General features: G+C 47.8%; 1 protein-coding gene across 1 annotated transcript; it reads left to right on the top strand.

Moving 5' to 3' along the window:
* The first annotated feature begins 34,961 nt into the window (after positions 1-34,961).
* On the top strand, positions 34,962-56,088 carry SERINC2 (serine incorporator 2). Its single transcript, XM_049774835.1, has 10 exons — positions 34,962-35,085; positions 46,260-46,421; positions 47,000-47,187; positions 47,745-47,824; positions 48,110-48,247; positions 50,917-51,086; positions 51,494-51,584; positions 52,036-52,168; positions 54,378-54,590; positions 55,702-56,088. The coding sequence occupies exons 1-10, from the start codon at positions 35,047-35,049 to the stop codon at positions 55,835-55,837; spliced, it is 1,350 nt and encodes a 449-aa protein (XP_049630792.1). The 5' UTR covers positions 34,962-35,046; the 3' UTR covers positions 55,838-56,088.
* The last annotated feature ends 9,228 nt before the right edge of the window (positions 56,089-65,316 follow it).

The raw sequence follows: 65,316 nt of genomic DNA, 5'->3' as shown, positions 1-65,316 counted from the left end.
TCTCACTAGGGACAGAGCCCTTCTTAGGAATTCACTTCAGATTCTAAATTTAGGGCTGCCCAAATTGCTCCTTTATCAAATGGGAAATAAGCCTCTGCAAAGATACAAATAGCACTAGATTAAGTAAAGACACTGGATTAATGTAATAAAGGTAAAGAAAATGCTTACAAAACAGCACCTCACAGTCTGGAGCATGATCATGTGCCATGACACCAGGGGGTTAAGTGATCACCTTAAGAGCACAACCATTTCAGAAACAATCTACCCAACATCTAGGTAGTTCCAGGAGAACAGAGGAGCCAGACTGATGGACAGGTGAGTCTGAGGTGAAGAGAACTGGCTCGCTGTGGCAGGAGGTTTGGCAGGGAGGTTAGTTTCAGGAGTCCAAGGCCAAGTGTGTTCCAGGAAGCAGGTACAGAGCCAAAGCTGTCAGTCTTTGTCTGGCTTGGTGATTTTAGGGTCCTGGGATCTTGGGGTTGACTCACAGTCAGCAGCATCTCTGACTCTAGTAAAGGAAGATTGGAAAGGCCAGAAATAATGTACTTGCCTTGCATGAGACTGACCTGGTTTCATTTTGCAGCACCACATGGTCTCTTGGGGGACCTGTATGGGTGATTGCTAAGCACAGAGCCAAGAGTAGCCTCTGAAAATTGCTAGATGTGGACCCTCAATACAAGTCTTACTTCAAAAGGAAGCAAAAGGAAGAGACTATCTGCAGTAAGAATAGGATGAACCAAGGTGACCAGGACCAAAGTTCAGGGTGAGCTATTTCTCCAACAGATGGGAAAAACAAAAGATTTAGAAGGATAGAAGGAAGGTCAGGCAGAGATGTTGTTACACTCCTAGGATGGAGGTCCAGTAGAGGGATAAGAGCCCAGGGTGCACCTGGAACCAAGAACAGGCTTCTGCCTGGCATCTTCTCTATTCCCTAAACCTGCTGGAGCTGTCAGGGGACAGCTGACTGGGAGATAACAGGTGAATAATTTCTCAGTAACCATTCCCATCTTCAGATGAAGGGGATAATTTTGTGTACATTGCAGGACTGTTGGAAGGATCAGGAGATTGTGAATGTAAAGAAGCTCCATCTGCTGCAAAGTGGGGTACAGAAAGCCAGTCTCACACGGATGCAACATGAGTCAGGTTCACAGCAGCCCTGTTTTGCACTTTGAGGATCCAGATGAGAACCACTGATGCAGGGTCATCTGTCCCACCAGACAGAGGAGCTGTGTGTACTGTGGCCCCAGAAGACAGGCTCTTCATCATGCGAGATGTGATAAAGGTCTCCTGCTTCCCACAAGGCCTTTCTCCACATTGTCACCTGGAGCTTTGCCCTGGTGAAGGCCAGTCCAGTGTCAGGAAATGTAGTTAGATGATCTCTTCAGTCCTTCTAGCTTTGGCAGTCGGTGAGTCAGCAGGAAAGTTCCAAGTAGATAAGAGGTTAAGGTGAGGCTGGTCTATGCAAAGGACAAACTTTTTCAGTATTTCTGTCTCCTCTGTGTCCCTTCCTGGGTAGACTGCAGGTTCCCCTTTGCCCTACAAGCTGCAGGGCCAAGGAAGCAGGTGATGCTCAGCTCCAGCCTAAAATATTCACTGGTCATGAAGGGTCACTGAGGTCTGAGTGCCAGGACTCTGGCAAGGCCTATTTGACTGGGCAAGTGAACCCTGGTGGGCAGCAGGCCTGTATCTTACCTGAACTACATTTCATGGTCTCCACCCACCCCTCATTCAGGGTCAGTTTACCTGGGCACTATGCCTGGTGTGAGGCTCAGAAATGTGACTATTTCTAGATGCCCTCTATGTCTCCTTGGCCTGGGCCTCTTGCCAGCCCAGGCCACACAAAAAATACATGCATACACACACACACACACACACACACACACATCGCATACTCCATTTCTTTTTCTTTCAGCCCTGTTCAGTTTGACTGCCACTGGCCTGCTGCCTAGTTCTGACCTGTCATGAGCAGATAACCCAGATTTGTTCCTGCCTCTCCAGGGAGAGGGGAGAGGTGGCTGGTCTACAGTTTTGACAGTGCAGGAGTCCAGCCTTGTGCCTTGAGGCTACTCAGCAGAAAAGCTAAGGGTTTTCAGGAGGGTTTAGAAAGACTTTCTCTACAGGCGCCTTTGGGATAAACACCCCCTCAGACTCTGGATGTGGGGAGAAGGATGCCCAGGAATCTGCCAAGGTGGGAGAGAATGACACTTCTTCCTTGGTGATTGTCAGGCCAGGAAGGTGAGGCTACAGGTGGGTAGGCAGAGGGGATAGTGGGAGTAACTGAGAGTAGGGCTTAGCCCAACAGGAAAGGCTTTGCCTTCTCCGGGAGGGTGAGAGTCAAGGGGAGGTGAGAGCAGAGAAGCACCATGTCTGATGAGTCACAGAAGTGCCTGGCTGAGGGATCAGGTTAGATGGAAACTGCAGGGAAGAGAAGACACTGTGCCTTGCTTGGCAGCTGTGCATGGTTCTCTGAGTTAGAAATGAGCCTCTGGGGGCCGGCGCGGTGGCACTAGAGGTAAGGTGTCTGCCTTGCCAGCGCTAGCCTAGGACAGATCCCCCAGCGTCCCATATGGTCCCCCAAGCCAGGAACGACTTCTGAGCGCATAGCCAGGAGTAACGCCTGAGCGTCTCCGGGTGTGGCCCCCAAAACATAAATAAATAAATAAATAAATAAATAAATAAATAAAATAAAATAAAATAAAAAGAAATGAGCCTCTGGCCACATCCAGCTGCAGCATGACTGGGCCTCATGGCCATCATCTGGACTGTCTTTCTGATGCTTTTGCTCTCTGATGAAGTGAAGAAAGTAGGTTTCCTGGGGTGCAGTCTGGCCTTTCCACTCAACAGCTGTGTAGCAGACTCTTAGCCTTCCCTATCCTAGCTAGAACCACAGCTATGTTGTGGTGAGAGTGGGGCATCAGGGAAATTCAGGGCTGCAGATGGCACCCGGCATCCATTTGGGGTAGGTGCACGATGACTAGGTAACTCACAACAGTTAGTTCTATACTCTGAAACCAAGGGTTTAACTGAGGCAGAGAACACTAGGTGTAGGGGGTGCAAGTGGGTTTGCCGGGGAAAGGAAGAATGATTTTGGAAGGAATTCAAGAATAGGTGGGCTTAGTCATTTCTACTCTCTTCCCAGAGCACCACGTAGGCCATCAGAAATCAGGTCAACTGTAACAATTGTTTGGACCTCAGATTCAGTCCCATTTGTCCCCTTTTCTCCAGAGCTCCTCTGGGTTTCCTGTCTACTCTGGAGAAGAGTTGGAAGGCAAGTGGAGACCCTCCATGAATTGACCTTTTATCTCTGGGCACCACCCACCTTTGAGGTATGGGATACCTCTGGATAGGGGTTCAGAGTCCTGAGTAGGAAAACAGGGAGGAGGAGTCACACAGGATGGAGTCAAGAGGCTCCTGGTACCATCACCTGGTCAGGTGAGCTGGAGCAGCACGGCTCTCAGTGTGTGTACCACCTGGATATGACAAGCCCCTCTAGCTCTTATGTGATTGTAGAGAGGAGGGGACTATGCCTAGTGTCCCGTGTTCCCAGAGGGTAGATTTTGATCTGGTTGGAACTGCACAGTGCTGGGTACAGTGGCAGCTCATGGAGGAGATGAAACAGGGTTAACAGGAGGACAGTAGAGGCCTGGATTCTGTCATTGAGGCATTATGCTCCCTTCTCAGGCCTCAGGCCTTCATCTATCAACAGGAACCAGGTGCTCTTAGATCCCAGAGTCAGCAGCAGTGTCTGCGCACAGAATTTGAGATGGTCCCAGGCAGGATCCTGGCAGAGACAGAGTAGCTGAGATGGTGGATGTGACTAATGCTAGGTAGGATGCAGATGCTGACGGAACTTCTGATATTTTTTTTTTTTTTGGTTTTTCAGGCCACACCCGTTTGATGCTCAGGGGTTACTCCTGGCTAAGCGCTCAGAAATTGCCCCTGTCTTGGGGAGACCATATGGGACGCCTGGGAATCAAACCACGGTCCTTCCTTGGCTAGCGCTTGCAAGGCAGACACCTTACCTCTAGCGCCACCTCGCTGGCCCCAGGGACTTCAGTCTTACACCTGGACAAACAGGCTCAAAAGAGGCCATTGTCCACATAGGTTTTGGGTAGCATTGGGACCAGAACTTGTTTTGGCTCTTTAAAGGAAGCCGCATACAGGAAAAACCTTATCTGGGAAGTGGGAAAGGGAGGGGGGCAAATGCCCCAATCCGTGGGGCATTGGAGGACACAGATGACACCTCTGATATCACTGTGTAACTCAGGTAATGTAGTATCCCTTGCTATCTTCTCACCCAGTCTGAGAATTTGGACATGACCTGTTTCCTATCTGGGGCCCTGGAATTTTGCAGATAAAAGGGTTCTGATGTGGGACATAACGCTGGGCTAAGAGTGCAGGGAGAGTTCCCTGTGTCCACATTAGATCATTTTGGTGTAGGTCCATCTTGTCATTTGTGGAATTCCTACAGAGGGTAGCATTCTGATCTGCAAGAACAGAGCAAAAGACATCCAATTACATGAAGCCAAACACATCTCTAGATGCATAAATGTTATCTCCTTCTTTTGACTCATTACATATTTGGGGGACAGTACAAAATGACAGTGGGGCTTATGGTTTAAAAAATATCAAAAATTTTTGGGCTGGAGTGCAGTATGTACTGGCCTTTGCCCACAGCTGACTGGCTCTGCTCCCAGCATCTCATGTGGTCTCCTGAGGACTACCAGGAGTGATTCTTGAGTGCAGAGCCAGGAGTAACCCCTGAGTCTCCCCAGGTGTGGACCCAAAACAAAAACAAACAATCCACCTTCCCTAAAACAAATTAAAAGTAATGGAGGAATGAGTCTAATCAATAATAAGGTCAGGTAAGACCCTGATTTCTGATCACAGAACCAGAATCAAGTCCTTTGCACAGCTGGATGTGGCCCCTTTCCACCTCCCCCCAGAAAGAAATGGAGTATTGTCTTTTGTTTTGTTTTGTTTTTGTTTTGTGGCCACACCTGTTGGTGCACAGGGGCTGCTCCTGGCTCTGTGCTCAGAAATTACTCCTGGCAGGCACGGGGAACCATATGGGATGTGGTGATTCGAACCACTGTCTGTCCTGAGTCTGCCACTTGTGAGGCAAATGCCCTAGCACTGTGTGCTATCTCTTTGGCCTCTCTCTCTTTTTTTTTTCTTCAAGTTACAAACTTGTTCATGGTTGAGTATCAGTCACACAATCCTTCTCCAGTGCATGTTTCCTGCCACCAATGTCCCCAGTTTCCCTTCCACCTCCCCCCTGCCTGCTTTTGGGACAGACATTTTTCCCTCTATCTCTAGGATTGTCTTTGATTGTAGCCTTCACAATATGCAAGATAAGGTAAAGAACAACTCACATGGTGGCTGGCTACCTACTGATGGAAAACCTGAGCTGGTCCTGCCAGGGAGTCTGTTCCAACTGGCCTCCCGGGGGTGGGGGTGGGGACCTTGACTATCACAAATTAGGGTCCATTGTCTAGCTAGGCTCTACCCTTTTCTGAGTTACCTCATCCCTTGATATGATTCTGCAAGACAACTGGGCGGGACCTGACTTAAGGAAAGCATGTTGACTGTAAAAAGCATTATCACTTGCTATTTGTACTAAAGAAGCACAAATCTGTGTTCTGGGTAGAGAAGAATAGTGGTGATAAAAGGATTATTCCTTTTTTTTTTTTTTTCTTATTCCTGGTCTGCTCAAAGAGAGTAGCTGGTGCTCACAGGGATCTCACATCTTTTTGGGTGTGACCCTTGCCAACGGATTGCACCCTTCAGCTGTAGTGTTTATACACATCTGACTGCAGCCAGAGATCATGTGTGGAGCAAGAGGTCACAGATGGCAGACTGCCCCAGCATCGAGTGCAGCAGGGATCCCTTAAATTTTGCAAGGCGGGAGACAGTCTAAGTCACTGAGCTATCTTCTATGCCTCTATAAAATAACTTTTGATAATGACTGTTTAACACCTGGCTTGCAAAATTCCTGAAACTTAAGCAACTGGTTCACACCATTTGGTGTGAACCAGCCCTGGTGCACTGCCAACAACTCTTCTCAAAGGCATGGATTGACTAACAAGAGACCCTATGACTGGAATCTGGCAAAGAAAGCACCCTGGAAAAGTTTGAGCCAGTTTGTGCCTTGGAGCAGAGGAAGACACTTGAAGCAAAAATTCTTTCCAGGGCTGAAGAGATAGCACAGTGGTAGGGCGTTTGCCTTGCACAGGGCTGATCCAAGATGGTAGTGCAGAGTCAGGAGTAAACCTTGAGCGTCGCCGGGTGTGGCCCCCCCCCAAGAAAAACTCTTTCCAGAAGCTGGAGGTGTGGCCCAATGGATAGGACACATGGTTTATCAGTTGTGTTCCCCAAACAATCATTACTTGTTGTGGCCCTGGTGGTCTTAAGAACTTGCCAGCTGTGGCCCCACAGTAAAAATAATAAATAAGGGGTTGGAATGATAGTATAGCAGATCGGGAATTTACCTTGCATGTTGTTGGCTAGGGTTCGATCTCTAACATCCCATATGGTCCACTGAATCCCACCAAGAGTAATTCCTAAGCAGAGCCAAGAATAACACTTGAGCATGCTGCTATAGCCCTAAAACCAATACACACACACACACAATTGACCAGAGACACAGTTCAGTGGTATATAGTCTTGCTTGCATGATGCCATGGGTTCAATTCCTAGCGTTTGCGTTCGCACGCGCACACACAGACACACAGACACACAGACACACACACACACACACACTCATACTTCTTCAAAGTCATGGACAGGACACGTCAACACAGCTAACCTGACAAGGCTATTTTGATTCTACCATATCAATATGCAAGAGTGCTGGGGTCAGAGAGAGTACAACATGGACATCAGTTTATCTCCAGCATCACAGATTATCCCCTAAGCACTGCTGGAAGTGTTCCCTGAGAACAGAACCAGGAGTACCAGGGTAAGGCAAATTTCCTCCTCCTCCTCCTCAAAAAAAAAAAAAAAAACAAAGGCAATCGGAATGTCAGATGGTTGTAGATGGTTGTTTTATTATTATTGTTATACTCAGTAGAGCTTTCTTTCTTTCTTCCTTTTCCTTCCTTCCTTCCTTCCTTCCTTCCTTCCTTCCTTCCTTCCTTCCTTCCTTCCTTCCTTCCTTCCTTCCTTCCTTCCTTCCTTCCTTCCCTTTCTTTCTTTTTTTTTTATTTTGGTTTTTGGGCCACACCCGGTGACGCTCAGGGGTTACTCCTGGCTATGCGCTCAGAAGTCGCTCCTGGCTTGGGGGACCATATGGGAAACTGGGGAAACCGGGGGATCGAACCACGGTCCATCCAAGGCTAACGCAGGCAAGGCAGGCACCTTACCTCTAGTGCCACCGCCCGGCCCTTTTTCTTTCTTTTTCTTTCTTTCTTTCTTTCTTTCTTTCTTTCTTTCTTTCTTTCTTTCTTTCTTTCTTTCTTTCTTTCTTTCTTTCTTTCTTTCTTTCTTTCTTTCTTTCTTTCTTTCTTTCTTTCTTTCTTTCTTTCTTTCTTTCTCTCTCTCTTTCTTTCCTCCCTCCCTCCCTCCCTCCCTCCCTTTCTTCCTTCCTTCCTTCCTTCCTTCCTTCCTTCCTTCCTTCCTTCCTTCCTTCCTTCCTTCCTTCCTTCCTTCCTTCCTTCCTTCCTTCCTTCCTCCCTCTCCCTCTCTCTCTCTCTCTCTCTCTCTCTCTGTCTCTCTATCTCTCTCTCTCTCTCTCTCTCTCCATCCATCTCTCTCTTTTCTTATAAAAGGCCAGAAAAAAAAATCTATGAGCCTTGGCCTTAACCCAGTGCTTCTCAATTATTTTCTGTCATGCCCCCATAGAAAGAAGAAAACATTCTCCCCACCTCCCCCGCGCGGTTGTGAATAGTATCTTTTTTTTGGGGGGGGGCGGTTTGGGCCACACCCCGCTGTGCTCAAGGGTTATTCCTGGCTATCTGCTCAGAAATAGCTCGTGGCAGGCACGGGAGACCATATGGGACACTGGGATTCGAACCAATCACCTTAGGTCCTGAGGCTGCTTGCAAGGCAAACACCGTTGTGCTATCTCTCTGGCCCCTGTAAATAGTATCTTTATTTAAAAAAACTTTAACCTGCAAAACAAAAATATATCAAATAATTTGAGCTGATTTTTTAATCAGAGGTGATGTCTGGATTAATGGCAACAATGAACATGTTTTGCAATGCATAGCTTTTAGAAGCGGGGTTTGAAGCAGGACTCAGCACTCTCAGCTTCAGAGACATACAGAAACATAAACACGGGGCTTATCTTGTTATGACAGTGTTTGCCGAGGTCAAACGCGCCCCCCTTTACGGAGCGCGCCCCACTATTTGAGAAGCACTGCCTTAACCCAATCCCTCCTGTTTCTGAACAGAGAGGGAGGGATATGACAGGGCCTTTTCAGTGTCCTGATGAAGGCATGTATCTATTTGTCCACTAGAGGGCTCTACAGATAGCAAGAATGAGGCAGTCACCGGGAGCCTTGGTTTATCCCTGGATCCTAAAGTGGGACTTAGACCTGGGGAGAAGGGGTAGGGATTTGCCTTTTTAAACCCAAGAGCTGGTGACAAAGTTGACAACTGACCTGGTCCTCCTGACACCAGGTGTATTTGCTGAACGTGACCCGCTCACCTCTGAAGGTGGTGCTTCTTTTTCCTTGTTTTCCCAGGTATCAGTCCTTTACTGCTAAGCCCTGTGTTGGGGTTTCCCGGGCCAGGCTGTCTTGAGCTCATTCACGCTAGCACACCTCCTCCTGCTGCCATCATACCTCCACTGAACAGAAACACCCTGCCTGTCTCTGTTGTGTCCTCCACCCCACAGGGGGTGGGGTAGGGTGGTTCCAGTCAGACTCTCAGACTATGTTGGGGCGTAGTTGGTAGGGCCTGTGCCTTCTATGTAGCTGAGTGGGGTTTGATCCCTGGCATCCTACATGGTCACCCCCAAGCACTGCCAGGAGTGATTCCTGAATGCAGAGTCAGGAGTTACACCACTGCTGTGTGTGACCCAAGCCCTACCCCCAAATAATCTCAGATTAGGTTACAGATGCTTTGTGACTCAGTTTCCTTATCTGTAGAGTGGGGCTTATATTGTTTTTAATGCTCCCTCCTTCCCCCTTCCTTTCATTGTCCATGTTGATGTCACAGTGGCCAAGGACAAGCACACACACACTGATGGAGCTCAGCTCACACAGCTGTGGTTCTTGCGGGGGGGGGGGGGGAGGGTGCACATCAGGTTGTGGTGCTCACACACTCTGCATGTGCTCACTGAAATTTGTGCTCTTTCAGTTATGTTCGCACACATGTTTTAGTTGTAGCACAATCAAGGGATGTTTGCTGGAGCTTGCAGCAGTATTCACATACCTACCGGCAGGGGTCATACTTCTTGATCATAGGATCAAGGGCACAGCTCTCTTCCTCTTTCTCTTTGGGGGTTTGCCTTGCACAGGGCAAGAAGTAGTAACATCTGATAGTGCTCAGGGGTTACTCCAAGCTTAGTGTTTGGGGCATGCTCCCAGCAGTGCTCAGGGAAACACAGGGTGGCGGGACAGAAACCTGCTTTTCCTTAGTTCGGGCCCCTCCCAGTTGTCTTGCAGGATCATATCAAGGGATTTGATAGGGTCGCTCCCATCAGGTAACTCTCCTGGATCAATCAGCCATGGCAGGGAGAAGCTGCAACTGGAGAAGAGGGCAGGGCCTGGCTGGGCAATGAACCCTGCTTTGTGATAGTCAAGGATCCCCCACCACCACATACACACAGGGAGGCCAGTTGGACCACTGACTCCCTGGTAGGACCAGCTCAGGTATTCCGTAAGTAGGTAGGTAGCTAGCCACATGTGAGTTGTCCATTACTTATTGTGCATGTTATGGAGGCCATGCGCCTTTAGCACACAGAGCCATTGCTCTGCCCTTTGAGCTCCCTCTCCATCTCCTGGCCCCCATATCTTACTTAATTGCAGTGCTCCTCTAGGAAGGGGACGGAATAGAGCAAACAGAGTGTTGGAGAGATCCTGAAATGACTTTATGGATGATTGCCAGGCCAACCTATGGGTCTGAGAAGCAGAACTTCCCTTGTCCTCAAGCTGAGTTCCCCCATTGCAGAAAGAAAAATTCTGTTGGGCTGAGACTTGGGCCCACATGTTTCCCAACTATAGGTCTCTCCAGGTCACATTGGCATTACCATTGTCCTTTTGGGCTCCAACAACCATTCAGGTGATAATATCTATTTTTACTTCTTCTGAGTCCCCCTGAAGACACAAGAATTACCCTGTAGACTTAAGGGTCCTTCCAGTGGACCCCTCTGAGGTATTGGCTGCCCTCTTGAAGGGATATCTCAGGGCATGTATGTCTGCTTTCATCACTCATGAGCCCTCCATGCCTTCCTAAGTGAGGCTCTAGTATAGGAAGCTCCACCTGCTTACAGTGGGAAGGAGGGAAAAGGCAGGCAAACTCCCCCCCCCCTTAGGAGAGGAGCAAACAATCAGAGCAAAGAGATCTCTGGAGCTATGCTGTGCTGAGCTCCAGGAAGCAGCCATGAGTGAACACTCAATGGGGTAGAGCTTGTGGGGAGATAAAAGGGCAGGAAACAGTGATCATAATGGCTGCCACTGTGGTACCCCACCGTGGCTGCAAAGGAAGTTGGGGTGACAGAAATTGGAGAGAGAGGAGAGAGTAGAAGGAACACAGAGAGCCAGATGGGCAATGTAAACCTCTCCAGGGGTTCAATCTCTGGGGCACCAACCCTGAAACCACACAGCCAATGCCCATAAACTCCAAGAGGTCATTATCTCTCTGCCCTCACAGGTAGTTAGTTCATTGAGGGTTGGGCAGAGGTAAATCCTTTAACCTCCCATTGGTTGTGGGGCTCTGGAGACCCTTTCCATGTGGGGCAGGAGCTGCTGACCATGAGGATCAGTGGCTCTGACTGGGATCATTATATCATTCCATTTAGGCTGGCAGTGCGCCAAGCTGTTTTACTGACCCCAGGCCTAACCTGCCCAGAGTAGGAGGGGACCCTGTAGGTACTAATCAGTACCTGCTCTCTGGATTCTAGGGCTTTCTCCTTTTTCTCATCAGGGAACCAGATCTCTCCAGAGACCAACCATTGTCCTTACTCCTCCCAGCAGACACCAATGAAACTACATTTTTTTTTTTTTTTGGTTTTTGGGCCACACCCAGTAACGCTCAGGGGTTACTCCTGGCTATGTGCTCAGAAGTTGCTCCTGGCTTGGGGGACCATATGGGACACCGGGGGATAGAACCACGGTCCGTCCAAGGCTAGCACAGGCAAGGCAGGCACCTTACCTTTAGCGCCACCGCCCGGCCCCCTGAAACTACATTTTTTCCAAGGTCTCCTGGTCCTTCCCATAAGGAATTCTTCTGCCTGTACACTCACTATTCTTTCTGCGTGGGATGCCTTATCGCTTGAGCTTACATAGAAAATTCCTCCTACCTTCGCCCCCAAGGTGGAACCAACTACTTCCTTTTCTTCTTACTTTGCATCCATCCATTCATTTCTTTATTTTGGACATTTATTCCTGTGGTTTTAGCCAAACTGGGGGCACAGCAGATAGACCCTGAGGTCAAGGAGTGTATGACCTCATGACAGAGGCGGAAGGAGGCAAGCAGAACCCATGACATAATTGGCGGGTCCCAGCGTGAAGTAAAAACTAGAGACCCCTTGTTAATATATTATTAAGAATTGCAAAATGGTGGTGCGTCAGACCATTGAGGGGCACTTCCTAACAAGGGACCCTTCTGCAGAGGAGGATGACCATGATGCCAGGCTTGCATATAAAGGATTTCATCAGTGTGACAACCCCAAGTCAGGAGGCTTGAGGTCAAAGGAAGGTCACTTATTTTGTTGTTGGTTGGTTGGTTTTTTTGTTCTGGGATCATACTCAGGGGCTATTTCTGGTTCTGTACTCCTGGAAGTGTTCAAAAATTCCAACTAGGGTTGGCCAGGTACAAGGCAATGCCTTAACCCCTGTACTGTCCATAAATGTCTTTTTTTTTGGGGGGGGTCACACCCCGGCAGCGCTCAGGGGTTACTCCTGGCTCTATGCTCACAAATCACCCTTGGCAGGCACCAGGGACCATATGGGATGCCGTGATTCAAACCACCATCTTTCTGCATGAAAGGCAAACGCCTTACTTCTATGCTATCTCTCCAGTCCCCAAAATGTCTTAACCCTTGTACTGTCTATGAACCCAGAGTCCGGATTCTGTCCATAAACTGCAGATTTGTCCAAACAATGGTAAGAAGGCTCCAGAGGAGCAAGGAACAGGCAGTGCAGTGTCTTCCATGCTGAATTAGGGTCTTGGGTCTTTTTTAAATTTTTTTGTTTGTTTTTTTGGATCACACCCAGCAGCCCTAAGGGGTTACTCCTGGATCTATGCTCAGAAATTGCTCCTGGCAGGCTCAGGGAACCATATGGGATGCTGGAATTTGAACCACCAACCTTCTGCATGCAAGGCAAATACCTTACCTCCAGCTATCTCTCTGACCTCAGAGTCTTGAGTCTTTATTCCATCAGAAGCAGGGAACCATCAGAAGTTCTACAAGAGGGTTAGAACAGGGTTTTGGTTTTTTTTCTTCAGAAAGATAATTCTGGGGACTGAAGAGAGAGTACAGCCAGCAAGGAACTTGTCTTGAACGATCAGACCTGGATTAGCTTCTGGTACCCCAATACAGTCCCCCAAATACTGCCAGGAATGATCCCTGAGCACAGAGCCTCTGAGTAATGCTGGGTGTGGCCCCTAAGCTAACTAACTAAACAAATAAAAAAAATTAAAAGTTAAATTAGGATCTATAGAGTCAGAGTGATAGCACAGCAGGTAGGGCATTTGTTTTGCTTGTGGAGAGCCCGAGTTCAATCTCCAACATCCCATATGGTCCCCTGAGCACCACTAGGAGTGGTTCATGAGTGCAGAGCCAGGAATAACTCCTGAGAACCACTGGTGTGTTCCATAAACCCAAGCCAAAACAAATATATCCCTCTGTCACCAAATAAGAATTAGATATAGGGGTCTAGAATGGCTTCCTGACAGAGCACTTGTCTTACAGGTACAAGGCTGTGAATTGGATCATGATTAACACCCCACATGCTGAGTGTGACCCCTGAAGCACCTCTGTATCCCTGGTGCTAAAATCAAGCCTGTGACTCAGTAAGTGTCATCCCTAATCATTGCAACATCAACCACAGGGGAGGGAGCGGGAAAGACAAACAATAAATGTGGGAAATAGAACAATATTGCAAAGATATGAGAAGCTCAACTTTGTGAGAAATCAAATAAATTAAGAATAATTTATAAATTGTTATCAAATTGTCTCTTATAATATAAAAACTTTGGGTTCTGCTTTATGCTACATACGTCAATTTGGTCTCCTTGTTCTTTCAAGTCCTAAGAGTTGGTTGGGGCATGGAGTCATGTGATTGACCTTAAAAAGGAGCAGGATTTATTTGACGGTAATTTTGGGGTTCTTGTTTTGTTTTTGTTTTGTCTTGGGCCTCTCTACAGTGCTGGGGCCCACCAACACTCTACCCTGTTATACTTGGGTTGCTGTGCGGGGCTGGGCTGGAATTGGGGACCCTGGGCCAGTCACATGCCCCAGTTTTTGGAGCTATCTTCCTGGGCCTTGATAGTAAGTCATTTTGAAGCAAAATTTTATGTCAAAACTGTGCTGGCACTTCATACCATTAAAGTGAAAAAAATACTACAGATAATGACAGGTGTTGGCAAGGATTACTGATGGGAATTGGAAGGAACAGAAACATAGAGAAAGGTTTGGCAGTTCTTAAAATACTGAGCATAAAGTTACATTCTGAACCAGAAATTCTGCTCCCAGACACATACTCAGGAGGAATAAGATAATAAACATAATCAATAAATGTATCCACATAATACTTGTGCATGTATATTTATAGCAACATTATTCATAGTCACCAGAAAATAGAAGCAATCTAATTATCTTTCTTCTTTGACCACTCCTAGTGGTGCTCAAGGACTCATATTAGCTCTTAAGCTCAGGGATCATACCTGGAGTGGCTCAGGGTTCCATATGTGGTGCCAGGAATTAAAAGAGTAGTGACCCCCTACTACAGAGTAGCCGTGTGTGAGGCAAGCACCTTCACTCCTGTACTATCTTTCTAAAAGTTTTTCAACTGATGGAATGATAGAGTACAATCTTCCTTGGCACCTGTGAGATGTTGGTTTCAGGCCCTTCTGTGGGTACCAAAATCTGCAAAAGCCAAGTACCTCCTAGTGGATTCCCTTGCATATCTGCAGTTGTTTTGATCCACAAATGTAGAACCACAGATATGGAAGATATTTGTATGTTGGGGGGAAAATTCAAGGACCTGGGGATAGCTCAGAAATAGAACCTATTTTTGCCGTACAAGAAGGAAGTCTAGATTTAATCACTGGCACTGCCCATGCCATGTGGACCTCTGCTTACAGATTCCCTGAATTACGATTAAGTGCACAACTTCTGCCAAGCTTTGAAATAAAGTTTGTGACCACCCTCTCCACCCTATCATCACAACAACTGTGATTGTGACTGGAAAGGGAAAAAGGAAAAAGAAGGAGCTAGATAGTTTAGTGAGTATGGCATTTGCCTTGCATACAGCCAACCTGGGATCAATCCCCATTGCCTCATATATTTCTCTGGGCCCCACCAGGAGTGATCCCTGAGTACAGGGCCAGGACTAGGCCCTGAGTGTGGGCCCCTTCCAAAAAAAAAGAAAAAATTCCAAGGATAAATTCATCCCTACAATTCAAACTCATTCAAGGGGCAACTGAATATCTATACAATGCAAACATTTTTAACAATAAAACAGCAATGAAACAGGGAGTCACACTACCATCTGAAGGAACCTTGAAATATATTCTGTGAAAGATCCTCATGACTGTACAGACTATGATTCTATGCTATGACATGTCCAGAAAAGGCAATTCCCAGAGACAGAAAGACTAGTGAGGGGAGGGTGGGAAGGGAATGTGTGCTTAGTGGTGTGAAGTCTATTTGGGGGTGATAAAATGTTCTGGAATTAGGTAGTGAAAGTGATTGCACAGCACTGTGAAAGTACTAAAGCCCACTGCATTGTGCACTTTAAATAGGTGGATTTTCCTGGGACATGGTTCATAGAATTGAGAGCTGAAGAGGTAGAGGAAAGAAGGGATCCTGGGATAATGGTGGAAAGGATCTGGAAATACTGGTGGGGAGACTGATGTAGTAGCTTTGCAACGATAAAATAAGGACTTCTATACTATTGTCAACTATGAGCCGTCAACTTAAAAATAGTAGGGGGCGGGGCCTGAGAGATAGCATGGAGGTAAGGCATTTGCCTTACATGTAGAAGGATGGTGGTTCTGTGGCCGGTGAGGTGGCTCTAGAGGTAAGGTGTCTGCCTTGCAAGCACTAGCCAAGGAAGGACCGCGACCGTGGTTCAATCCCCCAGCAGCCCATATGGTCCCCCAAGCCAGGGGCAATTTCTGAGCACTTAGCCAAGAGTAACCCCTGAGCATCAAATGGGTGTGGCCCGGAAAAAAAAAAGAAGGTTGATGGTTCGAATCCTGGCATCTCATATGGTTCCCAGAGCCTGCCAGGAGCAATTTCTGAGCCTAGAGCCAGGAGTAACTCCTGAGCACTGCCGGGTGCTCAACAAACAAACAAACAAACAAAAGTAGTAGGGGATTGTATTGCAGAGACAGTACAGCAGGTAAGGCACTTGCCTTGCATGGGGCTGACCTGGTTTCTATAAATGATCCCTTGAATCTTTCCAGGAGTGATCCCTGTGTATAGAACCAGGAGTAGTCTCTCAGCACTGTCAGTGTGGCCAAAGAACAAAACCAAAAGTTAAATTAAAAAAGTGGGGGATGGGGGGCCGGAGAGATAGCATGGAGGTAAGGTGTTTGCCTTTCATGCAGGAGGTCATCGGTTCGAATCCCGGCGTCCCATATGGTCCCCCGTGCCTGCCAGGAGCAATTTCTGAGTCTGGAGCCAGGAATAACCCCTGAGCACTGCCGGGTGTGACCCAAAAAAAAAAAAAAAAAAAAAAAAAAGTGGGGGATGGGCTGGGGCAATAGTGCAGCAAATAGGGCATTTGTCTTGTACTTAGACAACCTGAGTTTGGTCCTTGGCATCCCATATGGTCCCTGAGAACTGCCAGAAGTAATTCCTGAGCAGAGTCAGGAGCACCAACTGAGCACCAGTGGGTATGGCCCAAAACCAAAACCAACCAAACAAAAAAAAAGTGGGGGCTGGAGAGACAGTATAGGAGTTAAGGTAGTTGCATTTAACACAAGTTAAATCCCCTGGTTCAATCCCCTGCATCAGATATGGTTCTCTTAAGTACCACCAGGAGTGAATCCTGAGCACAGAGTCAGGATTAAGCCTGAGTACAGCCAGGTCCCCAAACCAAACCAAAACAAAAGTTGATGTTTTTATGGTATGGGGAACATATATCAATAAACTTTTATTATTATTTTTTTTAATCTTTTTTTTTTTTTTGGTTTTTGGGCCACACCCAGCAGTGCTCAGGGGTTACTCCTGGCTGTCTGCTCAGAAATAGCTCCTGGCAGGCACAGGGGACCATATGGGACACCGGGATTCGAACTGTTGTGTATGTAAATATTTTGGGGGATTACTATGTTGCTCACCCTAATCTGTGCCCTACCCTAGGGTGTGACCTGGCATTATGCCCCCACCCTAGGGTAGGACCTGATTCTGCTTCCACCATTGGTTGGTATCTGATCCCACCATTGGGTGGGACCTGACTCTGGAGTATAAGAGCAAGGGTCTGTGGAAGGTGAGGAGCTTTTTGCTGGCTGGAACTGAATCTGAGTCTTTGGACTTCAGTTTTGTCCATCCGAATAAAGCAAATATTTCCACGAGCCTGATTGTCTGCGAGCTGTTTACCCGCCGTTTCACCTCAGAACCGTGGGCTAGACAGGGTGGCAGACGCGTGCTCCGAGCTGGAAGAAAAGGGCCTCATTCTCCATCCCTCCATCAGTCAACCTCTTCAGGGGCTGACCTGCTACATAATGACGCCCGGACAGGGACCTGAACCCTGGACCCTCAGAACTGTAAGTGAAATATTTCATTGGAAATTTCCTATGCTGACCATCAAATGGTTTCTGTGGTTAGTCATGTGGATTTTACCACCCTTAGTCTTACGCATTGGTGCTCTAGTATACAAGTGGATCATTCCATTTTGTTTAAAACTAATTGGTTTTGATCTAAGGACAATCACTGCAGTTGGATGGTTGTGGTCTATATTTCAAATGAAAAGTGTAGTGTCTCTAGCCATCATAGTTTGTGGAATTTCTGTGTTGACTAACGTTATTATTATGAGCATAGTTATTTGCTGTTATTTCTATTTAGGAAATAGAAAGTGTAGAAATGGTGAGGCTAAAACCAGTATAGATAATAAGGAAATTTATCTGACGAAAACTCAGACCAAGGTGCAGGCTGACGAATCCAGCCCCACCATCAACAATATAGAAATTTTTGCTGGAAGAAAAACAACTCAGAATGTTAAGCCTGATTCTAGTGAATTGCTTGACAGTAGTGACTCAGATAATGATCTACCTCCAGTGCTAACTCCACGAAGTATGCCTCCTTCTAATCACAAAATTGAATCGCAGAGCAGAGCAGATTCAAACGATGAACCACATGCTCGGTCTCAGAGCTCTATTCAGAGTAATTTTGCTAATCAGGCCTTATCCCCTATAGACGGGGTAAATGTTTCTAACTATGTACCCTATCAGATGGAAGAATTAGATCGGTTTAAAAGATCATGTAAAGAAAATGGGCCAAAATCGCCATACAATGTGGAGTTATTAAGACTTTGGAGTCATAACTCATCTTGGACTTTGTATGATTTTAAAAGAATCGCTGAAATATGCCTGTCGTCTAAACAGCGAACTGAATGGGAAATGTACTATTCAGAAGGCGTAAAAGCTAAATTATATAGTCCGGATCGTATGAAAAAGCAAGTGGCAGGTGTTACTCTATCGTATGAATTATTGATGGCAGAAAATCAATTTGCAAATATTCAGACACAAGCAGCTTTACCTAAGGAAATCTTAAATTTAATCAGGGAGATTGCATTGTCAGCATGGGAAAAAATTGATTCTAACAGCATTGGTAGAGGAAACTTTTTAAAAATTACCCAAGGGCCTTATGAGTCATTTGCAGAGTTTGTAGGTAAGATTAAAGATGCTCTGAAGTTACAGGTGGAAGATGAGGAGATTAGAAACTTCCTAGTAAAATCTTTGGCCTATCATAATGCAAATTCAGCCTGTAGATTAGTATTGAATACATTAAATGAAAAGTCAGATCTGAATGATTACCTTTATGCCTGCCGGAATGTCTATGTGGAACCCCAACCCCCACCCCACTCAGACTCAGTACAAACCTTCCCAGTTACCAAGGGAACAATGCCTTACTCCCCTCGGGGACAGAACACTTTCCGGAAACCAGGTCTTTGCCCAAAATGCAAAAGGGGTCGCCACTGGGCGAAAGATTGCAGATCCAGAAACCTCATTAATAATAACCTAAGTAGAGGTTTCAACACAGTCCCCAGGAGGCAAATCGCCTGCTACCATTGTGGAAAACAGGGACATATCAAAAGAAATAGTCTCTCCTTATAAATTCAGCTCCTCAAGAACACACATACAAGATGCAGGGAAACGCCCACAGGGCCTCCCCCCAGGCCCTTCCAAATCAGGGGCAAAGTTCACAGACAATAATCCTTCCAAGCCCAGCCCAAGAAAATTCATCACGATAAGGGAATTAATCCACTCTACTTCAGGGAGTGCCGGATTAGACATATTATGCCCAGAGGACATTACAATTTACCCAGGAGCATGCCCTTACATGTTAGAAACTGGCATTGTAGGCCCGCCACCCCCAGATACCATGGGTTTGATTCTTGGCAGAAGTTCCCTCAACATAAAGGGTATATCAGTAATCACTGGTGTCATTGACTCAGATTCTATGGGAGAAATCATTGTAGTTATTACTGTACCAGTTACATGGACCTTTAAAAAAGGAAAAGCGATTGCCCAGATAGTAATAGTGCCTTATGTCAAATTTGGGACTTCAGATAAGACTAGAATTGGAGGTTTTGGAAGCACAGATCCGGATGCTGCTCAAAACCCAATCGTGGCTCTGGTTACTAAATGTAAAGATGAACACCCAATGATCAAACTTCACTTGGAAGGCAAACCCTTTGATGGAATGATAGATACGGGTGCTCAGGTTACCGTAATTTCTGATAAAGAATGGCCAGAAAATTGGCCTCTTCAGGAAATCCCGTATTCCCTAGAAGGAATAGGAGGCCTGAGTTCCTGTCTGTTGAGTACGAGGACTATACTATTTTACGGCCCAGAAAATCAAAAAGCAATAATCAGACCTCACGTGGGCCCATTTTCACCATCCCTGTGGGGCCGTGACCTACACAAACAGTGGAAAGCAGAATTCCACATCCCATTAGCTCCAGAAGAGCCCGAACCTTCTTTTGATTTAAAAACCAAAAATTTTTAGTGGGGGCCACTGCCGTAAAAACACCAGCACCAATAAAAATAAAATGGAAATCTGATTAACCAATTTGGACAGGTCAGTGGCCCCTTAAAACTGATAAATTAAAGGTGCTGACAGAATTAGTGGAGGAACAGCTAAGTTTAGGACATATTGAACCATCTTTTTCTCAATGGAATTCACCTATATTCACTATAAAAAAAGAAATCCGGTAAATGGAGACTTTTGATGGATCTTAGAGCTATAAATTTATCCATGATACCTATGGGCAAATTGCAGACTGGTTTACCATCACCTGTAGTTATTCCAAAGGAATGGCCACTAATTATAATTGATCTGAAAGACTGCTTCTACCATATTCCTATCCACCCAGATGATAAAAAACGTTTTGCATTCTCAGTTCCTTCTCATCTATAAATAGTCGACATCAATTTCAGACATCTTATGAACTTCAGACTGGATTAAGAACTTGGACTAAGTTCAGATACCTATTGATCATCATTGCAGTGGCTCCCCACTGTGCAGAGGGTGTATGTGCCTCTTCTTCTGAAATAAAGGCCTAGTTCAATGCCCTCAAAGATGGGCTTTCTGGTCTACCTGAACTTGAATGAAAATGGAGCTGGAGAGATAGCATGGAGGCCGAACATGGAGGTGAGGCATTGGCCTTTCATGCAGAAGGTCATTGGTTCAAATGCCGGTATCTGCCAGGAGCGATTTCTGAACGTGGAGTCAGGAGTAACTCCTGAGCACTGCCAGGTGTGACCCAAAAACGACCACCACCACCAACAACAACAACAACAAATAAAGAAAAGGTGCTTCTTCTTGCCTGCTACACAACCTTTCTGGTGTCTCTTCGAAAGATCTATGTACATCTTAGATTTATCTTCTCAGGAGCTTGTAGTTGATTCCTTGATACATGTTTCTGGTTTTAGACACCCTGTGCTTAGGTTAGAAGTTTTTCTTTACATTTTCCTGTGATGCGCTTATGCAAACAGCCGCTCTTTTATTATTGACTAATTTTTCTTTTAATAATTGTAGACAATATTGTTTGTTTACTAAAAACAAAAGGGGGAATTGTTGTGTATGTAAATATTTTGGGGGATTACTATGTTGCTCACCCTAATCTGTGCCCTACCCTAGGGTGTGACCTGGCATTATGCCCCCACCCTAGGGTAGGACCTGATTCTGCTTCCACCATTGGTTGGTATCTGATCCCACCATTGGGTGGGACCTGACTCTGGAGTATAAGAGCAAGGGTCTGTGGAAGGTGAGGAGCTTTTTGCTGGCTGGAACTGAATCTGAGTCTTTGGACTTCAGTTTTGTCCATCCGAATAAAGCAAATATTTCCACGAGCCTGATTGTCTGCGAGCTGTTTACCCGCCGTTTCACCTCAGAACCGTGGGCTAGACAGGGTGGCAGACGCGTGCTCCGAGCTGGAAGAAAAGGGCCTCATTCTCCATCCCTCCATCAGTCAACCTCTTCAGGGGCTGACCTGCTACACGAACCAACCACCTTTGGTCCTGGATCGGCTGCTTGCAAGGCAAACACCGCTGTGCTATCTCTCCGGGCCCCAACTTTTATTATTTTACCATGGATTTTCAGTATATAGCATAGAATTTGGGTATTAAGAGCCTCAGAAGGTTTTCTTGGAAAATGTCCCAGAAAATACGCAATATCCTATTTTTAGTTTATAAGGTGCACCACAGGGAAAAGTGGGGATTTTTCTCATCATTTGTGTTGTTGCGATGACCAGGACTGCACTCTTGGTTGTTGACCCAACGTTAGTTGTGGTATTCACATACAGATTTGGTGTATGGGGACACCCTGGAACAGACTCACTGTGTGGTGCCAGAAATCCCAAGTAGCTGTGGCTCACCCTCACCAGGTGGATGGTGCTTGGGCTCAAGCTCAGACCTCATGCCTTCAAGGTAGGTGCAATCCCAGAGCCTTCTGCGGGCCCACAGGGCAAAGATTAAGAGGCACAACCGCAGGAAGTAATGTGTGTTTGTTCATTCACTCATTTAGTCACTTGCTTGTCCCACTGGGACATAAACTCTCTCCAGACAAGAGGTTTCATTTGTGTTCATTAGCCACTGCTGTTCTCAGGACTTAGAACTCAACCTGGTACACCAGAGTGCTCCAAAAATGTGTGGTGAAGGATCTGTGCCTTCAGATCAGTGGTTCTGCGTTCCCTCTTTCCAGAGCCCAAACCTCCTTGTTTGCTGACAAGAAACTCAGCTGAGATGAAGTGGAATAAATGAAGACAAATGTCCTGATGGGGAGGAGAGGTCATTCCATCTGAGTTCTCCCAGGAGTCTTGCTGAGTTTCTGGCGAATTATTTTTTCTTTTTTTGGGGGGGGAGGGGTCATACCCAGTGGTGCTCAGGAGTTACTCCTGGCTCTGCACTCAGAAATCACTCCTGGCAGGCATGGGGACCATATGAATTGGCTGTGTGCAAGACAAATGCCCTACCATTAGGCTATCTCTCAGGCCCCTCCTTTTTGTTTTTGATTTGGGGCTATCACTGGAGGGTGCTCAGGGTTTTCTTCTGGCTCTGCACCCAAGAATCACTCCTGGTGGTTTTCAGGGAACTATGTGGATGCCAGGGATGGAACCCAGGTCAGCTGTGCGTACAAGGCAAGCATCCTATTCTCTGTTCTGTCTCTCCTGCCCTTTGATTGTGGTTTTGTTGGGGAGGGGGGATTTGGGACCCCCCTGGTGATGTTCAGGATTACTCCTGACAGTGCTTGAGGATTTCTGCTGCCAGCCCTCAGGGAACCTTTTGGTGTGGAGATGGAACATGTAACATATGCGCTCTAGACCTTTGATCATCTTTAAGGCATTCAAATGGATTCAAATAAGAAGTTGGAAACTCACAGGTGATTTCTCTTTCATCTTTTTTTCTTTTTTTGGTGGGGGGGGGCATACCCAGGAGATATTCCTGGCTTTGTGCTCTAAAGAAACTTCAGTTGGTGCTGGCGTTTGGGAGCATCTTAGAATCATATGCAATACCTGGCAACTGAGGTTGGCAGTATACAAGCCTTATCCTCTTCTGTCCTCTCAGGCCCGGGAGACTTTTTTTTTAACTGGGGCCACACCCAGTGATGAGTAGAAGAAGGAGTGGTTCCTCCAGGCAATGCTTGGCCCTACTGTTGAAGCAGATTAGAGATTGGATTGGCAGTTCTTGCAATGGGTTGTGGGGGCACTAAGATCAAACCCATTGGTGCTGGGCTGGAGACACAGACAGTACCAAGCATCACACTTGAAGCCTTTCAATTGGTAGACATGTTTTCTACTTCCTGAGCTAATGCTCTGACCCCACAGATGATTTGTTTTTATTTTTTTCTCTTGCCTATAATTGCCAATTTTTTTAAATGTGCAAGGTCTAGCCTGTGCAGTACCAGCTAGACACAAGTGATGGGAGAATTGGGAGAAACCAGAGGGAAAGAAAAAAAAAAAACAAAACATTGCTCTGGCAAGGTGCCAAAGGAGCAGCTGGGAACTTGGGGTCCAGTTCCTGGGACTGTTGTGACAGCTGGGAGGATTGAAGAGGGAGGACTGTGTTTGGGGAAGAGCAGAAGGTTCTGGAGACAGAGCTCAGTGTTTGTTGAGTGAGCTTGGGTAAGACCCTCCCCCTGTCACTGCCTGTCTCCACACCTGTTCAATGAAATGCATCACTAGATATGGTTTTGTTGGTTTGTGTATTTTTAATTAAAATTTTTATTATATTAGGGGAAGAGAGATAGCATAGCAGTAGGGCCTTTGGCTTGCATGCAGCCGACCCAGGATGAATAGTGGCTTGAATTCCAACATCCCATATGGTCCCCTGAGGCTGCCAGGAGTGATTTTTGAGCACAGAGACAGGGGTAACCCCTGAGCGATGCTGGGTGTGACTCAAAAACAAAAAACAATTATAACATTGTGTTTTACCATTTGTCTAGAATACAGTTACTTCAGGCATTAAGCATTCAAACACAAGTCCCACCACCAATATAGCCTTCCCTCAACCAGTGGCTCCAGTTTCCTATCCACCAATCTATCTAACCTGCTTCCTTGCAGGTACAAAAATATTTATTTCATATTGTTTGTTACAACACAGAGGTAAATGGAAGTGTCAAAATTTAGATCAATAAGTGTCAATTTGAAATAATTGTTATGGGGCCGGAGAGATAGCATGGGGGTAAAGCGTTTGCCTTTCATGCAGGAGGTCATCGGTTCGAATCCCGGCATCCCATATGGTCCCCCGTGCCTGCCAGGAGCAATTTCTGAGCCTGGAGCCAGGAATAACCCCTGAGCACTGCCGGGTGTGACCCAAAAACCACAAAAAAAAAAAAAAAAAAAAAAAAAAAAAAAAGAAATAATTGTTATATCTCGCCATAATATTACTAAAGCTATTGAGGATTTACTGGGCTGTGGTTGGTGTCAGATGAGCCTTGTGTTACTGTTTAGGCCCACTGAGCATGGTGGTCTTCTATATAACTTTGCTGTGGTCCTACTGGACTGATTCAACTACGAAATTCTGGGGTGTTGTGCTGCTGATTGCCACCATCTGTAACAAATCTGGAACAAATTTGGTGGCTTGACAGTTTGATATGGTTAAATTATGGAGCAGGGCCCTTACTGCCTGAGGGAGGCAGGTGTGGTGCTAGGCTGCTGTGACTTCATGTACCACCCTTCATGCACTTCCCCCACCTCTTCTGAAAAGGCCCTGAAGTTCTCAGCCTGGAACAATTTACTTGGGAAGAGTGGGTGGCCATCATTTTCTCTTTGAGCATACTAGAAGAGCCAGGCCATTTTTCTGCTGGGAAGATGGCAGGTATGGGTGGAGGCTGCTGGATTTTCAGATGTGGTGGGATGGGAGTGCATGAGGGGACATGACCTGCCCTATTCTGAGAATATGCCAGAGTTTTCAGCCCCTACTCTGGTCTTACCTGAGAAGGTCCAGCTGTTCATTGTGCATTTTGTTTTAATGACCCCCATTTCTGACCTCTTCAGCCTCTGTGGCTTTGGGGCACTTCCTATCAGTTGTTCTTGATTTCACTGAGCATGAAGGCTTCAGGTTTGATGACTGCATCGAATCCCACAGTGCACTTCCTTGGAGACAGAGATGGGATTCTGCATTTCCTTCAGCTCTTGCATGTTGGAATTCTTCACACTAAATCTTTGCCCACCCTCAGGACTATGGAGATTGGGGAAAAGGGGGTAGAAAGGCCTGGTTTGGGGCACTTTCCCTCCTTTTGGTGGCACCAGAGCCCGGCCTTGAATCCAGTGGCCCTGGGGAGGGCCTCCAGGCAGGGCCCTAATAATGAAAGGTTCTGACCCGATACCTACTTCCTCCTCTTTGGGGCTCAGCAGCTAGGTCAGGGCCTGGAGCGAGGGAGGTATGGGGGAGCTAATGAAGGGCTGGCAAGGGTTGCTTGCCCAGATGAAACAGACCCTGCTCTGAGGTCTGGCCTGATTACAGGGACACTTGTGCTTCCCCTCCCTTGGGCTCTGGGCCTGGCCTGGAAGCAGCTGCTACATGCCCCGGAGCAGCCAGAGATTAGTTGAGGAGCAATTTAAGTTAGCAGCTGCCAAAAGCACTGACTCTGGGCTTCAGAGAAATAGATTCAGCTCATGGTAAAACTTGCAGGCTTCTGTGGACTCTTATCTGGGGTAACTGATAATAACAGGCACCTGTGCTATGATGAACCCCTGTTCAACATAGACCAACTCTTGACATGAAAGATCTCATGTAACTTCATAGTGCCTTAGGAGGTTGTTTTCATTTCCCCTGATTTCTATAAAGGAACAAATAATCTGAGGCTGGGAGTCTATCTGGATCCATTCAGCTGGTCGGTGGTCCAGCAGAAACTGGGGTCAGGTGCTGTGCTAAACTTGTGTTCCGATCTACTTGACATTCTGCAGGATAGTGGGGACCCAGTAGATAGAGGTTTACTTCCATTCTTCCATAGACCAGGAGGCTCCTCTTCAGGATCCTACTTCAGAATAAAACGCGCTGACTAGAATGCATGCTTTGCCTGTGGGAACTCAGTACCACATGTTTCTCAAAACACTGCCAGGGTGATCCTCGAATACCACAGTGTGAGGTTCTGAAACAAACACAAAGGAAAAATACATTATGGGAAAGTTATTTCTGCCCTTCACCTCGTTCATGACACTGAAGGAGAAGCTGTTGAGGCTGGGTTTTTTGTTGTGATTTATGGCCACACCCAGCAGTGCTCAGGGCTTATACCTGGATCTGTGGTCAGGGGTCACTCCAGGCAGGGCTCAGGGAACCATATGTGGTGCTGGGAATCAAACCTGGGCCAGTTTTTGCAAGGCAAGTACCTGACAACCAGGCATTGCTGTTTCTAGTCTCATGGAACCTGTACGTGACTTACACGGTCAGGAAGATGTGCTGGGCAAAACCCCCATGGCTCCTGCGATAGGCCCCTGATGGCTTTGGGCCCATGAATAGAAGGGAGAGGCAGAGGCAGAGTCATAGAACTATGTTGAGTTCTCTTGGGTCTATTACTGGATCTCAGTTCTAGTCCTGCTGCTGACTTGTTGGATGACTTAGGCAGCTTCATTTTCTCAGGCCTCAGTTTTCCCCTCTGTGCAATGCAAGGCTGCTGACAACTTGGGCCAACAAGTTCTGGGAGGGTTGGGAAGGTGAATGGGCTGGTAGTGCCAGGGGAAGGAGGAAGGGGGAGCAGCGGGGCCCCAGGCCTCTCTTCACCCTTCCCCAGAACAGCAGTGTCTGCCTCCCACACTACTGTTGCTGGGAGGGACGCCGCTTGGGCTCAGCGTCCAAGCCTCAGATGACAGAGCTCTGGGTCTTCAAGGTGCCCTTGGGCTGATCAGCTACTCTACCTGAGCCCCAGGACATACCCTCATCCCAGGAATGGTGCTTACCACACGGGGTTCAGAGAAGGCTCTCTGCCTCATCCAGCCCAGCCATTCTAGCACTCACTCCTCTCACACCGCAGGGATTTTCAGACTTAGAGCTCCCAGACAGATGTTATTTATTATTATTATTTTTGGTTTCCAATAAGTTAAAAACAAAGAGATGGAGCTGGAGACATAGTGGGTAAGGAGTTTGTCTTGTTTGCAGGCAACCCTGGTTTGCCAACTGGTCCCCAGACACCACTGGGAGTGATCCTTGAGTGCAGAGCCAGTAGTAAGCTCTGAGCACTTCCAGATGTGACCCCAAAATCAAACCACCAACAACAAAATGACTGGATGGGCTGGTCACAACTGTGGTATATTTTACATGTTCTTTATAAATGAAAAACACACACATTTACAAAACCAATGCAGTTGCATAATAAAATAATGGCAAGGATTAGAAAAGATTTCAGTTGAGAGGGTTGTGTATTCTGGAGATGGGATATACGTTTGCTTTTATCTCATTCATGTAACATGGCTACAATAATGGTAATGTTTGTGCTTTGAGTGTTCAAAGTCCACCACCTTCTATAAGCAGATCGCACTGATTGGCCCTTGCTTTGCTGCGAAATACTGGCAGAACTGCTGCTTGCAGGAATTAAGTACGTGACCACATGATGAGCAGCCTGTTCTATTCTTGGGGACAAATGGTCTAGTTATGTTTGCGTGTACATTGTTTGGCCAACATTTTGTTATAAAAAAATAAAATATTGGAGCCGGAGCGGTGGTGTAAGCGGTAACCTTGCCTGTGTTAACCTAGAACCTAGAATGGACCGTGGTTCAATCCCCCAGAGTCCCATATGGTCTCCCAAGCCAGGAGCAATTTTTGAGTGCATAGCCAGGAATAATCATCAATCCTTCCAATTCATCAGACTCCTGTGTTTTTTTCCCTTTTCTTCCCTTCCCCTTATTTCCCCTTTTTCTCTCCCCTTCCTCTTTTCTTCCCCCTCCTACCCTCCCATTCTTTTCCTCTTTTCTTCCTTCCCAATATCTCCTTCTCTTCCCTTCCTCTCCTTTTCCCTCCCCTTCCATTCATACCTTCTCCACCCCTGCTTCCCCCTATCTCTTCCCTCTCCTTCCATTTCTTTCCTCTCTTCCTCCCCTCTTCTCTTCCCTCCCCTCCCCTCCTTCCCTCACTGTTGTTTGTTAGAATACCTGGGGTCACAAACTTACTTAGTTATTGTACTTGTGGAGACACACACTGTGTAATTTTGCATATGAAGATTTTGCACACTTTGCTGTAGCAAGGGGGAATCCCAAACACAGAATGACCAGGATTGCTCTTGGGCATGTGAGGTTGTGCTGGGCATCTACCAAGGTTCTGCTAGCCTCCTCCTGGGTAGCAGAAGTGGGGAGCTCTACCACTCAGCTATCCTTAGGCCTCCAGTATCATTTTGTTATTTTTTAATTTTATTTTATTATCAGTCTCTCTCTCTCTCTCTCTCTCTCTCTCTCTCTCTCTCTCTCTCTCTCTCTCTCTCTTTCTTTCATTTTTGTGTTTGGGTCACACCGGTGGCACGCAGAGGTTACTCCTGGCTCTGTGCTCAGAAATCACTCCTGGCAGGCATGGGGGGCCATTTGGGATGCCGAGATTCGAATCACCATCCATCCTGGGTCAGCTGCAATTGCCCTACAGTTGTGCTATTTCTTCAGCCCCCTCCAGTCTCATTTCTTTTTTTGTTTGTTTGTTTGTTTTTGTTTTTGGGCCATATCCAGTGACACTCAGGAGTTACTCCTGGCTATGTGCTCAGAAGTTGCTTCTGGCTTGGGGGACTGTATGGGACGCCGGGGGATTGAAGGTAGACACCTTACCACTAGCGCCACCACTCCAGCCCCATCCAGTCTCATTTCTGATGACTTTAGGGTTATGAAACTGATGAATGCCTGGATTGAGTAAAACCCTTTTCTCCACTTCCCCAAGAGGAACAGGTTGGTACACACATGCACACATGCACACACATATGCATATACACACTAAAGCTAAAGCATTCCTTTGTACATTCCATGTATGACTTCCCCATGTTCTTCCAGTTCACACATGGATACCCCAGGCATGTATCCTCATGCTTATATATAAACATTACATGATCATCTGCCAGTTCACATACACTTGCATACATGAACACAGCCTATACATGCACTCATGTTAGATCCTTGACATTTGTAAGGGAAGTACCTGGAGATCCTTTGAATTTTCATTTTGTTTTTGCTTTTGGGCAACACTCACCAGTGCTCAGGGCTTATTCTAACTCTGTGCTTAGGGATCATTCCTAGTGGCTCAAGGGACTATATGGGGTGCTAAGAATTAAACCTGAGGGGCTGGAGAGATAGCATGGAGGTAAAGCGTTTGCCTTTCATGCAAGAGGTCATCGGCTCGAATCCCAGCGTCCCATATGGTCCCCTGTGCCTGCCAGGAGTAATTTCTGAGCATGGAGCCAGGAGTAACCCCTGAGCACTGCCGGGTGTGACCCAAAAACCACAAAAAAAAAAAAAAAAAAAAAAAAGAATTAAACCTGAGATGGCTACGTGCAAGGAAAACACCTTCACTACTCACTGCACTATCATTCCAGTTCCAGAACTTTTAATTTCTCAGACCTGTGCCCCTGTGTAGCCCAGGTTGGTTCCTGGCTTGTTTCCCAGCCCTATTCTGACAATGTCAATACTGACCAACTCTCATGTTTCACCTCTTCTGCTCCATCATTCTCTCCTAACCTCCTCCCATAGAGACCCCATAAAGTATTCCTGATCAGGAACCACCGTCCCCACACCTTGCACACAAGAGTCCTCTCTAAGTGTTGGCTGAGAGGTGATAGAAATGGGTAGTATGCTTGCCTTGCTTAGTTCAATCCCCACATGAACCTATGCCCACATGGTTCCCTCAGTCCCACCAGGTATGATCCCTGAGCACAGAGTCAGGAGTAAACCCCGAGCACTGCCCTGTGTGACACACAAACAAAATCAAACTCACTTTAGGTATTGGCTGAGATGGAAACAAAACAGTCCCAAAGAGCACAAAGGGCCGAGGGGCTACCATGCAGGCAGAGACTCTAAGCTTTATATCTTTCACCATTGACCCCTGAGAACTGCCAGCTGTAGCCTGGTTGGGGGGGGGGGAAGGTGGGCAGGAGCACCTGAGCACAGCTGGGCCTATGTCAGTTCATGTACTTCTGAGTAGTCCTGAATCCCCAAGCACTGCCAGGGAGGATGCCCCCTAAAAAAGAAAGAACAAAGAGGTACAACCCTTTATGTCTCAGGACCCTTTAGGGGCCTTTTCATACAACTGTCTGTGTGCCTGTTTGGACACTTGTCTATACAACTGACTGTGCACCTGTACATATGCTTGTTCATAAGTACTTGTCATACACTGTGCACCTGTCTGTACAATTTCTGAATGCCTATGTGTTAGTCTGTTTGCCTGTCTGAGTACCTGGCTGTATACCTGTCTATATGCCTGTCCATGTGCACCTGCCTATGTGCCTATCTGTGTACTTGTTTGCATTGTTGTTGTGTGCCTATCTGTATCCTATCTATGCACCTGTCTTGGTGCCTCTCTGTGCACCTGTCTGTATGCCTGTCTGTACATGTCTGTGCACCTTACTATGTATCTGTCTGCACATCTATCTGATGTCATTTTTACTCTTGTCTGTATTCCTGCCTGTCCTATCTGTATGTCTGTGTACCTGTCTTTGTGCCTGTCTGCCTCTTTCCAAATGGAATCCATCCCAGCTCATGGGCCCTGGCTCAGCACCTTGTTTCCCTCCAACTTGCTCCACACATCATTTTGGTGTGAGTTACTAGACTTTTGGACACAGTGATATTTTGATATGCTAAATATCTTAAAACTTCTGTGTTTTAAGTTTCTACCTTAAAAGTATCTTACAGGGGCTGAAGAGATAACACAGTGGTAGGGTGTTTGCCTTGCACACAGCCGACCCAGGACAGATGGTGATTCGAATTCCAGCATCCCATATGATCCCCGAGCCTTCCAGGAGCAATTTCTATGCACAGAGCTAGGAGTAACCACTGAACGCTGCTGGGTGTAATCCTCCTCCCCCCAAAAGTATCTTACATGAACTACACTAAGAAGGGTGCTTGTTGAAAGCATATTAAACAGTTGCTGAAGCAATAGTATAGTGAGGGCTCTTGCCTTGCTTTGCTTGACCTGGGTTCAATCCCTGACATCTTCTGAGCACTGCTAGGAGTAATTTCTGAGTACAAATCTAGGAGTAACCCTGAGCATTTCTGAATGTGACCCAAAAATAAACAACAAAAAATCACACACATATAAAATAAAAATGAACAACAACAAAAACAAAAAAACCTAAATAAATAAATAAATAAATAGTTGCTGGGGATGCTGGTGGGGAGTTAGCACCAGTGAAGAGGGCACATTGAACCTAAGTTAGGCCCAGAACTCCATCGTTAGCACTGCATGGCCTAGACTCTCAGGGACTTGGAGTACCGATAGGTGGATAGGTGGGAGAAACCCCACTGCTAAGACTGACTCTGCCTTACCTCCTGCCAGCACAGCTGGGTGTGACTCCTATAAAAAATGTTTTAAAAAATTATTACTGTGGATAATAAGTCAAACTCTATGCCCTCCTGGAGGAGGGTATTCCGGTTGGGGGCAGGGAATGGGGAAGTGGGTGGATAGTACCTGGGGAACGCCTCTTCCCAGATGCTCCAATCTGAAACCCTCATTACTGTGTGCATATTAATGAGGGACCGCCTAGACCCTGCTCTCTAAAGGGGTGGCAAGCAGGAAGTGAAGGTCAGTGGGAAGAGCAAGGCCCAGGGGCACCAGAGGCTCAAAGTCAGAGACCATCTTTGTCCTCATGGATGGAAGGATGGTGAGAAGGGAAGGGGTGAGAGTGGTCTGGTCACATTGGAGGGTGCTGGAGGGATGGGCAGGGTTTTTCTTTTTTCAGATTTCAAAACTGAGGTTCAATGAGATCAGATGACTGGGTGAGTGGCCAGGAAGTCAGAGCTTGCTTCCTTGGGAGAGTTGGGCATCTGAAGGATGGGCAGAGGGGCTGCATGCTTTGACCTCTGCCTGTCTTTCTTGAGGGCACACCTGATGTGGTATTTTTGAGAAGAGCTGTATACTCTGACTTACAGCCCTCTAGGGAGGCTCAGAGACTGGGCTGCTCGGCCAGATCCTCTACCTGCCGAGACACAAGAGGGTGTCTATCTCCTGACACCCTCTTCTCCATTACCCTCACCCTCCACCCCTGAGCTAGCTGCTGCAATAACTCTTCTCTCCATTTCACAGATGAGAAGTGTGAGGCTGAAAGAGGAAGGTTCGCCAGAGCAAAGACAAGGCTATTATGCAGTGAGTTACTGGGGATATGGGTAATGCACTAGGGAGTTCATTGGGTGAAGCAACGACAAGCAATGAAAGCATGACCCCTGGAAGATATCAGGGGGATTACAGGGGTTGGGGGAGGGTGTCTTCTTTTAAACCTGTAGGTATGTGCATCCTTCATATCCCTCAGCCCTTCCCAAGAACTTACTGTTCCAGGAAGGCTTTTGGGGTGGCTCACCATGGCTCTAGGAGATCAAGTGAGATAACACCTTAACTTTTAGGGGAGTGATGGAGACCAAAATCTTCCTTCCCCTTCCCCTCCATTCCTCTCATCCCCAGTACAGCAGAGTGGAACAAGTCTCAGGTACTTTCTACTGGATCAGATCATGGACAATGGAGGGGTTGTAGAATGGAGAATTTGGTCCCAGGCTGGGGTGGGCATCTAGGATGACTTCAAATAGCTTGGTGGTGTTCCAGGGACAATCCTGTTAGAAGACCCCATAGGATTTTTTTTAGGGGTCAGACTATTAGGGAAAAATGAGAAAATTAGGTTTGTGTAAGTATGGATAGTAATGAAATTTTATTTTATTTATTTATTTATTTTTGGTTTTTGGGCCACACCCGGCGGTGCTCAGGGGTTACTCCTGGCTGTCTGCTCAGAAATAGCTCCTGGCAGGCACGGGGGACCATATGGGACACCGGGATTCGAACCAACCACCTTTGGTCCTGGATCGGCTGCCTGCAAGGCAAGCACCGCTGTGCTATCTCTCTGGGCCCATAATTTTATTTTATTTTTTGGTTTTTGGCTATACCCAGAGGCACTCAGGGCTTAATCCTGGCTCTGTACTCAGGGATCACTCCTGGTGGGAATGAGAAGATCATATGGGATCCTGGGAATTGGAACTGGGTCAGCCAAGTGTGAAACAAGTGCTCTACTCACTGTACTATCTCTACAGCTACATGTGTTCACTTACCCAGCATTTCCTGCCCAGCTCTTGTTGTGTCAAGAGAGAGGTTAGCCAGTCTTTGGGTGACTTTTAAAGTTCTTTAAAAGTCTCCAATGAGGGACAGACTAGATGTTTATTGGGCAGAAAAAGAGATGAACTGGACATTGCCACCTCTGCTCCCCTAATCTCCAAGACAGACAGTGAGATGTCAGTCAGCTCTGAGGTCTTGAAGTCAAGGTCAAACCCAGAGTTTAGCTCTGTTCTGAGCTGTTTGGTCTTAAATAACAATATCAGGGGCTGGAGCGGTGGCACAGGGTATAAGGCATCTGCCTTGTGCGCTAGCCTAGGATGAACCGTGGCTCAATTTCCTGGTGTCCCATATGCTCTTCCAAGTCAGGAGCAATTTCTAAGTGAATAGCCAGGAATAACCCCTGAGGAAAAACAAAACAAAAAACTCCCAATATCAACCACCATGTTTATCTGCACTCAGCTCACCTGAGTCCATAATGCATGCTACTTTTTGTTATTGTTTTGGGACTACACTTGCTGGTGCTTGGGAGCTATGCCTGGCTCAGTGCTTAAGGACTATGTGGTACCATGGATGGAACCCTGGCCTTCCACATGCAAAGCACACACTCCAGTTCTTAGAGCCATCTTCTTGGCTCCTAATTTATTTCTTTTTCTTTTTCTTTTTTTTTTTTTTTTTTTTTTGGTAGGGGGAGAGGACACACCTAGCAATGTTCAGGGATTACTCCTAGCCCTGCACATAGGAATTATTCCTGGAGGGTCTCAGGGGACCATATGGGATGCCAGGGATTGAACCCAGATTGGTCTGTGCAAGGCAAAATTCTTACCCATAGTACTATCTCTATGGCCTAACACCTTTATTTTGATGACTTTGTTTTCTCATTTGCATATTGGAGTGGGCTGGAGAATTTATCTGCTCTTTAGGGTCACCATGGGCTGAATGGGACCACAGGAGTAAATGTCATTCTTGCCCAAGCTTTTTTTTGGGCAGGGGCACACCCGATGACGCTCAGGGATTACTCCTGGCTATGTGCTCAGAAATCGCTCTTGGCTTGGGGGACCATATGGGACGCTGAGTTGATCGAACCAGGGTCTGTCCTAGGTCAGCCGCATGGCTGTGCCACTGCTCCAGCCTCCCTAGTCCAAGCTTTGTGGTACAGAGATACTGGGGAGGCCATTCTGGAGGCTCACAATGTTGGGACATACTGGAATATTCCTTCTTAATGAGGACCACAATGCTTTTGAGGGCAAAAGTGGTTGTTCCGTGCCCCCAGTAGACATAGGATGAGCCCATGGCTTCAAAGGATTGAGGGGAATGAGGAAGAACTTGCAGGGGAGGGCAGCAGATGGGTAAAAGCGCGGAGGAGGGAACAGCCCTGGCACAATTACTGGCGCCCAGAGAGCCAGTCAGGCTGCACCTTTGGCCTGAGGGCTACCTGCAGGGCCCCCAGATTCCCTTCCCTAACATTATCCTGTCTAGGGTTGAGTGGGGAGAGAGCTGGAGAGTAATTACAGAGTCCGTTTCTGGGCCTCTCCCTCCTACCTGCTGTGCTGGGCGGTCTGCCTGGATGGGACCCACGCACCCCTTTGACCACTTTAGCAGAGGCGGGGATTTGGGTTATCTCTGGGCAGTGATGGGTGCCTGCGACCCACGAGAGCTGTCAGTAGTCTGAAGAGGTGGAAAAACAAAATAGAGCTCATACATGGTAAGACATCTCCTCTGTGTTATAACAGCCCCATTTACAGATGGGGAAGCAGGCTGGGAGAGGCGAGGTGGCTCGTTCCTTTCTTTGTCCAGACATTCATCTTCCAACACCTGTGCATCCGTAGGAGGCTCTACCCCAAGAGCAAAGCATCCAGGGCACGTTGCTTCTGCTCTCCGCCGCCGAGGGGGGAGCGAGGGTGTGTTGTGAGGTCACATTTCGGCCTCGCTGGGATTCGAACTCCTGGCCCTGCTCCTCGATTTCCAAACCCTCCCCTTGCACGAGGGCACGAACCCGGGGCCCAAGCAGGGCCACGGGTCCCGCGGCCTTGGAGCCCCACTTCCTCGATAGGTCCCGCCCCGTGCACCTGTCCTCCCAGGTGAGTCCCCAGGAAGCCCCGAGCGCGGCCGGAACATGACAAGTGACACCTTGGCAGGTGTGGGCGGGGCCTGGGCGGGGCCGGGGCGGAGCGGGGGCAAGTCGGGGGGCGGGCCAGGGGCCGGGCACCCCGAGTCCGACGACGGGATCCCGCGCCCCTCGGCCTGCACCCCGCGCCCCGCGGCCCAGCCACCACCATGGGGGCCTGCCTGGGAGCCTGTTCCCTGCTCAGCTGCGTGAGTCCCGCGTCCGCGCCCGCCCCGCGTCGCCAGCTCCTCCCCGCGCCGCTCGCTCACTTTTGTTCTTCTTCCTCCAAATAGTTTCCTCCGTCTCCTTCCTCTAAACTTGTCTCTCTTCGCCTTGCACCCCTCACGGACCCCCTTTTCCGCGTCCCCCCCACTCCCACTTACCTATTCATCCATCCCTGCCCAGCTCGCCGGACAGCTGGTGCGGGGCCGGGGTCACCATCCCAGACGGGGTGGGAGGGTGGACGGGGTGCCCTGGGCAGCGCCCCTCTGGGAGGACTTGGGGAGAAAGATCCGGGGGTGACATGGGCCCCACGATTCCCTTCATCGCGCCCAACTTGGAGATGTCCTGAGGGTGCGCCTCTACCTCCCCGTCTCTTTGTAGGGCCTGGATTGTCTGTGCCCCTCCAGGTTGGTCTGCGTCCGCCTATGCGCCCAGCTGGCTCCCCCATCTGTTCGCATCTGTCTGGTGTCTGTTAGTCTGTCTGTCTGATTTCTGTCTGTTCGCCCGCTCCTTTGTCTCGGCGCCCTCTCCGTCTGTCATTGCCATTCTCCGTCTTCCGTCTCTTGTTCTCTGTCCAGCCTGTTTTCTGGTCCTTGTCTTTGCGTTTCCCTGGCTCACGCAGACCCTGGCAGGACCCCCCAAAGAGCTCCAGACGCTTCCCTTCTGGACTCTCGAGCAGAACATGGGGGTGGGGGGTTCCTATTTGAATTTCGAAGCCACCTTGACATTGAGGTTGCCTGACCCAGGCCCACCTGGTGAAACTCTAGGTTGGAAGACCCAGGCATTGAGGGAGGTGGGGGTGATGGGGTGATGGGGTACCCAGCCTCAGGAGGGCAGCCAGACTGACTTTTGGGGCTGCAGCCAACTTAGGGGAGGAGCATTAGTCAGACCCCTATGTGAGGCCCCTTCTCTTTTCCCTTTCTCCCAGCCCCCTTTCCTTTCCCTCTTCCCCTCATTAAATCTGAGGTTCATTCAGGCAGCCCCTCCCCCCCTGCCCCACACAAAGAGGCGCCTGAGGAAGGGGGGCTCCGTGGCTGCTTGAGTCTCAGACTCGCTTTCCTTTGTCCCAGATTTGTGTGTGTAGAATGGGGGCGCAGGGGTGGGGAGCTGGGGGGCTGGAGTCTTGCTCCACATACATTTTCTGAGAAAGTATGTACAGAGGCTGTACAGTAAGGCCCTGGATAGATCTTTTGTTCTCTGTGGGTCTCTGTTTTCCATCCCTAAAGTGGTGTGTGTGTATGTGTGTGTGTGTGTGTGTGTGTGTGTGTGTGTGTGTGTGTGTGTGTGAAAGAGAGAGAGAGAGAGACAGAGACAGAGACAGAGGCAGAGAGACAGACACCGACAGAGAGATAGAGATACACACACACACACACACACACACACACACACAGTGTGGGGGCACTTGGGCTCTATCCCTTCAAGTTTCTGCCTGTGTCTCTGGCCTGGAAGGACTGACTTCCTGTGGTGTGTGGGACTTGAAGGAGGTGAGCATCATAGGAGTGGGCCAGAATTTCCTCTGGGCTGGTGTGGAGTTTGTGAGAGAACTGCCAATCCCTGTGCCTTGTGTCTCCCCATCTGCCACCCTTATGCCTCTGGTAGGAATATTAAAAAGTGCCCAGTCCAGTTCCTGGCCTTTGGTGAGTGCTCAAAGTGGAATCTATGATATTATCAGCCTGGAAAGGAGGGTGGAGAGTTTTCTCTGGAGCCAAGTGTAGGTTTCTGAGTCATAAAATCCTGCCTCCGAGACTAGCAAACTCCCAACAGACCTGCTCAAAAACCCAGGCTGCCACGAAGGAAACTGTGACCCAGAGAAGTGACATGACTTGCCTGAGGGTACACTGTGAAAGGATGGGGATTTGAGCAGAGAGTGAGAAGTAAAATATGATTCCATGCTGAGACTTTACACTACAGAGCTCAACCATTAAGCCCTTGTCTGGCATGTGTGAAGCCCTGGGTTTGATTTCTGGCACCACAGACAAAATATACATAAAAGTAAAATCTGGAGCTGGAGAGATAGCGCAGGTGCTCTTGCCTTGCATGCAACCAGCCCCCAGTTCTAATCTCAGCATTGCATAAGGTTCCTGAACACAGAGTCAGGAATAAGCCTTGGACACTGCTAGGTGTGGCCCAGTTCTTCCACAAATCTGATTTCTGATCCAGTCCGCCTCTCACACCCTCCCACTTTATATCCTGAGTGCCTGAGGGATGTCTCCTTTCAGTTGCTCTGGAACTGCAAGGGCCCTTTATTTTCAACAGCCTCCTATTGGGGCTTTGGCATCTAGCACCATTCTGCTGAGTGCCCTGTACCATTGTAGTGATCTCCTACAGTCCCTGCAGTGTAACTATAGCAGTATAGTCACCTGGCTTCCATTTTCTGTGACTCTAGATAGGCTCAGAGATGTCCAGGGGTCCTCATGCCCTGTATGACACTCATCTCCAGGGTATCTTGTATTCTTTGCAAATCTCAGAGAGGAGGCTGGTGAGATTCTCCATAGTGTGAGGTGCAGGACTGGGGTCACTAGACCATACATTTTGGTGGAGATTTGTTCTAATCAGGGGTTTCCAGTACCTTTAGGAGAGGCATTTGGGGTCATTGGAGAGGTAGGAGAGGCTTTTATTTATACCTTTTCAGCCATAATCACGTGCGCATGGTGCCCACAGGAGATGGAATACTCAGGGAGCAACTTCTGCTCCTAGGGAGTGGGGAACGCCATGGAGCGAGTCCCAACAGGGTCTGCCTCTTCTAAGCTGCTTACCCCTGGATAGTGATGTCTCCCTTCTCCTGGGTTGTGATAGGGAGACCATGGCAAGATGTGCTGCACACCCAATGTGTATAGAGAAAGCTGGCTGGCAGCAGCTGCTTTGGAATAACTCAGAATGGTGAGTCCTGAAGTCTCAGGAGCCCACAGAGGGGGAGAAGTGAGGTGGGCAGAGCCAAGTTCTTAGACTGGAGCATCCTGTCCACTCAGGAGCCCCTCCTGAAAGCAGAGGACACAGTCTCATTGAATGGAGAACTTTGTCAGGCCCTGATGCCCTGTAAGTGGCACAGCCAGGACCAGAGCTCTTAGAGAATGGCCACAGTGGGTGAACATTGAAGTGCTGTGGCTAACTCATCTCCTGGGTTTCTCCTGTCCTGAGTTGGCTCAGTCAGTTTAGTGTGTGTGTGTGTGTGTGTGTGTGTGTGTTTGTGTTTGACCCTCACCCAGGAGTGCTTAGGGATCACTCCTGGGTGTGACTTTTCTCAGGACCCACTCAAGGAAGCACTTAGGAACCATATGGGGTGCCTGACATTGAACCTGGGTCCGCTGCTCACAAGGCAAACACCCTATCACTGTACTATCGCTCCAGCCCCTTTAGTACCCATTTTTTTGTTTTTTGTTTTTTTTTTTTTTTTTGTTTTTGGGGCCACACCCGGCAGTGCTCAGGGGTTACTCCTGGCTGTCTGCTCAGAAATAGCTCCTGGCAGGCACGGGGGACCATATGGGACACCGGGATTCGAACCAACCACCTTTGGTCCTGGATCGGCTGCTTACAAGGCATACGCCGCTGTGCTATCTCTCCTAGTATCCATTTTTAACTTTTGTTTTTAGCCTTCAAGAAGCTTATCATTTATTTTAGGAAGCGTGTTCTATATATTAAAAATAGGAATCACCTTTTTTAGTGTGAAAATGAGATCAATCCCAAATAAGAGGTATTGTCAGAGAGCATGCTTTGAAGTAGCACACAGTGAGAATTCTAGAATCACTTCTCCCCTTGATTTTGGTCTCTGGCTATTGTGGACCAGAGTCTCTCTCCCTATATCATAGATTGCACACCCCTTGATCTGACCTCCATTCTGTGATTTTTTCGAAATGGAGAATCTGATGGTTCTTATAGGCTGAAGTCCTGAATGCTTGTGACTCTATCTCCATTTTTTCTCTCGTTTCTCCTGAGCCCCACCAGGAGTAATTTCTGGATAAACTCTGAACTCAGCTAGGTGTGGCCCAAAAGCAAAAACGAAGAACAAAAACTCCCTATCTTCTCAGTTTTCCAAGGTTCTAAACTTGACCTAAGCTAACCCATTGTAACCATTTCAGTTCCATGGCATTAAATACGTTCACATTGCTGTGCAGCCATCTCCAGAACTTTTCTTCTTCCCAAATTAAAACTAAAACTCCTTACCCTCATTCCTATTTCTCCCTTCCACCCTCTCTTCTATTCCTCCCAGGAACTATCATTTTCTGCTTTGTCTCTATGAGTAGAATCATTTTATATTCTTCTATATTTGTTCCTTTGTTACATCTATTACCCCACCCTTTTTTTTTTTTTTTTTTTTGCTGCACCTGCCTGTACTAAGAGTTTATTTCTGGCTCTGGCTCTGTGCTCAGAGACCTGTGGCTCGATGAATGACTGACAATATGTGGTGCCAGTAATAGAATCCGGGTTGGCTACATGCAAGGCAAACATCCTACCTGTTTTTCTATAACAACTCCCCCTTGATGATGTCACATCCATCTTTATTTTACTTAGCAGAATGTTATATAGGTTTATGCATTTTAATGAATATTTGAGACCTCATTTTTCTTTGAGGCTGTTTGTTTATGCAACTTTTCTTTTTATTTTTTGTTTCTTTTTGGGATCATACCTGGCAATGCTTGGGAGACCATCTGGGATGCTGGGGTTCAAACCCAGGTCAGCCATGTGCAGGGCAAGCATCTTACCTGTTGTACTATCTCTCCAGTCCTATACCACATTTTAGCTTCTGTTCATCTGTCGAAGGTCACTTGGGTTCCTGTCTCCTTTGTCTATTGTGAGTAAGGCCTCTGTGAATATGGACACAGATATCTTCTTGAGTGTATGCTTTCAGGTTATTAGAATAGTATTTCAACAGGGAAGGCCAGTTTATTTTCAACAAAACAACTTTCTATGTTTCATTTGAAAGGATGCTTCCCAATTAGTTCAGAGGAGATCATTGGGGATCACTTATGGCACAGCTGTAGCCCCATAGGTTCAATGCTTGAACCCAGTGATGTGATGCTACTCTGACCAAGCAGTAACTGGTCACACTCAGTGATACACAGGGGGCCAAGCTGGACATCAAATTCAGGACTGCTGCATGCCAATCATGTGTTCCAGCCCTTGAACTATCTCTCTGACCTCTAAACTAAGAAACTTAATTTTTTGGGGGCCTGGAGAGATAGCACAGCGGCGTTTGCCTTGCAAGCAGCCGATCCAGGACCAGAGGTGGTTGGTTCAAATCCCAGTGTCCCATATGGTCCCCCGTGCCTGCCAGGAGCTATTTCTGAGCAGACAGCCAGGAGTAACCCCTGAGCACCGACGGGTGTGGCCCAAAAACCAAAAAAAAAAAAAAAAAAAAGAAACTTAATTTTTTAATTTTCCAATCCAAGCTAACTATGGTGTTTCCCCTGAGTGCACATGTGTTGTACTCAGAACAGCATGGTGCATGCTTTGCTGTGGCCCTCCATACTGCGCCACAGCATGTTGCTTCTCAGCCTTGTGACTTGCATCTTTCTTGCCCTCTGTAACATTCCATGAAGTAATGGGGCTATTGTTATTCCCTGTGGTTGAACATTTAGGTAATTTTCAATTTCTTGAAATTCTAGTAAATTCTTAAAACCTAAAATGTGAAGTCTAAAGAGATGGCTCAAAGGACTAAATACATGTTCTGAATTGAGGTCTGTGTTTGTTCCTGGCACTGCATAGTGCCTCAAGCTCTTCCAAGAGCACTGAGCTAGGAGTTACCTTTGAGTACTGGCAGATGTGGTCCAGAAAACAAACAGAATCAACCAACAAAACCAGAGCGATAATATGATGGGTAGGGTTTTGCCTTGTATATTGCCAATTTGGATTCAATCCCTGCATCTCTTATGATCCCCCTATTTCTGCCAGGAGTAATTCCTGAATGCATATTCAGGAGTGACCCCTGAGCATTGTCAGATGTGACCCAAAAACTTAAAAAAAAAAAAAGTACCACTTAGTGGTTGAAAAGATAGCACAGGGAAAGGCGTTTGCCTTGCATATTGCAGACCTGGGTTCCATCCCTGGCACCACTTAGGGCTGAGTGCTGCTAGGAATATTTCTTGAGCAAAGAGGTAAAAGGAAGCCCTGAACATTGCTGGATGTGTTCTTTAAACCAAAAATAAATAAATAAAAGTACCCACTTTGGGGGCCAGAGAGATAGCATGGAGGCAGAGTGTTTGCCTTGCATGCAGAAGGACAGTGGTTCGAATCCCAGCATCCCATATGGTCTCCCGAGCTATTTCTGAGCGTAGAGCCAGGAGTAGCCCCTGAGCGCTGCTGGGTGTGACTCAAAACCAAAAACAAACAAACAAAAAGAACCCACTTTATCATTATTTTTATTTTGTTATTGTTTGGGGCTTTTTGGAAAGGGGCATGAAGTCTTAGGGATGAAACCCAGCACCTCACACATGTAAGGCATGTGTGTTGCCACTTGAGCCTCACCCCCAGTCCTATGTAAGTGTATCTACAAAGTTGTCTCTTGAGTCTACACAGTGGCACTCTAAGTCTACACAGTAGTCCACTGACGCAACATGATTCCTGGAAGAAGATCCCATGAGCATCTTGATGGTCTTTAGTTTTGAGTTATTAGTTATTAGCTCTAGTTATTAGTTAATAATAACTTTAGTTATTCCTTAGTTTACCCCCATCATTTTCCTATTGTCAATAATTAAAGTGAGCTTGTGTATGTCCACATATACACATATTCTACTCCCATAGGCTGATGTGGCCCTAGGAAGTTCTGTCAGCTGCTCCCCATCTCTTAGAGGAGGGGCCAAAGCAGAATAAAGTACAAGTTCAGGGACACTCAGGAGCAGGTCAGGAGCAGTATGCTGGTCTTTCTTCTCCCTGTCTCTGGCTTCACAGGCTCTGGAAAGGGTCAGATATCAGGGATATTTACATTTTCATTTCCAGGAATCAGCAAATGAAAAGACTCAGCTCCCAGACTGAGCAGCAGCTTTTCTTAGGTCTCAGTTATTTGTCTCAAATTACAAATTACAGACAGGCGTTGATCCAGGAACTTGGGTACCAAGGTCAGAGCTTATGGCCTCATTTGATTTTCTCTGGTGTGAGTAAATTATGAGTAGTGTTTTACAGTAAAATGAAACTGTTATTCTTGAGTTAGAGGGTCCTTGAGCAGACATACCAAGCTAGCTCTCAGCAAACTTTCCTATGCTCTTAGCCTCGACACTTCTGAGTCTCAGCTTTCCCATTTGTACATGACATCATGGTGGTAGTGGTGATTAATAGCAAATTGCATACTGTCAGTGAGTTCAATGTAAGGTGCTCATTGCAGTGCTAAACTAATTACTTACATTTCATCATTTCTTGTGTGACTTCTGCAATTGTTTCTTTTTTTTTTTTTTTGCAGGGGTGAGGGGGATGGTAGGCCACATTCAGAAATGGCTCCGGGGTTACACCTGGCTTTGTACTTAGGAATCATTCCTGGCAGTGCTGGGTACCATATAGAATGCTGAGGATCAAACCTGGGTGGACCAAGGCAAGCTCCCTCCTCACTATTGCTCTGGTCTCTGAAAAGAGTCTTAACTTCTCCGATCTCGGTTTCCTTGCCCATAAAATTGGACTTAAAACATGCTTTTGTCTGATAAGCTCTTGATGGTTTGCCTTGAATAATAGGCATTTGCTTATCTCCTCACCACCAAGAGGCACTCAAACCTTACAGAGCTGGGGGATGGCATCTGAAAGATGTAGATGAGTTGCTGATGGATACACACACTGCAGGGGTTTGGACTTTAAGGAAGAGTTTCTTGGTCCTGAGCGATAGCACGTTGGGTAGGGCATTTGCCTTGCACACGGCCGGCCTGGTTTTGATCCCTGGCATTCTATATGGTCCCCTGAGCATTGCCAGGATGACCCCTGAGCAAAGAGCATAGCTGGATGTGACCCAAAAACCAAAATAAAAAAAATTTTTGTTTGTTTGTTTTGAGCCACACCCGGAGGTGCTCAGGGATCATTGCTGGCTGTCTGCTCAGAAATAGCTCCTGGCAGGCACGGGGGACCATATGGGACACCGGGATTCAAACCAACCACCTTTGGTCCTGGATTGGCTGCTTGTAAGGCAAACGCCACTGTGCTATCTCTCCGGGCCCTTAATTCACTTTTATTTAAAGCTTCTTTTCCCAGATTTAACTTTCTGACTTGTCAGTTAGTGATAAAACTTCATTATTTCTTTTCTTTTCTTTCTTTCTTTCTTTCTTTCTTTCTTTCTTTCTTTCTTTCTTTCTTTCTTTCTTTCTTTCTTTCTTTCTTTCTTTCTTTCTTTCTTTCTTTCTTTCTTTCTTTCTTTCTTTCTTTCTTTCTTTCTTTCTTTCTTTCTTTCTTTCTTTCTTTCTTTCTTTCTTTCTTTCTTTCTTTCTTTCTTTCTTTCTTTCTTTCCTTTCTTTCTTTCTTTCTTTCTTTCTTTCTTTCTTTCTTTCTTTCTTTCTTTCTTTCTTTCTTCTTTCTTTCTTTCTTTCTTTCTTTCTTTCTTTCTTTTTTTGGTTTTGGGGCCACACCTGGTCATGCTCAGGGGTTACTCCTGGCTATCTGCTCAGAAATAGCTCCTGGCAGGCACGGGGAACCATATGGGACACTGGGATTCGAACCAACCACCTTTGGTCCTGGATCGGCTGCTTGCAAGGCAAATGCCGCTGTGCTATCTCTCCGGGCCCCAAAATAAATTTTTTAAAATCAATTTATAAGCTTTTCTTTAGCCTCCTTGCATTAAGCTTTGTAAATAGGTAAAAAGGAACATTTTCAGGGGACATTTTCCATTTGAGGGAGCAGGGGGGGACAGAGCAGAAGGTGATGGCTCCTCCAGCACCATGTATGCCTTGTAATCAATTCTGAAATTGCAATCAGTTCTGAGGTCTCAGAGGAGCAGGTAGAGATCAGCTGAGATTTTATTTATTTATTTATTTTTCCCTTTGTTCGAGGAGAGGTAGGGGAGGGCCACACCCAGAGGTGCTTAGGAACTGCTTTCAGCTCACTGTTTGCCACAGGTGCTCAAGGGACCCTGCAGTGTTAGGGATTGGATCCAGGCCTCCTCCTACCTGCAAAGCATATACTTGGCCCATCGAGTTATCTCCTGAGCCCCAAAGTTGATCTTTCGTGATAAGGCTGTTTCTACCCATCCTGGCTTACATTCTCTTGGAGAAACCCAGGGGGTCTTTCCTTGTGGTGCTCAGGGAACCGTGCAGGGCTGGGAATGTAAGTTAGAATTCCTGCATACAAAGTCTGCTCAGTCTGTTGAACTATCTCCCTGGCCTCACCTCTCCTCCTCTTGTTCTGACAACTGCCTCTTCCTTTAACTCTCAGCTTCAGTGAGACATCTTTGGGGAGGAGGCCTCTGCCTCAGTCTAAATGAAGCCAGTCTCTAGTGACAGCACATAGGTGACCTCTGATAGGTCACTGAGTGTCCTATCAGTCTGGGGAAGCTCCAGGAGGGCGGAGCTGAGTCCTTCATGCTCTCTAGGCTCTTGAACACTTAAATGTCAAAGACTGGGAGAGGATAAACAGTTTAACAGACATAGACAGCTGTAGGCTTCTTTCTGCAAAGGCTCCCCAAGACAGGGTGCCAGTTATAAAAGATTTGGCATTACAAGGCCTCAAAGGATCTGAAACAGCCCTGGGGAAGGAAGGGAAGGGCTGATACTTGTCAGAAGAGCCTGGTGGAAAAAGGCCCGCTTTGGGACAGATGTTGGGCAAACATTCGCTGTTTGCTGCCCCCATCATTTGTCTGGTGTGTGTCCAACAGCTGATGTTTCTTCAGATAGTTCCCAAATTTCTCAGTAGAACAATCCTACCTTGTTGGCTCTTACATGCTGGAGCCGAGTGGCAGGCAAACCTAAGTGCACTATAAATCCTGTCAGATATGTGAATCCTGCAGAGGAAAGTTGAACAGGGAAGGAAAACCAGTTGGAGGGAATTTACAATGTAACTTTTCAATTTCATTCTTTGTTTTGTGGCACCAAAACCAAAGTGGCACCACAGGGCCAGAGAGATAGCACAGCGGTAGGGTGTTTGCCTTGCACGTGGGGGACCCAGGATGGACCTGGGTTTGATTCCCAGCATTCCATATGGTCCCCCCCGAGCCTGCCAGGAGTGATTTCTAAGCGCACAGCTAGGAATAACCCCTGAGCACCGCCGTGTGTGACCCACCACCCCCAAAAAATAGTGGCACCAGGGATTGAACCCAGTTCTCAGGCAGGCAAGGCATGTGCTTTACCCCTGAATTATAACCCCCGCATCCAATTTCATCTTACTACTGCTGTGAGTAGTAGGTACAGTTGTGATTCCCACTTACAGGAGAGGAAATTGCAGTTCAGAGAGGCTGAGAGGTTGAATAAGAAATTCATACAGCAAATCAGGGACAGAGCTGGGCTTCTGGATTTTTTTTTTAAGTGTGTGTGTTTGGGCCACACCCAGTGGTCTTCAGGGCTTACTCTTGGCTCTACTGTCAGGAATCACTCCTAGCAGGCTTGGGTGATATGGGATGCTGAGTATTAAACTCAGGTCTCGGGATGAAACCTGAGCTCAGGGATAAAACCTGGGTCAGCCATGTGCAAGGCTTACCTGGTCTCTACATTTCTGTGTGTATATGTGACATGTGATATATACACAAAATAATATATACTATTACATACAGTATATAGAACATATCATCTTTTATATATTACGGTCATATATGGTTATATTATACGGTTATTATATATTATATGGTTTTTGAGTCACACCCAGCAGCATTCAGGTATTACTCCTGGCTCTGCACTCATAAATCACTCCTGGCAGGCATGGGGGATTATATGGGATGCCAGGGATTGAACCTGGGTCATCCTTAATGCAAGGCAAATGCCCTACCCACTATGCTATCGCTCTGGTCCTGTGTCGTGTGTGTGTGTGTGTGTGTGTGTGTGTGTGTGTGTGTGTGTGTGTGTGTTTTCCAACCATACTATGTCCCGCTAAGTAAATAAGTAGGGTGTTTTCCACCTTGCAGACTTGATTCCTCCCACTCCCTTGTAGTCTGGACATCAAATATGGCAGTCTCAGGGGAAGAGGTCGGGAGGGAGCTGGAGGTTTGAACAGAGCAGGTGAGGGGTGCAGTGTGCTCGGTGCATGATTTTGCTGCTCTCCTCTCCCACAGGCCTCCTGCCTCTGCGGCTCAGCCCCTTGCATGCTGTGCAGCTGCTGCCCCTCCAGCGCCACCTCCACCGTGAGCCGCCTCCTCTTCACGGTCTTTCTCTTCCTGGGGGTGCTGGTGTGCACCATAATGCTCCTGCCAGGGGTGGAGAGTAAACTGTACAAGGTGAGTGTGGGGGGAGCAGGGCGGGCACCTCAACACCTGGTCCTGTGATGGTTCAGCCCCCTCCAAGCCAGGGAACCTAATTAATGGGAAAATGGCAGTCAGGAGCATTCTGGCACCCATGAACAAAGGGGTGAGGACCAGTTTCTCCTTTTAAGCTAAAACCTAGTATGGGGCTTCTAAGGCCTCCTGTCATGTCCTCACAGACATGCGTGTGTGTGTGTGGGGGGGGGGGCAGAAATCCCTTGGGGAATTTACTGGAAATGTAGCTTCTTAGAGGATAGTTCTGCAGAAGAGAGGGTCCTCAGAAGGGCTTCCTCCAAGAACCTTAGGACACTTTATGGGGGACACTTTGAGAAACCCAGCAACTGCCTCCCAATCTGGGTCCAGCCCACCTTTGCCTTTGGAAGGCTGCTGTACAGAAGGAACTTGGGATTCCCTCCCTGGACTTCAGCTGAAGCAGAAGTATAGGCATGGAGCCCGGAGTGAGGGGGTTGGCTTGTAGGTATAAAACCCTCCTGGCTAGCCTTGGCAGGGGTGGATATGGTGCAGGGGACTTCAAGCTACATCTGTCTCCACAGCTGCCCTGGGTATGTGAGGGGTCTGAGACCACCATCGTCACACAGGGCCACATCGACTGTGGCTCTCTGCTTGGCCATCGTGCTGTCTACCGCATGTGCTTCGCTATGGCAGCCTTTTTCTTCTTGTTTTCCCTGCTCATGATCTGCGTGCGCAGCAGCCGTGACCCTAGGGCTGCAATTCAGAATGGGTAAGAAACGGGGTACCACCCCTGAATCTCCCTTAAAGGTTTCCCCTGCTCTGCCTCAATCAGATCCTGGAATCCCTGGATCCAGGAGGCAAAACAAGACATCCCGTTTGGTTATTCTCATTTCTCAGAGGAGCAAAAATAGCTCAGAAAGTGCAGCAGGAGCCAGAGAGATAGTATGTATAGCTGGTGTTTGCCTTACAGTGGCCAACCCAAATTCAATCCCCTCTCATATGGTCCCCTGAGTTCACTGGGAATGATTCCTGAGTGCAAAGCCAGGAGTAATCCCTAAACTTACTGTTGGATGTAGCTCCCCAAAACGAACAAGCAAACGAAAGTGTAGAAACATGCCTCAGGCCATACCTTGGTACCATTTGGAGCCTGAACCCAGAACTCTATCCTCAGCATTCTTTGATCTTTTCTGGTGCCCTCAGTGCTTTGTCTAGGGCTTGTCAGACTTCAGGCCCCCAGAAAGACCCGTCCCCCTCTTCATTTTATCTGTCCTCTGGAGGCCAGGCCTGGTTCTGACTCTAATCTGTCCCTCTCCACCCTCACCCCAGGTTTTGGTTCTTTAAGTTTCTGATCTTCGTATCCCTCACTGTGGGTGCCTTCTACATCCCTGATGGCTCCTTCACTGACAGTAAGAGGTTTCAAAGAGGGAGGGAGTGGGGTCTGTGAGGGAGGAGGGGCCTTGAGGGAGTCAGGCTCTTTGTGGGAAGAGCTTTGGTGGGCCTGGCTCAAGCCCTGGCACACACCACTGGAGAAGCACTCCTGCAGGTGTGTGAGGACCTAGCCCACCATACCCTGCCATCATTAAGGCTTTGCTTCTCAGTGAAAGAATAAACTAGTGTGAGTGCACTTCTGAGCACTGCATGGACCTGGCTCTCAGGCTGCACCACCTTTGTGTCCTAACCCTCACCCCCAGTCTGGTTCTACTGTGGTGTCGTGGGCTCCTTCATCTTCATCCTCATCCAGCTGCTGCTGTTTATCGATTTTGCACACTGCTGGAACCAGAGGTGGCTGAGCAAGGCCGAGGAGTGCGACTCGCGTGCCTGGTACGCAGGTCAGTGTTGTCTGCAGCTTCCAGTCTCCCTGGACAGCTCAGGAGTGGAGTGGTGGGTGCCACAGGAGGGACCCTGAAAAGAGAGCATCAGAGCTAGGTGGAGGCAGGTCATGTAGGGGTAGGACAGCTTCTGGCAAGTCTGCGTCCTGCAGAGTGGGTCACACACAGCTAGCCCTGACTTTAAACCCCAGCGATGCTTCCTTAGAATGGAAACTCATGCTTTTTCCATGGTGCTGGAATTGACCCAGGGTCTTACACATGCAAGGGATGGTCTCTGTTGAGTCACTGCCTGCTCCGTCTCTCCCTCCCTCCCTCCCCCTCCCTTCCTCCTCCCTCCCTCCCTCGCTCCCTCCCTCCCTCCCTTCCTTCCTCCCTTCCTTCCTCCCTCCCTTCCTTCCTTCCTTCCTTCCTCCCTTCCTTCCTTCCTCCCTCCCTCCCTTCCTTCCTTCCTTCCTCCCTCCCTTCCTTCCTCCCTCCCTTCCTTCCTTCCTTCCTTCCTTCCTTTCTTCCTCCCTTCCTTCCTCCCTCCCTCCCTCCCTCTTTCCCTCCCTCCCTCCCTTCCTCTCTTCCTCCCTTCCTTCCTTCCTTCCTTCCTTCCTTCCTTCCTTTCTTCCTCCCTTCCTTCCTTCCTCCCTCCCTCCCTCCCTCCCTCTTTCCCTCCCTCCCTACCTCTCTCCCTCCCTCCCTCCCTCCCTCCCTTCCTCCCTCCCTTCCTCCCTCCCTCCCTCCCTCCCTTCCTCCCTCCCTCCCCTCCCTTCCTCCCTCCCTCCCTCCCTCCTTCCTTCCCTCCCCTCCCTCCCTCCCTCCCTCCCTACCTCCCTCTCCCTCCCTCCCTTCCTTCATTCCCTCCCTCTCCTTCCTTCCTTCTCTCCCTCCCTTCCTTCCTTCCTCCCTCCTCCCTTCCTCCCTTCCTTTCCCTCCCTCCCTCCCTCCTTCCCTCCCTTCCTTCCTTTTCTTCCTTCCCTTCTTCCTTCCTTCCTTCCTTCCTTCCTTCCTTCCTTCCTTCCTTCCTTCCTTCCTTCCTTCCTTCCTTCCTTCCTCCCTTCCTTCCTCCCTCCCTCCCTCCCTTCCTTCCTCCCTCCCTCCCTCCCTCCCTTCCTTCCTTCCTTCCTTCCCTCCCTCTGTGCCCAGGTGTGATCCCTCACAGTGCTCAAGAGGCCATATGTGGGGCTGGAGCGGTGGTGCAGTGGTAGGGCATTTGCCTTGCATGTGCTGATCAAAGATAAACCTCAGCTGGATCCTCAGTATCCCATATGTCCCCCAAGCCAGGAGCAATTTCTGAGCACATAGCCAGGAGTAACCCCTAAGCGTTACCAGGTGGGCCCCAAAACCAACTCCCCCAAAATATATATAATTAAGAGGCCATCTGTGGTGTGGGGATTTAAAACAAGATAATGGCAATTGTAGTTGCTCAAGGCAAATACCCGATCTCTTTGGCTCCTCTTTCACTTTAGAAATTACTAAAGTTACTGTATTTGAGGGTTTTTTTTTCCCTCTTTTTTTTTGGTTTTTGATTTTTGGGTCACACCCAGCAGCACTCAGGGTTTGCTCCTGGCTCTGCGTTCAGAACACACTCCTGGGGGCCGGACAGATAGCACAGCCATAAAGCATTTGCCTTGCATGCTGCTGATTCAGGACACATGGTGGCTCGAATTCCAGCATCCTATATGGTCCCCTGTGCCTGCCAGGAGTAATTTCTGAGTGCAGAACCAGGAATAAATCCCTGAGCGCCACTGGGCATGACCCAAAAACAAAGACAAAAAAAAGGCCCAGAGAGATAGCACAGCAGTGTTTGTCTTGCAAGCAGCCAATCCAGGACCAAAGGTGGTTGGTTCGAATCCCGGTGTCCCATATGGTCCCCCGTGCCTGCCAGGAGCTATTTCTGAGCAGACAGCCAGGAGTAACCCCTGAGCACCGCCGGGAGTGGCCCAAAAACAAAAACAAAAACAAAAACAAAAGAGAAAAAAAGAAAAGAAAAGAAAAAGAAAAAGAAGGAAAGAAAAAATAAAAAAGAAATAGCTTCTGACAGGCACAGAGGGTGAGGGTGGGCATATGGGATGCCAGGATTTGAACCACTGTCTGTCCTAGATCGGCTGTGTGCAAGGCAAATGCCCTACCACTGTGCTATCTCTCTGGCCCCTATCTGAGTTCTTTTAAGGCTTTTTGGTTTGGTTTGATTTTGCCTCTCAAGTGATTCTGGGGTCACTCCCAGCCATACTCTGCCAACTGGGCTGGGGATTCAGTGCTAGTTTCAGCGGAATTGCTGCTGCAGAAGACTTCCGCCTGGGTCACCTTGGTGCTTAGACACCTCCAGCTGGGCCCTATATTATCTCCCCAGCCCCAGGTTTGTTTGTTTGTTTGTTTGTTTAGTTTTTAGGCCACACTAGCAGTGCCCTGGGTCATTTCTGGCTTGGTGCTCAGGAAACCTGGGCTTCCAAAGCATTTGCTTCAGCCCTCTTCACCTCCCTAGTCCCCACTATGTGTGCAGGTAGGAGTGTCAGAGCAGGCTGGGGCCAAGCTCAGAGATGCCATGGTGAGGTGACTGAGGAGATTTTTGTCATTCCTGAGATGAAGAGGCAGATTCTTAGATGGGGACTCTCTGACAAGCTCCTGGAAGTGAAGGGGTCTCAGTGCTTTCTTACCCCCTGCTTGCTGTCCCTTCTACCCAGGCCTCTTCTTCTTCACCCTCCTTTTCTATACCCTATCTCTTGTCGCTGTGGCACTGATGTTCACCTACTACACCCATCCTGGGGCCTGCCACGAAGGTAAGGTCTTCATCAGCCTCAACCTCACCTTCTGCGTCTGCGTTTCCATTGTCGCTGTCCTGCCGAAGGTCCAGGTAAGCCTGCCTGCCCTGGCCTGTGGCATATGGAACTATGAGGAACTGGAGTCCTGACTGCCTTGATTGGGTGTGGGGTAACAGTGGCTTCTGGGGGCCTTGAGAGGGGGTGGTCAGGTCACATACAGACAGTAACTGTGGCTTGTGCAGGGCAACAGGGATGGGCATGGTGGACAGATGCAGGTGGGCCAGCCCTCACCTCAGTGTGAGCAGATGTGGCCTCCAGGACATTCTCCTGGGCAAGAAGTCACCTGATACAAGAGGGCAGAAGGGAGAATGCATGGTATTCTCCTAGAAGAGGTGGGTGCACTGGCTCTGAGGGTGCAGCAGTTTCTGAGGTACCTGCATTGGGGTGAGTAGCTGGGGGGCATCCCTCGGGCACTGCTGATGGACTTTGCTCTCGCCAGGATGCCCAACCCAACTCGGGTCTACTGCAGGCCTCGGTCATCACACTCTATACCATGTTTGTTACCTGGTTGGCGCTGTCCAATGTTCCCGGTGAGTATAGCCCTGTCTGGGGTCAGGGCTATCTGCTGTCCTGTGGGTGGCTAGGACCTTCAAAGGTGACAGAGACGCTCTGTCTCAGCTCCAGTTGAGATTTAGCTCTAAGAAAAAGTGGGACCTACCTCTTTTTTATTTTTGGTTTTTGGTTTTTGGGTCACACCCGGCAGCGCTCAGGTGTTACTTCTGACTCTATGCCCGGAAATCGCCCCTGGCAGACACAGGGGACCATATAGGATACCGGGATTCAAACCACTGTCCTTCTGAATGAAAGACAAATGCCTTACCTCCATGCTATCTCTCTGGCCCTGGGACCTACCTCTTGAAGAAGCTGCTTCTCTGGACTTTGTCCATGACTTGCTTTCCATGGCTTGTGTCTGTCTGTCCTTCTCTGGGGCTGGCTCTTTGCCTGTCCTCAGACCTAGCCTGACCCTGTTTCTGTCCCCAGACCAGGAATGCAACCCCCACCTGTTGACCCGCTTCAGCAATGGGACAGTTCCCGAAGGTTATGAGACACATTGGTGGGATGCACCGAGCATTGTGGGGCTCATTGTCTTCATCCTGTGCACCATCTTTATCAGGTATGGGCAGTGGGCTAGGATTTGTAAGTGAAGGGAGACAGGGGAGCCAGAGGTTCTGACTGCAGCTGCCTCGCAAGCTGCATATTCAGTCCCTGTAGGCCCTGTGTGATGAGCAGCAGAGGTGGACTGGCTCTGCCTTCCTTTCCTATGCCCTCAGCTGCTAAGTGCCTGTCTCTGTCATGGCAGCTGGGCCAGGAAAGGAGGGAAACTGGGACTAGTGGGTAGTGACTTTGGAACCATGGCTTTACCTTTCTGAGTTTTGTTCTTCTTGCAGTGACAGGAGGGTCACCACATCCCAAGCCCAAAGTGGCTTTGACCCCACACTCTCACTGGAGACAGGACAGCATGTATTCTAGGCCATGGAGCAGTTTTTAAAAAAGAGTTATGTAGGACCTGAGAGATAATACAGTGTGTAAGGCCTTTCCTTGCACTTGGCAGATCTGGGTTTGATTCCCTGAGCACCACCAGGAGTGATCCCTGAGCACAAAGCCAGAAAGAAGCCCTGAACACAGCTGGGTGTGGCCCCCAAGAGTCCCCTTATCCCCTGCCATAAATAAGTAAAAAAGTGAAAAGGCATCCTAAGAAGTGGGGCTGTAGCTCATGGTTGGGAGCTTGCTTGATGGGCATCTGACCCTGGTTTCCAGCCCCAGCTCCGAAAGGAGAGGCCAGTGCTGATCAGTGTGGACTCTGAGCCAACATCTACATTATTCGGCTAGTGTGATCTTGGCCGATCCACTTAATATTTCTATGCCTCAGTTTTCTTATCTGTAAAACAAGGCTTATGATATCTACCACACATGCCTCAGTTTTCTTATCTATAAGATAAGGCTTAAGATACCTATCACACTGGATTGTTGAAGAGTTTGAGAGACAGAAAAAGCTTAAAGTTAGAAATTGGTAAGCAGAGGTGCCAGGGAAGTGTTGGGAAATCTCAGATAGCTGAGATTTGCAAATGGTGGCTTTCAGTGTGCAGGATGGCATGTCATAGTTCACAGGGCTCTTTCAGGCTCCTGGCATTATTCTATGCAGCCCGGCATTGTTTTTTGTGACTCTCTCTGTACCTGTCTCCGGTGCTCAGGAACTACTCCTGGCTTTGTGCTCAGTGGTAGTTAGAGAACCAAATGGAGACTCAGGTTTGAACCAAAGTTGGCTGAATAAAAATCTACACCTGGCTAGTGTACTCTCTCTTCAGCCCCCCACCAAAAAACAAACAAACAAACAAACCAGCATAACTTGGAATTCCAATATTGTATTTGTGTCACAAATTATTACAGATATTAAAAGCATCAAGGCATCATTCTAAAATAAAAGGCATGACAATTATTGTTGAAATTACTTTTTATTATAAATATGAAAGAAAGGTATTAAATTGGTAAATCTGTTTACCTAAGACTATTGGAGGGAAAATAGCCTGTTGGCAAATTAGCCTTATTAGCACCCCACCCCAACCCAGCATCCCAGCTTGAGCCTGCCCAGCTTCACCAAGGACTGAAGAGAGTAGAGACTGGGATCATGGGGTTAGGTTTGGAGTCTCTGGTTAAAGACAGTAGCATGACTAATGAGTATGGTGTGTGGTCATTGGAGAAGGCAGTGAACTCTGGGGCACTGATGAGTGTCACTATTTTATACCTTAGTCTACTAACACTCCAGCACTCCAGAAAGTTGGTGCCACTACCTCCCAATTTACAGAGAAGGAATCAAGGCTCAGAGAGGTAAAGGTCACACACAGAGAATCAAAACAGTTTGTTAGAAATCAGAGTGATAGTACAATGGATAAAGCACTTGCCTTGTAGCCAGCTGACCCAGGTTCAATCCCTGGCATCCCATAAGGACCCCCATGTACATCCAGGAATTATTCCTAAGTGCAGAGCCAGGAGTAACCCCTGAGCATCACCAGGTATGGCCCTCCCCAAAGAAATAACTTAGTATCAGGCCTGAACAATAGTACAGCAGTTAGGGTTCTTGCTTTGTATATGGCTGGTCCAGGTTTAATCCTTGGCACCACACATAGTCCCTTAAACACCTCCAGGGATGATCTGAGTGCAGAGCCAGGAGTAAGCTGAGCACCACTAGATGTGACCCAACTCCCCCACACACCACACCACAGAGTCTGGGACTCTGGGACCATGTGCCCATTGCTGTGATGACCATGCTCTGGCTCAAGAGCCCACAACACTGGCCCTGACAGTCCTGTCCCCTCTCCCCACAGTTTGCGCTCCTCAGATCACCCACAGGTGAACAGCCTGATGCAGACTGAGGAATGTATGCAGGTGACACAGCAGCAACAGCAGCAGATGGTGGTGAGTGAGGGACGGACCTTCGACAATGAGCAGGACTGCGTCTCCTACAGTTACTCCTTCTTCCACTGCTGCCTGCTGTTCGCCTCACTGCATGTCATGATGACATTCACCAACTGGTACAGGTGTGGTACAGCCTCGGCCCAGCCCTTCCTGGTTCCCCTAGGCCTGCTCAAGGCTTAAGCTGAGGGTGTAGCTCTGGGACACTCCCTGGAGTCTGCCCCACCCCACCCCACCCCAGCATCCCAGCCTGGGCCTGCCCAGCTTCACTAAGGACTGAAGACAGTAGACACTGGGATCATGGGGTCAGGTTTGGAGTCTCTGGTTAGAGGAATCAGAATATGGAGCTCAGTGAGGCTGTAGTGATAGTACAGTGAGTAGGATATTTGCATGCTTACATGCTGCTAACCTAGATTCAATCATCCATGATTGAATGGATGAAATGGTCCACTAGGGGTGACCTTGAGTGCAGAGTCAGGAATAATCCCTGAGCATGGCCAGGTAAGGCCCAAATAAACAAACAAAAACCAATAGGGGCCACATGAAAACACAGATCTGGTCATTTGGGTAAGACTGAGCGAGGGGATGATTGAGCAGGACTAGAGTAATGAGGTTAAGGGCCAGAATAAGAAGGACAGGGGTCAGGATAGAGGACACAGGGTCAGGGGTGAGAACTGAGGTCATAGCAGCACAGCATTCTTGGCTCATTAGGAGGAACACGCTCAAAATAAGCAAGAATTGAGATCAGTGGCATAGAACTTGAGGGATAAGGTCAGATTGCGAGGATAAGACTGAGGTCCCAGGGCAGGATAAGAACTCAGTTCACAGTACTCTGCTCCCTTCACTCACGTCCCTCAAGGTTCAGTATAGTCAACTATAGTTACAAGTAGACTGGGCAAGATGGACTCTACAGTATGAAGCCCCTGATTTAGATTAGAGTTGGTATCAGGGACAAGTCTGTGGAACAAGGTTAGTAGCTATGGCCAAGGGCAAAAAATCACAACAGAAATAGGGGATCTTAACTATATAGTGGTTAAGATGCTTGCTCTGCACACAGCAGATCCCCATTTTACTACCCTGCACCACATATAGTACCCAAGCTCTGTCAGGAATGATCCCTGAGCACTGCTGAATGTGACCTAACAAATCCTCCTCCACAAAGAAAAGTATCAGAACAGGGATTAAAGCCAACAAGAGCAGAGCTGACACCAGGTTCTTGGGGGTGCTGTGTTGCAGACCTGGAGAGGCCCGGAAGATGATCAGCACATGGACAGCCGTGTGGGTGAAGGTCTGCGCCAGCTGGGCTGGGCTGCTGCTCTACCTGTGGACGCTGGTGGCTCCGCTCCTCCTGCCACAACGAGACTTCAGCTGAGCCCCTGACCTGCACACCAGCTGCTGAGGTCCTGCCTAGGCGGGCCTCTCTCTTAGTGCCTTTGGGAGTGAGATGCCTAACGGCTAAGCCCAGGCCTCGCTCTTCTGATGCCCCCACATCACAGGGCTATTTTTTCCTCCCCTTGCCCGATGACCCATACTTGCCCTCCTAAGGAAAGGGCCCCTCTTCTCAGGAGAGGATCCTGAAAGAAAGATTCCAAACAGCTCAGAAAAGAGCACCCAGCACTGAGGCCCGAGCATAGCTGACACCCTCCCCAGACCCCCCATGCCTTGCTGAGTCTCTAAGACTGCCCAATAAACCAGCCAGTGCGTGCACCTTCCCACATCAGTGACCCCATCCCCACAGTTACATTGCCTTGGGGAGAGAAACACCACAATCCCTAGTCCCCCCTTCTAACAAGCTGTGTGAGTATGTGTGTGTATGAGTGTTTGTGTGTGTGTGTGTGTGGACCTGGGCACTCCTATTTCTGCAGCCCTGCTGCTCTCTAGAGTTCTGGGCCAGGCAGGAGTGCAGACCTGGTGTGTTGGGAGTAGGGAGCCAACCTGAAGCCCCCAAGCACTGGCAGATGGAGCCTCAGGTTCTGGCTGGGCAGGTTGTACCCCTGAGAAGGGCATGCACCCCCTCCCCACCTGCTCTCCTCAATTCCTACACTCCCTCCTGGCCAGGAAGCAGAAAGCAGGTGGAGACGGGGCCCGCTGCCTGCCAAGTGCTGGAGTTGCCCGCCAAGTACTGGAGTTGCCCGTCCACTGTTTCCTGCTGCCCTGCCACAAGCACCCACCTTCCCTTCCTTCTATCCTCACCTCCCCCCACCTCCATCTCCTCTCTCAGTTTCTTCATATCCACTCTCAGTCGGTGTCTGGGACTCTGCAGCAGGAACTCTTTATTTTCTGCTCCAGGTTTCACTTGCATTGCTGTGTGTGCTATGCTAAAATCAGGGGAAGGTGGGAGGGATTGGACAGTACACAGAGAGAGATCATCTTCCCAACATTCACCCACAACTAAAGACTTGCACACACACACAGACTAGTGCAGTTCAAAGTGGAAGTGGGGTGTTCCTAAAATAATACACCCCCCTACTGGAGTGCTTGCTTCAACCCAAAAGGAATCAGAAGACCAAAAAGCTTTATGGGATGGGAGGGAGGTCAGACGGCTCATGTAGTGTACACACTGCATGGTCCCCGAGGACCACCAGGAGCACAGAGCTGGAGTAGCATCTGAGCTCGGCTGGGGTGGCCTCCAAAGATAGAAACCAGCCCCACCTTACAACAGAAGATATTAGGAGGGCATGAATGTCTGATGGAGGGAAGAGAGATTGTGCCCACTGCTGCTGGAATCCTTTCCCAGCCCCTCTGTGGGCTGGTCCAGACAGACTGGTTGGAGCTTACAAAGTCTTGCCCAGCCAGAAGAGAGTGACACTGCCCCAGCCTTTGTCAGGGTGCAGCCATCTTTAACCCCATCCTGAGAGTTTACTTGTACTGTGCCATCTTCCATTAGTTTCTCCCTTTACGAATCCTTAGCATGGGCACTGGCTCTTTTAGTCAGAGTATCTGCCAGGCTGAAGCCTCACTGATGAACTGGGAGTGAGGCCCCAACCCCTCTCACCTTTATCTGGACACCTGATGCTCTGTGGTCAGCGTGGGTGTGGTGGCAGTAGCTGCCTCTACCACTTTTAAGGGGGGTGGAGGGAGGAGAGTGGCTTTGGTAGTGGAAAGAATATCTGGGTAGACCTTGTGTGGAGAAGGGCTCAGTTCCAGTTCTGTCTGCATCTGGGTCACCTGCTAACTGGAAATGCAAAAGCTGTTCTGTAAACTGTAACTGGAGTGTTTTCTTGTGGCAGACTCTGTGCCCTTCTTTCCTGCCTCCATCATGAAGACTGGAAAAGCCCTCAGTTACTTGGCAGCTTCCCTGAGAAAGAAGTGCCTGCCCCCCAACATTGTAGTTAAGGGATCCAGAAGGGAATTTTAGGAACTTTTCTTTTCAAAGCCCTATTCCTGCTCTTCCTTTCCTATTTTAATGTAAACATGCCTGGAGCTGCAGCAACCTTCTTGGGATAATGAGGCAACTTGTTCCCTTCCATGTGCTAAAATGGGGTGTGGAGGCTTCCTTTGAGCTGTGTATCAGCCTATGGTGCCTGACTCCCAGCTCCTACCTATTATATGAGGAAAAACCCCTGTAAACTCCTGTCAATTTGAATTAATTCCTTACAGTTTAATGTATTTCTAACTTACAAGTGAGTGGTCATTCTTTTAATGACCATAAACTTAAGCGAATTTTCATCACTCATGACTGTCAGGTAGCAATAATGCCAATATATACATCTGTATACTTACAAATAAATGTATACTACATGTGTGTGTGATATACATTAAGCAGGAAGGGTTGTGACAAAGTACTATTTTGAGAGAAAAGTAGGTTCTGGGTTTTCGCTTTAAGGGAGGTTTGTCCTGCCTTTGGTGTTCAAAAGCCCTGGTTGGTTTAGGCTTTTCTGGGGAGTGATGGAGCCACATGGGTCTCTCCTGAGGGAGAGGGAAACAATGAGCAAAGGATCATCATGAAGGAGGAGGAGAGGAACACTTTCTCTGAGACTGGAGGAGGAAGCAAAGCACTATGGGTCTATGAGCAGGAAAATGGGCACCAGCTGCTGATCTGAGGAGGCAAAGTTTGTGGGAGCTGCTGAGGTCTCAGTTCTGTGGAAGCAGCCTCCGGCCCTTCACCATTCCACCCCCCTCGCCCACACCAGGACCCTTCCGATACTGCAGAAGTCCTGGGGTCACATGTGATGTGAGACTCTCGCCTACTAGGAGAGGGTGACACTTCTGAAAGCTGCATCCAGGTCACTGAGGGCCACCTACCCTCATAGACTGGATAGCCTAGCAGCCTGGTGTGATGAGCTTTGGAGAAAATGTTGCTGGTAACTGGACCTTCATGCCCAGTTCAAGATAATTGGGGTGTGGGCTTGCCTGCTGGTGCTCAGAGCTTTTACTTCTGGCTCTGCTCAGGAATCAGTCCTGGCAGAGCTTAAGAACCATATTCTGTGCTGGGAATCGAGCTGCAGGTCAGTTGTGTGCAAGGCAATATCTTACTCTCTGTAATATCTCTTCTACCCTAAAATAATCTTAGACACACATCATGTTCATGGTAGATGAGTTTTCTGACTTCCACACTGAAAGGACCGAAGAGCTGTTCAATGACACCAAGACTCAAAGTTCATGCAAAAGCAAGGGGTTTATTACTCAAGCATATATGCAGGGGCACCCAGCATAGAGGCTGAGAGCCTCGTTCACAAATCCAGCAATTCTTTTATAACACTCCAGTACAATGAAAAAATTTCAGAACACAGCATGACCATTGATTTCAGGAAGTTTAGTGACTTACATTTCAAGGAACATTTGGAACATTTATCACAGATACTATAACAGGTTGTACAGGTTCAGTGAATTTTCAGTTGCAGTCACCTTAACCTTTTGGGGGCTTTACGGGTGTATGCAGAGACTTTTTAAACTTTTTTTTTTAACTCTTTCAATACAACTAGGAATTGCTCCAGGGGAGGAATGGCAACTCTGTCCATTCCAACTGCCACGCCTGCCAGCCACGCCTGCCAACCACACCACATAGCACTCTGCAGGCATCTTTGAGTGTTTGCAGTTTCAGTTGTACCTGGGGCCAGGCCTCCCTAAGGCCTGCACAGCAGGCTGTGCCCAGCATGGAAGGGTCCTCTAGGAAAGCCCTCCCTGGAAACACCACAAAGTGGTATTCTTTACTCTCTGGGCTACCAGCCGGGCTATAGGCACATGCTATAGACTGGCCATGTGACCTTGGACACAGGGCACAGCTCCCGTAACCTGGCTTGCACCGAGGAGACGCAGAGGCAGGACCACACCATTGCCCAGCATTCCTATGCTTCCTGGGCAGATGCGCCCTCAGGAACTCTGGTCCTATCTGATGCGGCCTCTGTGACCATGCTGGCTTCTCTGGTCTCAGTTACATGTTATGTCCTCCAGGCTGCAATGCACACAAGCATGTACCTGTGGTACATACACAAACACACCCGTACTTGGCAACATGTTCAGAACACTTGTCTGCGAATGGATGTTCCTGTAGAGCAGGGGTCCTCAAACTTTTTAAACAGGGGGCCAGTTCACTGTCCCTCAGACCATTGGAGGGTCTGACTATAGTAAAAGCAAATCTTATGAATGAATTCTTATGCACACTGCATATATCTTATTTTGCAATGAAGAAACAAAACAGATACAAATACAATATGTGGCCTGCAGGCCATAGTTTGAGGACTACTCCTGTAGAGCATATGCACTACAGCACTATACACACATTGGCCACACCATACCATATATAAAAAAAATATATATATAATTTATATATATGGGTATGTGTATATATATATGGGTATATATATGTACATATATGTACAGGCATACATATATGTATATGTATATCCCCATCTAGCCTTCTCTCCAGGACTGCCTTGTAGCAGGGCTAAACAACTGAAAATTCATTTTCTACATTGCCTTTCTGTTAGAGCGGCAGTGCCCGAATACAGGCTGGAACCTTTGGACTTTCTGATTTATCGGCAGACTCCAACCCACAAGCATGCTTCCCCCCCACACACACCAGATTGGAGGCGGGCTGAAGTGGAGTGGCAGATGTGGCCAGTGGTACAGTGGCCTGGGGCTCCCTGATCTTGTAACCTCAGTAAGGGAGCAAGGGCCAGGGGCCAGGGCAGCTCCTGGGAGACCTCATATCTGGGGTGTGGCTGCTCTTGAAAGCTCAACCTGAAATCAGTTTCAGCAGGTCTCCTGATTATTTTATAGCCCAACCACCATGATAAATGTCTCTGAATTAGCAAGAGTATTTCCTGTTCTCCATCTAAGTCCTTCAGATTTTAGCTATCCTGACCCCTAGTTAGATTCTCTCCTTTGGGAGGTGCTTCCATTTTTCCCATCTATACCTGACAGGCCCTAGAGACTGCTCTCTCTCAGCAAGCTTCTGGTAACTGTGTGGGCACTGATCTTGGTGATGGAGAGAAAAGCTGCCCACACAAGGACTGAAGTAAGATCAGTAAGCATCCCAAAAAGGGTCAATAACTCAAAAATATACATTTGGAGGGGGCATAGAAATAGAAGACAGTACAGGGACCGAGATTGGAAAGATTTCTTAGGCAAGTGAAGGTTGCGTAGGGAAAACCTCTTTCAGGATGATGTGAAGTTAAGACACTTGGCATGAGCTATATCTGGGTTCCCTGAATTTGATATAAAATGATATCAACAAGAAGACTTGCTAAATCCATCTGGCCTAGCCCCGGAATGGGTTCCAGTGCTGGAGATCCCTTGAACCCAGGGAGGGTCCCAGGAGTCGGGGATGTCCAGGGGTCCCAGGAAGAAAAACGCCCACCGCCTAATGAGGAGCCACCAACCTTGAGGATGCAATCATACGCAGGTTTATTTCCTTGACAGTAATCTGGGGCATCACTGCAAGCCAGGAATTCGAGCTGCAGTGAGACCCTGAGAATCCAAATTTACAAACATTTAAGGGAATTCATATGGTAATGAGCATACAGGTCAAAGCATTTCATAGGTATATACAGTTTGAGTCATCCAATGATTTTTTTTTATAGAAAATGCGCAATTTTCTGTCTGTTCAGCCCTTTATGACATCATTTACCCCAACTCCTAGACTGATGGCATGCAGAGATACAGGTTGAACCCTTCAGATGGTCTCCTAATCTACAGGGTGGAGAACCCATCTGTTCAGCCCCTTCATGACATCATTAATTCCAGCCCTCAATCCGATGGCATTTTTGTGATATGGGTAGGACTTCCAGGTGGTCTTTAGGTGTGTACTGATTAGGCCTGGGAGGACCCCATGCTAGCAGGGCAGAGGTGCCCCATGTGACCAGGGTGGAGATACTGGGCTGTTGGGAGGAGGGTGTCTAGGGTCCCATGTTGGAATGTAAGATGATTAGTTGGTTTACCCTCCCTTCAAGGTGTCTGGTGGAAAATAAGATGTTCTTGCATTCCTTGGAATGTCTTTGTGACTTACAGCCTGGTTCCAGGAATCAGCTATCTTCTTGGGTCTAGTCTTTCTTACCTTGAAATTGCAGCCTATGACTAAAGTTGCAGTCCCATTTATTACTAAGAAATCACTATTCCTATTAAAAACTAAGAACATACTATGTCAAAAATACCAAAAGTTACACACTGATCCCAAAATCTAAAGTCATCTCTTGGGGCCTGAGAGATAGCATGGAGGTAAGGTATTTGCCTTGCATGCAGAAGGACGGTGGTTCAAGTCCCAGCATCCTATATGGTCCCCCAAGCCTGCCAGGAGTTATTTCTGAGCATAGTCAGGAGTAACCCCTGAGAACTGCTGGGTGTGACCCAAAAATCAAAATCAAAATACAAAAAAACAAAGTCACCTCTTTTCCAGACTCAACAGACTATTGCTTTATTATTATTATTATTATTATTATTATTATTATTATTATTATTATTATTATTATCATCATTTCATCATCATCATTATTGTTTGGGGATCACATTTAGTTGTGCTGAGGGCTTACTCCTGGCTTTTGCTCAAGGATAACTCCAGCCGGGGCTTGGTAGACCATAAAGTTTGAATCCTGGTTAGCAACATGCAAGTCAAATGTTCTAGCCGCTGTACTATCTCTTTGACCCCATGTTGCTTGCTTTCAGTAAGAATGTCAAACCTTGAGATCATCTTTGACTCATCTCTTTCCAGTTATTGATTGTCAGACACTATGTATGGCTAGGAGATCAGGGAAAGCAGCTCATCTCTCGGGATCTCCAGTGTGAGACATTACCATTTGGTGGCTGAATGCCTGTCTGCTAAACACAATTACCTCATATTGGCTAATGATGTTGCAGGGTATCAGGTGAGATTTCTAGCACATGGAATCAGCTGCAAATTCAGTAATTAGCATAATTTAGGAATAATGATGAACATCAGTGATATTTTGAGCAGCAATTCTGATGTGATAGGAGTGTCTGTGATTTTCATTGGTGACAAAGACACTGCTGGAGTTACTGGAGTTTGCAATTAATATTCATAATTGAGGGAGATCAATACATTCAGGGGTTCAGAAGATGGTTCAGAAACTTTAAGACTTGTCAGTTCAAACCCCAGAGCCACCACACTTGTTCATGAATGTCTGGCTGTTTGAGATCGAAGATGAGGAATGGCCCAGAAGAGGCTTAGTGCTTTGAAAAGTGCCCCTTTGAAAAGGGTCCTTTCAGTACAGGGGCCAGAGAGATAGCACAGTGGTAGGGCATTTGCCTTGCAAGTGGCCAACCCAGAAGCAACAGTGGTTCAAATCCTGGCATCCCATATGGTCCCTTGAGCCTGCCAGGGGCGATTTCTGAGCGCAGAGCCAGGAGTAACCCCTGAGCGTCTCTGGGTGTGACTCAAAAACAAAACAAAAAAAAGGGTCCTTGCAGTACAGCTTTCTGCTCTGCAGAAAGAAGAGGTGGAATGCTGGTGAAAAGAAAGGTGCAATTGCTTCCTATAGGTATGTGCACTCTCCCCCACCCAAATTCTGCCTCAGGCCCCAGGTCAATGAATGAGTCATTCATTTCCAGAAAGGAGATCAATGTTAACTAATTTGGAATGACTGGAAAATTCCAGAATAACAGGAATGTAGGGATCAGACTGGAGAGGCCACAATGGCATGTCCACTTCATTCCGCTTTTGTGGGTCATTCAGGAAGATGTCAGAGTATATACATACTCCTACATTCTCCCCACTTTTAGCCTCAAAAGGCACAGGGCCTGGGGCAGTTCTTGCATGCTGGGTCTCCCTAGATTGCCATCTCCAGCAGGAGTAGGCTATGTCCAGAAAACTGTCTTTGTGCCTAGGTTCTGTCCATCTATTTTTCCCCCTCTGGCTTTAATTCTGATTGTCAGATCATTTGCTTTTACAACTTGGGACACACAGTAAGGTCATAGGGAATAAAGTTTTAGCTTTCCCTTAGAATGTGAAGCTTTGTAGGCTGCTCAGTGTTCTCAGAGAGCAGTTACAAAGACTCCCTGCTTTAGTAGTGGAACATTTCCCTTCTGTGAGCAAATAAGAGTCATTGGTTCCTATTTGCAAAGTGAAGTGATTAGAAGGGTTCAGTCAGGTATTCTTTTGTGTTTTGTGTTTTGGAGGCCACACTTGGCTATGCTCAGGGCTTACTCCTGGTTCTGTGATCATTCCTGGCAGGGCTTAGCAGATTATATAGGATATCAGGGTTCAAACCTGGGTCAGATATATGCAAGACAAGTACCCTACACATTGTACTATCTCTAGTCCTAGTATCAGTCTTCCCTCCCTCCCTCCCTTCCTTCCTTCCTTCTTTCCTTCCTTCCTTCCTTCCTTCCTTCCTTCCTTCCTTCCTTCCTTCCTTCCTTCCTTCCTTCCTTCCTTCCTTCCTTCCTTCCTTCCTTTCTTCTTCCTTCCTCCCTCCCTCCCTGCTTTCTTCCTTTTTCCTTCCTTCCTTCCTTCCTTCTTTCCTTCCTTCCTTCCTTCCTTCCTTCCTTTTTTTTTTTTTTTTTTTTGGTTTTTGGGCCACACCCCGCGGTGCTCAGGGGTTACTCCTGGCTGTCTGCTCAGAAATAGCTCCTGGCAGGCACGGGGGACCATATGGGACACCAGGATTTGAACCAACCCCCTTTGGTCCTGGATCGGCTGCTTGCAAGGCAAACACCGCTATGCTATCTCTCCGGGCCCAGCCTTCCTTCCTTCCTTTCTTCTTCCTTCCTCCCTTCCTTCCTTCCTTCCTTCCTTTTTCCTTCCTTCCTTCCTTCCTTCCTTCCTTCCTTCCTTCCTTCCTTCCTTCCTTCCTTCCTTCCTTCCTTCCTTCCTTCCTTCCTTCCTTCCTTCCTTCCTTCCTTCCTTCCTTTCCCTTTCTTTTTCTTCAAGCCCTGCCAGAAGGGACCCCTGACTGCAGAGCTAGGAGTAAGTCCTGAGCATAGTTGGATGTGACCACAAAGTCAAAAACAGAAAAGAAACCAACAACACATGCATACTAGGGTATGCTCAGGGTCATATTCAGGCAAGGTGTGTGCTCTCTGACTGCAAATTGTTTGAATGAGAGAGGAAGGAAATATCAAATTTCACCAGATTCTCAGACTTGTCTGTAATCAAGAGCAGATTCAGGTCTCATGCATTCAGTGGTTTCCAAAAGTCTTTCTGAGCAACTCATCATCACACCATTTAGGTGATCAGTGGGGTCTTCAAATGGCCAGGACTGAGGAACTTTCTGGGATTCCATAAAAAATGAATAAATGTGAAAGGAGAAATATTCACCTCTATAATCTAAGTGGGCTATTTCTGAATGTCTCTTAATAAATGATAGACTAAAGAAAAGGTAAGAATAAGGAAATTTGGGGCCGGAGAGATAGCATGGAGGTAAGGCGTTGCCTTTCGTGCAGAAGGTCATCAGT

Source organism: Suncus etruscus, chromosome 6 (assembly GCF_024139225.1).
Source record: "Suncus etruscus isolate mSunEtr1 chromosome 6, mSunEtr1.pri.cur, whole genome shotgun sequence".
NCBI classification, from domain to species: domain Eukaryota; kingdom Metazoa; phylum Chordata; class Mammalia; order Eulipotyphla; family Soricidae; genus Suncus; species Suncus etruscus.
The sequence above is the reverse complement of the archived record's forward strand: the minus strand, read 5'-3'. Positions and strand labels throughout refer to the sequence as shown.

What these genes read in the sequence shown, in the direction of transcription:
- SERINC2 (XM_049774835.1), top strand. Translation starts at nt 35,047, where the DNA reads ATGGGGGCCTGCCTGGGAGCCTGTTCCCTGCTCAGCTGC. An exon ending in TGATGGCTCCTTCACTGACA is followed by an intron (nt 47,825 to 48,109) that starts GTAAGAGGTTTC and finishes CCTCACCCCCAG; the next exon opens with TCTGGTTCTACTGTGGTGTC. An exon ending in CTGTGCACCATCTTTATCAG is followed by an intron (nt 52,169 to 54,377) that starts GTATGGGCAGTG and finishes CTCTCCCCACAG; the next exon opens with TTTGCGCTCCTCAGATCACC.